Genomic DNA, 72,089 nt, shown 5'->3' on the forward strand with positions numbered 1-72,089 from the left:
GTAACATTGGTTATAGCAGCAGTAATAACGGCGTCACACAGTAACCTCCGGGTGACATGTGAGACACATGAGCTGGTGTCCCTGCACCTGTGTGCTCCTGGCAGAGTGAACAACTGTTAGAGATTTACCAGTGAGATTTACAGTGACAGCGAGCGTAAATACGTCACATCAAGTGCATAACGGGATCTCAATGCGAGACAAGGTTGTGTCAGACAGGAGGGTAGTATGGAACGTGTTCTGTATTCAACAGTGACGACACGAGACAGGAGACAGCTCACTCGTGTTCTTGTGAATATCAGTTATTACAATATCACTCCAGCTTAGAAACCCTTTTTGTCAGCCCATTAAAATATTAATTAAACAGATAAAGCAACAGGTGCCTCTCCTCTGCGTTCTGGTGCAGAGTAATCCTGATTAACCGTCTGCCCCCTTGCAGGTCGAACTCGTCAGTTGACCCTTCTCACAGGACCCCTCTGACCCCGACACTTTGCACTGAGCGCCCTGAGACCTCCGTCCCCTAATCCAAGTTCCCGAAATGTAGAGCACAAGACACTTTGACCCCGACACTTGAACCCAACAACTTTAAACAGCAGAATCACGTCACTTTCACACATGGACTTTATAAAAAGATGGGCGACATGACAGCTCCCTAAAAGTGAAGCCAAACCCTCTCTATCGCCCCCTGCTGACTGGCTACGGTATAGGTCATAAAGCCTGCCTCCTCCATGTTAACAGATGGGACATGAGTCAAACTATAAAATCAAAATACACGCCCGATAAATTTTTCTCAAACATGGTTCCTGTCATTATAGTTAGTTCTTATCAAGCTGATTTATGTCCAAGTGTTCATTTTTCTGATAAGTTTATTTTTAATTAGTTATTTGATGCTGTCAAAATGATGATTGACAGCTCTGTTGACAAATCCGGCTCCTGCAGCCAATCACTTCCAGGTAAGCAGAGTGGAGGACGATCCGCGAGAGGAGACGTAACTAAAACAATCACTACAGTCATTGAAGCTTCCATACCTGTGAACGTTAACCTCAGACCAACAAAGAGAAGCTGTTCTGCTGTTAATGGATCCTTGCTGTTTTTTCGGTTAAGTGTGTGTTTTGGTTAGCGGAAGTGGCTACGGCCGCTTCACTCGCCGATCTCTACTGCGCAGTCTCTGGCTCCATATGACGTCACGATCGCAAGATGGCAGCGCCTATCGCAGGGGCTATTTTGGCATTAATTACGTACAATGGGAGCAGATGGAGACGCGGTGTCCATCTATATATACAGTCATTGCTTTAAACACCCTTGCACTTGCAGGATGTAAATTAGTAATCAGGAGGGATTTATGGTATTTTCATTTCCTCATTTATACTCAACTTGTAACAGAGCGATTTTATCAGAGCAGGAAATGTCAGCTTACCAAGTTTAAAGAGCAGCTCCAGTCATGTTTTAAGATGTATAAAATTCTCTGATTGAAATAATAAATGGTGTCTGATATGTTTTTCTGCAAAATATGTTTAATTACCTTGTAATAATCCTCACAATGCATCTCCTCCTTCTTCTTCCTCATTAAAAATTCCTGAATCTGCAGAGTCCCCGACCACTATGCAAATTTCCAACCGCCCCCTCCGTTGCAAAAACAACACGTCTCTGTCATCATTTAGTGGCAACTTTATGAAACTTAGCTAGCTTGAAATATAGTAATGAGTAGTAGTAACGTTAACATTAGTAGTCAGTAGTGAGTTTGCAAAAATGACGATGACGGTTACAGCTGGCTCGCGCCTCACTGAAGTGGTTGCCATAGGTTACACATAATGATACGCATGGCGTCTCCCCGTCCATTAACAGGATTGGCTCCTTAGGTTTGCGACGTCTCAAACCTGCCAATCTTAAACGTGTTGTTCAGCCTGTCCTTGGTACACTGCAGTTTAAAAGCAGACAGGCCCAGCCATGGAGATGATGCTGATGTTTTTCCTGATATGTCTTGTAGCATATTCACTGGAGGGGGTGTTTAAAATTAAATTAGACTTTTAGAACATTTTTATTGAATGAATTTTCAGGTCAATAAATGTCTGTTTTGGATCAAAAAAAATACAAGTTTTGCACAGGAAGTGAAAGTTAATTTGCAATAAACACAAGAACGAGCTTTGTGCAAGCTGTGATTTCACAACATGTCAGACGAAAACAATCATAAAATGATGGAAGAAATCATGAGTCAAATCTAATCGAGTTTTATGAAGTAGTTCCAAAATTTTGAGTACCAAAAACATAAAACAGCATGAAAGTATGAGTGATTTTCCAAGCGATTTGGAAAAAAAGAGTTGAATTGTTATCTACAAAACATAATCTTTCCTAACTGACAGTTCAAAATGCATCTGTCCTCTCTTGAGTATGAGAATAAGGAGTGTGAGATGAAACGATTATCCTCGAGCGAGGCGTCGGCACACACACACGGCAGCTCCGTGAGGGGCTCCAGTCATCTATCATACTGAAGAGCTCAGCTGGGTTATGTAACATGTGCCTTTAACAGCTCAGTCACTCGACAGCAGAGGATCAACAGATGTCCCATCTCAACTCATTCAGTGAAAGCTGACACACATGATCACTACACATGCACTTACATGCTGGATTCACCCACAGGCATTCACACACTGGGACGAGATATGTGTGCGATATTCTTTAGCTGAGAGCAACGTGACGGCTGTTAACAGAGAGAGTTTGACGATGATTAAATGAAACTTACCCTGGCAATGATTCTTTAAACTTTTAACTTCCACCACATTTTAAAATGAAAAAGGTTTTGTGGACGAACATTTTCGGGAAGCTCTAAATAAATCAACTCCTTCTGTGCTAGCGTTGGCACCTGTTCCACCTGCACCTCCGTACCTCTCAATCAGCAGCCTTCATTTTATTCATTCAGTGCATCAACTTTTGATTTCTCCTTCATACTACTTGGCCCTCAGTCTGGGTTGTAACAACAAAAACTCTAATAATATGGAAAGATGGATGAACCAGGAGCAGCCTCGGTTTGTTGATGACACAACCCACACATCAGCACCAAAGATAACAAATGGCCAGACTGGACAAAAATGTGGCTTTGGGGGAAAAAATGTTTTGTTGTGTCCCTGTTGTCTCCGCACATGAAAGATAGATGGTCGTGTTTTATTGATCCCAAACTGCTAAATTACAAGTGTACCTTGTCACCTCCAGATTTCACAGACCAGGCTGTGTGCTGCAGCAGACCAAGAGACCAAATGGTTCTACTTTAATGAGATGACTCGGCTACAAACTTGGCCCCAAGTTTTCTACGTGTCAATCAGTTTGTGTTAATTTGATGTGGACACAGTTGTAGATTATACAAGTTCATGTTGCACCAAAAATAGTGTAAATTCTTATATGAGTTTGCAGTTAATCAAATGACCAAAAAGACCAAACCCAGAATATGGAACAACTGTCAGTACATGTGCTGCAGCATCTTAGTGTATTGCATTGAACATCAATATTTTAACCATTTCATTCAGTTTAGTTTGAGTGAATATGTTCTTCAGACGTGGTTGCATCAATGTATTGAGTCTTAACAATGATCCAATCTACAAAATCGGCGTGGGTATGATAGAGGGTCTGAAATTTAACAGCGGTGATGATGTAAAATAAATTCTATCTAATTTATTTATTTCTGCCAATGCAATAAACTGCATGTTGCCCTGACGACCTCTCATAAAAAATAGTTGGTTATTCAAGATTCAAGATTTTTATTGTGACTCCGGTTCTACAAGTACAACTGTGTGAAATTCTTTAGCCAGGGACTCTATTTAAAAAGGGGTATGTATTCAATATAAAAGAACTAAAATATAATATAATAAAATATATATAACAAAATAGGAAAGAGGTACTAAAAATCAAAAAAGAAAATGCACATTTAGAGTTAAATATGTTCCTCTAAGGCAAAAAATATTACATTTCATGTGCATTTCAGTTGGTGCACCTTTCTTAAAGTGCCCCTTTAAAAAAGTTAACACATTTCCAAACTCATACAAATCTTACGAAATGAATTTCATTGGTCAAAGTGAAATGTTGTTGATGTGCAGCTGAGCAGTTTTGAGTTTTCATGAGGGCACACACACAAACAGAGTGAGTGTGGTAATGAGAGATGATCCTTATAGTAGCTGTGATGACAGTAGGAGGTGTTACTAGAGTGAGTGAAATATAGTACTTGATATGTGTGTGTGCGTGTGTTTGAGGGTGTGTGCGTGCGTGTGTGTGTGTGTGTGTGTGTGTGTGTGTGTGTGTATGTCTGTGTGTGTGTGTGTGTGTGTGTGTGTGTGTGTGTCGTCAGGCAGAGACAGGGCGATAGAGTGTGTGAAGTAAGAGTATCACAAGGCCAACAGCTGCTGGTGTGACCAGCGACAGGTGCTCCAAGGTAATCCAGAGGTTCACCAGAAAGACACACATGATATCACAGAGAGACACTTAGGCTCCAAATATGTTATCTGTTTTGGCTACTTGGAGGATATTGGGCATGAGAATAAAAACATTACACTGGCGGGCTGTGCAATTCTAATCCAATACACTTTTAGCCCGAAAGGTATAGCTTGTATCTCCTAACAGTCCACAAGCTGTCCATTTAAGAAGTGGCTGTAGCCTCCTGGTTCCTTATAAAGACCTGGATTCTTTATAATGGCCACCAGGGGGCGACTCCACTGTTTGTAAAAAGAAAGGAAGATTGTTTGGAAGTCTATGACAAAAGGACATCTAAGTAGCTTTATTACCTCAACATTTTCCTATGGAGTTCATGGTCTCAATCTAAGTTTCAAGTTTAGAGTAAAATACAAGCTAGGGCATGGCTACCAGTGATTGACAAGTCGCAACAACAATGACCTTCTCAACCAAGATACAGGCATAGCAATGAGTATCCACCCTCTCATCCAAATATGGTGACTTCTGGATCAAGAACCAAGATGGCGGCAGCGTGCCAAACTTTGGGCTTCAAAACTGAAAGTCTAGAAACCAATGGGTAATGTCATGATCACTACATCCACTTTTTATACAAGTCTATGTTTTTTTTTTTTTGTCTTGGCCGCCTGCTCTGCCTCTTCTATCAAATGCCCATTGTTACATTTTCCTTGGCATTGCACGTCCATGAATTTGGACGCAGTGCTTCTAAGGATGTGGTTAAGTTCAAATATCAACAAGTTTCTCCAAAATACCCCACATGTATTCCTGCCTCAGCCTGACAGACAGCTTAAAGACTATTAAACTGAAGTATAGCACAGATGTTTCCAAGTGCAAACAGACAAGTAGGCAGTCAGATGGACAGAAGGACTGGCTAAAGGACTCCCATGACAGCGTGGCTGGCAACAGTGGACAGGGTCATTTATTTATAGCAGCATTACAAGTTTCCATGATAGTTTCCACCACGCAGGCCATAGCTATCTATCAACCTCTGCGCTTATCACGACACGAGCACCAAAGCTACTCTCTCGGCAGCAGCTTATACAACGCTGCATGGGCCAAGACCCTCAAGACCCTCACTGTCCTGAATCGCACCTCGCTCATTTCTTTATTCCGGTAGACGGAGTCAGCGGTGTGGTCTGAGGCGTACAGCGTGCTTCCCTCTTTTTACACTCTGAACACAGAGTCAGTGACCCCTTGGGACATAAAGTAAACTTTGCATCAGTGGCTTTTAATCTCCTGATTCTTTCACTCAAAGTTGACTTTTGGTTTCTACTTGAGTTGAACCATGGTCATGGTGAAATGCTTGTGTTTTCTTGAGTCAGCCATCCTCCCCAAACCGGCTTCTTCTTTGTTTATACAGCGTAACCTGACTTTTATTTTCTCTGGCTGCACTACGGCCACTAGAGGTCGCCACCTTCACTTAAATATGGGTCTTGATCAGCAGTTGGGCACATATTTTTGTGCGGTTGTAGAAAACTTTTGCTTTTAAACGCCTTCATCGTTCAAACTCCACACTCCTACACTTTGTAAGGCTGTCTGTGAAACATCTGGAGCCTCAGAGCCCAAGCTGAGATAGCCCTGATGACATCACCATGACATCATCAGTGTTATTTAATCTCTCTCTTGGCAAAGCTCTCTCCAGAGCAACCGGAGCCTTTAAACAACTGTTTTCACAGGAGTGCTTCTCATTTTGAGCAAACTGATCTAAACGGGTTCATGGAGTGCAGAGAAGAAGCTTTAGAAAATATCTTTGTCATGAACCGGGGACCAAAAGGAAGGACTCAACAGCAAACTCAAAACCAGTGGACAGATTTCAGAATGGTTTGATGCCAGGCAAGGTTCGGTACACAAAATAAGCAGTCAGAAACAAGCAGAGGTGTCCAGAAAACATGAGGCGAAAAGGCAACGTAAAACAGGGTCCGAATCAGAGTCCAATACCAAAAAAGCAGAATACCTGTTTGACCTGGGGGAACTTTATTATGTAGCCTGATATTAGACAGAATAGCAGGTTTTTTACACACTAGTCAAACTGAGCGAGTTGGTTAAGTTAAAGGTCCGGACACAAAAAGACTTTTAGGATTGACAGTCTGTCACATCACAGTGAAGGAGTTTTACGAGGTGGTTGTCTCAGCCAAGCACCTGTTCTAGCAAGAAGCTATTTTTATAGCTGTTTAGTAGATGATGTCATGGCTTCTAGTCATGTAGCTAAGCCTAATAGACATCTATAAGGAAGGATCTGTCACTTACATGCCAAAATGAGATGATTGAAGGTCCTCGTTTGTGAATACACGGAGTGTGTGCTTGTAACAAAATAAGCAAATGAATAGGTACGTACATGCACCTGTCAAACCTGCAACATATGCAAAAGATCCTTTCTTCTTGGTGCCCAAATGTAACACGTTATGTAGCTGAATGAATGCTCTGTGGTAGCATCAGTTTAACTCAAACTTTATGCCTTGTTGTCTTTTAACTAAAGAGATGATATTACTTCATACTTTAGCTCCTAAAAAACGCTTCTCCATGAGCTGGCATTAAATGTCTGTGATGCTGTGACGCTCACACAGCCATGATGATCTAAAGCCAGAGAGCAGCACTGCACACGTTAAAAAAAACACATGACAGAAAACGTACAGTGAAACATAAGGAAATGAAATCTCAGTCTGGTGCTGATTAAAGTTAATATGAGTTGAAAATAAACAGTGGAGGCCTGTAAAGCAGATTTCCACAACCTCCAGGGGCTTTCCACCTCTGAATGCAGGGATAAAGGAATCCATAACTATAACATAGATCATGTTACTGTAAACCTAAATAAGACCTGGATTTAAAGCTTGTTACGGACCCATCATCCAAACAGACCACCGTGTGGTCGATGCCACCAGGACTCACTGCACCTTTCTTACTGTAAGATCCTGGAAAATTGCTCTTCACACTTGTCAACTCTAATATTTGGGACATTTTTACAAGCATCTGTGTTTGCACTGCAGCAGTAAGGCGCAGGTTTAAGCTGCTCAAATGGTCTTATTAAAACAAAGTCGGAGAGACTTTGTTTTAATAAAATAAAGTCTCTCCACTGGGGTCTGTTTTTTAATTTCAGTATAATGTTGCATGTAGGTGAGAAGTTTGCCAGGTAATTGCCTTTTTTTTTTATCGAAGTCCTAAAGATCAAGACATGAACTGGACCTGCTTGGTTCTTTCTCTTTATTGCATGCTGCCACCTAGTGGAGAAATCATGAAATGTCATCATACTGTGCTGCCAACTTACAGAGGTTTATTATCAGTGTAAGCTGCAGAACAGCTTGAGGACTCTAAAGCTGAACTCACCTGTTAGGTTGAAGATGACGTCTACAAACACCAGGAGGTCCTTCTAGATTCACCAGAAAAAGGGGCATGCATGGTGGAAAGTGCAGTGATGTGGTTTAAATTCAATTCAAGATGCATGTTGATGTTAGAATGTATTATTATCATATTTTAAGAGATTATATATTATTTTAGACTGCATCTTGCTGGGTCACTATTTACAAGACTACAACTAGATTCCTGTTGAGATTATTTCCCATCATGCTCCTGGTTGAAAATTACTAGAAGATAAACAAACACTGGAGCAGAAACAGGAGCAGTTTGTGACCACAGCTCTCCCTGTGTGTGCACCGGTTTGTGTGATCTCTGCTGATTGAGCCCGAACGTCACACTGGTTAAGTGGAGCTAACTGCTGACGGGCTAAAACTGTGTCTTAACAGCATGCTAACATCCAACTATCACTTCAGACAGACAGGATGACAGACAGATTGGTAGATGTATTTTAATGATACCAAACTCAACACTCCCAGTCATGTAACTTCCACACAAAGCAGCTGTTTTCAGCAACAACACGCCTAACATGCTTTACGAGGTACCTGCTCAGCACCAATCAGCTGACAGACAAAGTTGGTGAACATATTGGACCATTTCAGCTAAAAAGCGACATTTTTTTTTAGCACCAAATCAGAGCTAAAAAGAAGAGAAAAGATCAGACTAACGTTCACCTGATGGCCACAGAAAATGACTCCACATGAATGATTATGGGGCTCCGTGTTGACCAGGCTGCACGGTAGTATAGTTGGTAGCGCTGTCGCCTCCTGGTTCAAATCCCGGACGCTGAGGGCCTTTCTGTGTGGAGTATGCATGTTCTCCCCCGTGCAGTACTACATGTACTGCTGGTACTACATGTTCATAAGGTTCAGGATGACTCTGTAGGAGTGAACGTGTGCCTGAAAGGTTGTCTGTCTCTATAGCCGCTTTCCCACTAACACCCAGCTTTCTTGCTTAGTGGGAAAGATTACAATCGGCATTCAGACCCGGGTCAAATGGCTGTGCAGTAGACTCGGGTAATTATTACCTCGGCTCCGATCGGCACTGATGGGAACACAAAACCCCAAGTTGACACGTTAATCTCCGCCCCCCTTTCCGGCGCGATGCTATGCTGCGTTAGTTACTTATGCGACTCCTGATCATCTCAGCTACAAATTCCTTCCGTCTCTGTCCGAGCAGCGGTCGGACATCATTCCAGACTTCTCAGCGCAGAGTTTGATGAACAGACTGAATGAGTAATAGATACAATTATTATAATTCACTGTTTAATAACCCTGTTTCGGGTGCATTTGTGACGTCAGACGGTGACGCAGCAGGCGTATACTCCACTGGCAATGGGAAAAGAGACAATCAGCATTTATAAGTGGGTCTTCCTGGGTCTGAAAAACCCACGTCAACGAGCTAAATAAGTGTATAAGTATAAGGAGTATAAGTGTCAGCCCTGTGATTGACTGACGACCTGTCCGAAGTGTAACCCCGCCTCTCGCCCTGTGACCCTGAACAGGATAAGCTTTTGGATGGATGTTATTTGCCAAACCAACTTTAAGGAGTGTGTATGTTACATTAAAATCTCCCTATGCTGCGCTGAAATGGAAAAAAAACCCTGTAAATTTAGGTTACAAAAGGACATTTCATTCATGAGGTTTCATAAAGAAAAAGGGCTCTCGATGTCAGGACAAGTAGATCTTAAAGCACATTAAACAACCACAACACAATAAGCTTTTTTTTTGCTTAATTGATGTTAGACATCTGATATGTTTTCAGTTTTAACGTATAAAGAGAAGTTCTCGCTCTGTCACCCGCTGTACATGAATGAAATACACAAGTGGGGATTGTATTTAGACACAGACCCCTGAAGCATTTACAACATCAGTGACATAAATGTCACAGCAGGCCAGAGACAGAGTGGCCTCATATTACAAGCAACAGTGAGCACCATGAAAAGGATATGCTGTTCAAAGTTACCGTGGACACCAACAAATCAGAAGTCAAATTTTGATGATATTAAACTTCTACTTTTAGTGTTTTAATCATAGACAAGTTGGCTACTGAACTGTAATGATCATATGCCAAAAGCTGATGACAATGAGGCTGGCGTAACACTGATTTAAAAGGCCAACTTGCATACATCCGAATGAACTCCTTTTATGAATGAAGATATGAAGGTGTTGTATCTTCCTGCTGCTGTCTCCGGCCTACCGCAGATGGAAAGAGACAGGAGGGGGATATCATTATCTGCCAATGCCATGAAATTCAACACGGTGCCCCAGGATGCATGCGCATTAGCTCACACATTGCACACACACTCACACAGACAGTTAGCTTAACGCACAAACACATGTCCAAAAATGCACGAGCAAACAGAAAGTAGAAAATACACATAGCCCTAATATAGACACACTTTTACACTCACATTCATACAGTAAAGCAGGGAGTTATTCTTGGGAGCGTGCAGCTGTGAACGGACTCACCCTCACAAGCTCTGGAGAGAGGTAAGGACGATAAATCAAATCCTCGCTTCTAAAACAGAAACCACTCTGTGTGTTATACGCTTAAATTATTTCCAGGCAGCCGAAGGAAGACAGGAGTAATGTGTTTTTTTGTATAGTTAGAAATGTTTGCAAAAATGTTATTTTAATTGTAGGGACAGAGCGGCAACCACTGCTAGTCAGAGCAGGAAGCATTAGTTTTAGAAGCCTTAGATTAAGAGGGACTGTCATGGCTGATTTCACTCATGTTTGTTCTCATAATACCTAATAGTTCCCTCCGTACAGTCAGGAAATATAATTCATCAAAGTCGTGTACAAATGTTTCTGGAACTTTCCTTCTAAGTGTAATTATAACAAAAAGTATAATACACATATTGTTAAAATATAAGTATCTTCAGGGTCTGTGACATGAAAACATTTTAAGCCCTTGTTCCAATACTTCTAAAATAAAATTATTCCTGATTTGGAAAAGAGAAAAAAAAGTGCTATCCATCTACATTTTATAACATGAATTAAATAAAACACAGTTGTCACAGTTGGGATTCATAACTCTCTCCCTACCTTAAGCAGCTGCTCTCTTTCTCCACATGGGGGGCGGGGCTACACGTTGCCACAGTGTTTGGCCAATCAGAAAGCGCCTAGTTGTGTAACCGTGGTTACCGGGGCTGTGCTAGTAGTATTATGGTATGTACACATGGCAGCCTTCAGTGGAGGAATGTATGTTAGCAGGAGATACTTTGGTACATTTCAGTGTTGTGATGCTCGTTTAATGGACCTGCGGAGACGTTTGGTTTCTTCGCGAGATTTCCGGGACTTTGACGTCGAGATTGTGTGTATTCGTGTTTATGTTTTTCGTTTAAAGCATTAGAAGTGTATCAAAATGTTTTGTTGTTATAATAGAATTGACACTGAATGAATCATCAACACTCCCATCTTGTAAACAGATGCATGAATGCTGCTCGTAGGCTTCGTTTAACTTTAAATACTTCCCCATTTACATATTGGATAATGACTAGATAACGTAGGCGAGCTTCATGTAAACTGATTTATTATACAACTAGTCTTACTCAGTGTTTAAGTAAAACTGGGGATTATAACGTTATGAATACATTCTGTTCTGCAGCAGAAAGTTTGTGTTCAGAAACTATATAGTCTACTTTGTTTTAGGTCACGAGTTTAATCATTGAAAACAAGCTAAACAAATACTGTAATACTAGCAAACAGCCACAGACAGGTTTCCTAATGCTCTATGTAATGGTAAACTGTAAGCAATGAAGTGTTATAGAGGGAAGGACACATGTAATGTTTTTCATGTGAACACCACTGAGATTGCAGATTACTTACAAATGACCATTTGTAGAATATTTTAAATGTTCTTGTCTTTAAAGTGCAAGGCAGCTTGGTGAAAACAGGGGAAGAACTAATGTTAAGTAGTGTAATGCAATAAAGCAGTAATGTTGACAGTAAGATTACTAAATGGTTATTTGGAAAGACAAAGCAAAAGCCTATCATAGGCTTTTAAAGCAAAATAAAGAAGCACTGGAAAAAAACATGTTTCACACAATACATGTTGTGGTTTGTGGACGATAATATGGAAGCCCTAAGCGGACATGCACCCATACATTTAATTTACTCCGTTTTCCCATGATAACGAGTAATTGCTGGTCGTTTTCTCGAAATCTCGACTTATTTATAAAGAGACAAGGACGCGTCACCACCGTAACGTCAGGTGATCATAACTCGTATCCTCAGAGTTGTAAAAGCACAAAACAAACATAGAAACAGGCTTAACTTATTTCATTAGTGTGGGCAATTACAGCATGGCATGTCCTGGTTTGTAATATCACAGTGAGCAGCCTGTTGATTTGTTTTCTAGATTGGTGAAAAACTATCCCAGTATCACAAGAAAAAGAGCTTCGTTATCCAGAGATGACGAGATAAATTAATCCGTTATCACAGGAGAACCAGCTTTGTTTTTCCGAGATAACGAGTTGAGATCTCAAGAAAACGACCAGAAATAACTCATTATCACGGGACAACTGAGGAAATGTATGGATGCATGTCCGCTAAGGCTTCCGTAGATTACGCTTCAAAAATCTTTCTAATCTTTCATTTGCAGGTAATTACAAACAGAACAAATGGACAGGTAAACTATTAGGATGGGGTACAGCTTTATACTTTTACTGTAACCCCCAGTCCCTAGAAAGTCTAAATGTAAAGTTTTACTAAAATGTAAAGTTAATTTGTCATACCCCTCTTATTTATTTTCCTATTTTGAAATGCTATGTTTCCCCTTTTTTGTGATCCTTTTTCACACATTAAGCTAGCTTTCCTAAAAACACCTTTAGCTTAACACACTGAGCAGCATCCTATTTCTGGCTACCTACCTAAAGGCTACTTTGCACCAACAAAACAGTGCAGGCAATGTTAATGATCCATATACAATCAACTGTTTAAGCTTCAGTGTAAAAGCTCTTGTTAACACAATGCTAATGCATCAGATACAAATGAAGGCGTATGATAGCTTTGTGAGCTGCAGCTGTGCAAATAGATCAGTCAAATTCAGTTTTATTTATAGGTATAGATTTAGTTTTTATTTATAGGTGATATGCATGATTGAAAGTAAAGGGAAGTAATTTAAAGGAATATTGTAAAGATTATGATTGTAAAGGTTTTTGCTTTTTAACTGATTGTACTCTCATAAAGTTTTGCTGCTTTTTCTTGGTTTACAGGCTCCATACTAGAATAAATTAGATTTTTGTAGGAGTATGCAATAAAGCAAGACTTGACCTTTCGTTCTGTATCCCCAGATTAATCCAACACATTTGCCCTACACACAAATACTGACACCACCGCCATCATGCCCGGTGAGGATAAACCGCCACAACAAACCCGGCAGAGGAAAAAGAACAAAAAGTCCCGCTCCAAAGGGAAGAGTCCCGGTGGGAGTCCCAGTGGACCCCTGGGAGGCCCTGTAGAAGACCATGATGACCTCCTCTCAACACCAGTGGTCAAACCGCCTCCCAAAAAGCCGGCGGAGGAGAAGCCGAAAGTGTCATTGGACAAAGCGGAGGAGGAGTCGTCCATTGCTATCTGTCTCCAGGTGCTTTTTCCCTACCTGCTGGCTGGGATGGGCATGGTGATGGCCGGCATGGTGCTGGATGATGTGCAGGTGAGTGCACGCTCAATGAGGCTGGTTTTGAGACACCCTGATGGTTTCTGCTGTGTTGTGTTAGAGACAACAAAGAAGCAGTCAGGTAGACAAACAATAACCAGTACAAAGGTAAATTATGAAAAAGTTCTTTGTCTGTGTGTAGTCGGCAGTGTTTGTGTTCCCTTTCCATTGACGTGGAGTTGGTACCTGTGTGTGTGTGTGGTCCTGTTGTGTCTTCATCCTCTGCCAGGCGTCTCTGGCATTCGCTCTGCAGCCAGCTGGGTTTGAGGGGACTCAGACACACTGCTGTCGGCTTTATGATGAGCCGCTACCTTTGTCTTCCTCTTCTGTCATCTACTGATAAACACACGTCTTTCCTCATATGGCTCATTGCCCCCACTCCATCTGTTGCTCATCAGTAGTTCTTCCACTCTCTCCTCTACAGTATCTGTTTCCCTCCTGCGTCTGATGCAGGCCGATTAGTCATGATGAGTTTGGCTGAGTGCTGCGTCCCAAAGCGGAGGGGACAATGAAGGACATTTAGAGCAGTCTATCTGACTCAACAAGAACACCACACTATAAGCAATTAGGATTGTGTCTGCAGCCTGTGGTGGCTGTGGAACGTGTCCTAACAACCCCCTGCTGTTGTCATCCTACATTTTATATCCCACATGAGACATCCTACATCCTACTGTATGTCTGCCAGTGAGTGTTCACCACCTCCTATCGACATTGTTTCTTTTCCAAGTTATGGCTCACTCTGTGCTACCAATCTTGGGAACTACTCAATTATGCTAATATATTTCTTACGCCTCCATTACATTACTTGTTGGATTAAAATGGGCTGAACTACCATTACTTAAATGTTGATAATTGTCATGATGTTCCGTATAAATATAATGAACACCTGCAGGAATGGACTAAAATATTATGGCCATTTATTTGTCATTTTATTGACTGTACTTGCTCAGTTGGATTGATTAAAGGTCCATGTTTGGGCTGCAGTGGGGCCAACAAGGACATAACAGTTTTATGCATGCGTCAAACCTGCAATATGTGCATCCAAAGTGTACAAACTTTTTGTATTATTTCGAAAGGTAGAGCAAAAACAAAGTCAGTCTTTTCTAGCCTAAAGGTTGCATGCAAGAGTTTAATCACATTTCTTCTTTGCCTTGTAAGTTCAGGCACCTGTGTCTTTTTCTCTTAATCACCAACACAAGCAATGATTCTGTAACTGCAATGCCTTGCGTTTTTTTCAACAAAACAGAAATGGCTCCTTCAATTCTCAAATCAAATGAATGCGTCCATGATGTCCTCTGAAGATTGGGCTTGTTGTGTTTAAATAGCGTCAAATTAAAGATGTCCTTCGTTAGTCATCCTCCAAGAAGCCTGGGACGTTAAATGTTGTGAATGTTTGAGAAGCACAGATATGAAGCCAAACTGTCACTGACAAAGAGCGTGGAGGTTTGTAGTTTGAAACCCCTTCCTGTTGTTATTATACTGTGTAAATATAAACTACATTGGGTGTCGCATTTTCTTCAAGTGGGAGGCAGTGAAAGGTTGATCTCGAGCTAGTTAGAGTTAAGGTATATTGTTGCACTAGCACTTCTTGCCTATGTACTCTATTTGGGATGATAATGATGTATTGTTGTATCATATTTGACACCTTAAAAATCCTGTTGAATGCCTGTAGTTAAATTAGTGCCATTACTAGGGTAGAGAAAGCTAAGTGATCGTATTCCCTGACAGTGAACTAATGGTCTCTAATTGGCTACTCAAACTGATTAAGTTAACCCACATAAAAATACATGTTTCACTGACCTCAAAAGGTTGGAAGCTTAAGTTTTGTGTAGTAATTACGGTAATGGTTAGAAAAGTGGTTTTACAAACCTGGCACCGACAAGCAAAAGACTAACACCTGGTTTCTTATCCAAATATGGTCATTTGGCTCCAGAAAACCAACATGGCGGCGGCCATTTTTTGGCCTCATTTACGCAGTCCCGATACCAATGGGTGACGTCATGTTGGCTACATCCATTATTTATACAGGCTCTATGGGAACGTCTCAACATATATCTTTATAAATGCATTTAAAAGTCAGAAGAAGGCAGTGTTTTTGAATAGTTATGTCTGTCCTGAAAAAAATCACCTTCTTGACGTCATCAGGTTGCTCTAGAGAAAAGAGGTTGTTGAGTTGCATCATGGGAAATGCTGGCCCTCTCATGTCTTATTGAGACACTGAAGTAGCACTATAACATTAATCATTTAGGAAGCAAAAGACCTTCACCAGGGATGCAGGGATCAAATTACTGATTTGATAATGATCAGGGAAATAACAGCCGTCAACTCTATACAGCAGCATTGATTAAGCATGACGAAGGGAGAAAAGTGATTTGTCGACTCTTGTGACCTAAAAAGTGCTCTGAAATCATATTTAAGCTCAGGGTAGCTTCTTGAAAGCAGAACACTACGTAAGTAACACAGTTCAGAACGAGTTCGTTTAATCTTACCGGACAAGGTGACACAGCGCCAGGGCCTCGGACAGGATCACAGATAAAGCAGGTGGACTGGAGGTAGAGAGGGATGCAACGGACAGAGAGAAAGAGTGAGTCACGATTTGGAGAGAGAGAGATTAAAAAGAGAGGGATGCGAGACCAGCCGACGTAGCAAAAGGGATGTCACATGGAAAGAGGGAGGTAGGATGAGAGGAGGACACGCAGCAAGAAATAGCGAGAGGGAGAGAGTGTGAAGCGGTGCACCGGTCGTTTCCCCTCATGAGTTTGCATGTCGGGCTGCGCAGACAGCCCTGCCTCTTTCTTTGCTACGTCACAGCAGAGCAGAGCGGAGGGAGCAGGACTACCCTGATGCTGACAGGAAGAGAGAAGCACTCCAGCCTGCTAGGAGCCGGCTGCTGCATCTTATCAGAGGAGACCTCGAACATCACTTATTGACATGACAGAGCTCTTTTTCTTTCCTCTTCAATGTCATTGTGGACCAGCCAAGAGAGAGGAGCTTAATGGATAAAGACATGGAGGGATTCTGCTGCGTCTAACTTTAGAGACCTTTTGGACTTGTCTTCAATCTTCTTGCTGCTGTCAGTCAGTCGCAGCAAGCATTACGTTCATTTGTAGGATACAGCTGTGCCTTCACCTTAAACGTCAAGTGGATTTCTGACTGGATCAGATGGATTGACGACTAAATCGGATAACTCGAAAATACTTTTAACGACATCCAGTGGAATCGGGAGCAGATTACAGAAACTTGGAGTAGGACTAGAACTTCTTGAAATCTGAACTCTTCGTTGTGTGGTTCATTCTCTTTAACCTGTTTGTCTGTGGATGTCAGAACCCTCTTGCAGACCTTGACTTAAAAACACAGGTTGGTTAAAGATAAACTCTGACTTTGACTGCAGTGGAGCAAACACTTTATCCTATGAGTAAGAAATGGTGTTAATGACTTTGTTCCCCAGTGCTGCTGACAAATGGATACCTCATCGCTGCTGACTCATCACTGGGCCAAAGATGCCACACTCCTTTCCCCTCGAGTTACTGTTAAAGCCTTTAATTTTGCCTGGGAGAAAAGACATGACATTGGAACAAATGGAAAAGTCTTAATCTCTTCATTGTTTCCTTCGATCTTACAGCTGAACACCTTTTGAAGTGGAAGTAGCTTGTTCTGACGGTCTTTGTAATCCTTCGAGAGCACAACAACCACATATCCAGGAGTCCTGTCTTTTAAGTTCTTCAGGAAAGGCCTCAGTGACATCTTGAAACATTTGTCTTTTTTAAGGATAAAGGACAACAACATTGATTAGTTTTAACCAATCAACTAACTTCTTTGGACCAGTGAAATATAAGAACACCAAGCTTTACATGCCAGTTCGGATGCAGTTTCCCTCACCATGGGATAATTATACTTTGAACTAAATTGTCAAGTTACACTTCTGTCAACATGGTGGTGACTCGTCTGGAGGTGGAGCTGCGCTACCAGGGCAAGAAGTTACGCGGCGTGACGTGGAAGTTGACTCGATCAGAACATGGCTTCCTACCAGAGAGCTCCTGGCTCATTGCTGCCCAGGTCATTGTGCCGTACCTGGTGTCAGGGCTCGGGATGGTCTCCGCTGGTATTGTTATGGACCTTATACAAGTATGAAAATCTAAGAAAAAAAGCTTGATTGATATGTGGATGAATAAGGTTGGGAACCATCTGAAATGTTTTGATGCTTGTGCTACTACAATAACCAAGATTCCTTAATAATAACTTAAAAACATTCTGTTTGCACCTTACTGCAAATGTTTAGTCCTAACCCTAGACGAAAAGACGTGAATGCTTCATTACTCTCGTCATGTGATGAGTTAAATCCAGGTCCTGCTCCTCAGCTGATTCACCTGCTGCTTCTGTACAAGGAAAGAACCTTCTATATTATAAAATGTTGGGGATGCTGGGCAGGTAATGTAATCATGTATTTCTGAACACTGGTTCCACAGACTACCAAGCCTAGGCCATCGCACCCTTGTTTGCACCCTTGTCATCAACCCTGACCTTTAAACCTTAAATTCGGCCTCTGTACTTATAGGGAACAAATCTCTTTGTTGACCTACAAGAAGTTTGACAGAAATGTATGTATCAGTTTGATCAAAGTAAAAGCAAAGAAGAACATGAACCTGAGAAAGAACTTATTGATAGTTGCAATACTGGGTACTGAAAGGACACAGTGTGGTCAGATGGTTCCATAGTACCATAGTGGTTCAGTATAGACCTTCCCTATCGTTGGATGGGTGAATGCCTGGATGGACTGACTTTACACAAACAGTTTGCCAAGGTGGCATGGATCAATGAGTCATTGGAGAGATAGGTGGCAGCCATAGAAGGTTGAATGGTTGATTGATGGAACAAACATTAAAGTGAGAGGCGGCGATTGACTTTACCCGCGGCTTGTGTGAGAAACTGGCTTCGTTTTTAAATCCACATTTATAATTTAGGGTTAGACCAACATTAGCCTTTTAATAATTACATATTGGACAGTCTAATCCATTTTTTGTTTGACTTCGCCAGCTCTCTTACCCCTTTCTTATTTGTTGAAATGGTTAAATTGGTGGACAGACGTATACTTTCTGAAGTACTCCATTGGTGGAGGATGGACGGCAGTGTTGTATAAATGGATGTTAAGACTAAACTAACTACTGTGTTCAAAGAAATCCTGTTTCCCAGATGAAAGTCCTGTTTTCTAGTCAATGGAAGGAGCCCTGTGTAACATCCACCTTTCTCAGCATTGAAAATTAGATTTGGATGTGGGAGGAAGAGGAGAGCTTTGGGATAAAAGCAAACAGTTAATTCAATAAGTGGTTGGAGGATGAAAGGAAGGAGGCCAGGGAGAGAGAGGTATAAGAAACTTTGATAGCTTGGTATCACAGAGAAGAAAAGATAGAGACTCTGTATTACAGAGAACTGAAATGTAGGCTGAACTGTTCTGAAATAAACTAAGTGCACATGCTGATGATACACTATCAGTTATCAGTATTTTGAGTATTGATATAAATAATTATAATGACTATAAGAGCAATATTATAGTTAACTTTCTCTCCTGAGAGGTGCAGAGTAGCAGAGAGTTGGGTTGCCTTCTAGTCCATCGCACTCGAGCGGCAGCAGCAGTATGACAGCAAAGTGGGCCATGTCCCAAGATAACCTCCCAACATGACAGCCGTCAGCTAGACCGACCAGTCCAGAATCTGAGACGACATGTATAAATAGACACACATAAGGCCACAAAAAGCACGCCTCTACCATTCACTGCCACCACCCTTCTGCCCTTGTGGCCTTGTTTAGCCCCCTTAAACTTTATCACCACCTGCCCTTTGAAGTTGCTGTTGTAGGAAGGACTGACCAAATCACCTCTCTCTTCATGCTAACACTTTTGGTTAGACAACTGGCTAAGACATCCATACAGTCTACGGAGATAACACTATGTAGAATTAGCAAATTAGCAAAGTCTTTTTTCATTGTCAGCTGTGTAACATTTAATGATATAAAGTGATACAGCTTAAACATGTGCAGTTTAACACAGTAAAACCAAACCCACTCTAAGTTTCTGCTGTTTTGGTTTGCGAGCATCCAAAACCAAATTTACCCACAGCTTTATCTTTATTTTACTTCTTCACTTTCGACTGAGGCTCAGTGCTAGAGTTGGTCGTCTCTCAGTTGGAAGGTTGGTGGTTCGATTCCCTGACTACCACAGTCTACATGTCGAAGCTTCCTTGGGCAAGACACTGAACCCCAAATTTCTCTTGGTGGCATAGCCAAAGGTGTGTGAATGGGATTAGTCCTGATTGACAGTTGGGCTGTTTATACAACAGCCTCGGCAATCAGTGTGTGAATGAGACATGTAGTTTAAAAGCGCTTTGAGTGGTCACAAGGCTATACTGTTCAAGTGCAGTCATTTACCTTATCTTGAACATGACAACATTCATGTCTTGGGGTTAGTAGGCTAGCCGACTAGCGTGTTTATTTAGCTTTACCCTTGCCTTTGATTATTCACTTTACCCTACAGCAGGGGTCTCCAACCTTTATTCATCTGAGAGCGACTTTGAAAAAATGAAAGAGGCCAAGAGCTGCTTGCATTACATCGCTGTAATTGCTGCTGGCGCCCCATGTTGATTCTTTTGTTGACTGAAACGTTGGTACCACAGATGAGACACACACCCCGTGAAAGAGAAAACACACTTTCTCACTCGCTTTGGAAATAATATGTTTCCTGCTTTTTCTTGGCGTGGCCACCTTTAGTGTCCATCTTAAATCTGGCTAAACGGGCTAACAGCACCGAACTCCTCACCTCAGCTCAGCTAGCATGCATCGTAACTGACCCGACCTGTCGATGGATGGTGCTGCAACATTGCTGTGATTGGTTAGGTTCAGACGACAAACTTGCCAGGAGCATCACGGTGTTTTATTGACAGCCGATCGGCCTATCCTATTATTTTGTATTGGAGGGGGCGGGAAATCTGTGTATTGGATTGAACTGAAGCAGGAAGAGGCTTTTTTCTTTTTTATAGTCTGTGAATCTCTTGGCGAGCTACGAAAAACCAGGCAGCTCACGAGCAACCTTTCTCTACAGCAACTTTATCTGAGACCCCTTGGCTAGCTGCTTCTTCCCCGCAGTTTCTAACTGAATGCATTTAAACTGTGTCCCTGGGTTTAATAGCATGTTGTAACATTGATGATTATACTCTACATTACTCACTGTTTGAGGCTTAGGGAACTGTGATGTCAACAAACCTCATTTTTCAAGAATCTAACATAAACAAGCGCTGCAGTGAGTGTAACAAATTGGTTCCTTACATATCATTATCCACCAGCGCTCCCTTTAATGTAATTATATTTTTAGCTGTAATTGTGGCTATCAAAAAGCATTGGAACTAGCCTTGTACACTAAAATAAAATGGTAAAATAAGAAAGGTAAATATAAGAATAGTGAAAAATAAAGTAAATGACCATCCCTGCAAAGACACAAGGAGTTAGAGCCACATGACCATTTACGCTGTTGTAACATCTGGATCTGGACGTTCCAGTTTCTGTGTTGCTCTTATTAAAAGTGTTTTTTTTTCCTGTACCTTTTAACATGGCTTTCATAATCTTGCCTCAGCAGACTAGTTAAGTGGCGCCTGTAGTTAGCTGTACCTCTTTTCTTTCGTATCGTGCTTCATTGTAAAGGCAGCTGCAGAAAACAACAGTGACAAGACCAAACCTCTGTATGGACTTTGGATTCTACATGGTGCGCAGCTTGCTGGCTGAGCTAGTACAATGCTTTCCACAGCAACCCTCAAAATAAAGCATCATGTCTAGTGATTATATATTGTCTGGTGAAGAAGCACATCCTGTCCTGCGGCCTCTGTTTAAGCTCTGCAAATTATTCAAGTAGGTTTTCTGGGTGTCAATTTCTATCACTGCTCCACATATTTCAAACTCTTCTCCTTCCTTTCTCCTCATTCATTCCTTCATGTCTGGCCTGCTCTCTCTCTGTCAGTCCCTCCTCTCATCTTTTATTCCTTCCCTCTCTTCCTCTGCTCCACATCACTCCGCTCTTGGCAGCTGCGTTGTGTTCTTTTTTTTTTTTTTTATACGTGCATCTATTTAAAGATCTAAACCATCCTGGACCTGCCAACTATAGTTGCAGTCAGAAAATATGATGCAGACTCTGTGGACTGTACGTCTTGTAAACCCGCTGAACCTGCGCGGTATAGCGTGGCTTCACACGATGCTCAGGGATGTGGAAGCAGGAAAAGTAGGCTACTGGGTTAGTCTAGAATATGTGATGTGCTTATTTAAGTGCATCAGTCAGAGGCGAGGTGCAGAGGGTTCATGTGTGCAGGCGGAGATGACACTGCTGGGTTTGTTTTTAGACCTGAAAAAACAGTTTTAACTTATTTATGGTGTGTTCTTGTGTAATGTCTTCCAGCACTGGGAGGTGTTCAAGGTGATAACAGAGGTGTTCATCCTGGTGCCTGCACTGGTCGGACTCAAAGGAAACCTGGAGATGACCCTGGCTGCTCGCCTCTCCACTGCTGTAAGAAGTATTTTCAACACTTCATGGAATATAATATTTGATTCATAACTTTTTTAAGCTTTATGCTTGTTGAATTACAAGATTTGGTTTTATCTAAGAGCATACCCTTTCTACTATATGACCTCAGTTTACCTACATACATCAAATGTATCATGGCCAAATGATTCATGACAAAATCAGACAAGATCCACCGGATACGCACTACAAATCGAGCGTGCAGTGGCCTGCCTCCGCTGCTAAATGGTTTCCTGAAGTGAGATAAGACATCAGCATGTGTAATGCAACACGATAAATAATTCAGAACGACATTAGGTTAATATTATGGCTCCCTTCTCCTGTGCAGATGGCACAGAACTTCTGCTAGTAAAAGTTTTTTCCACAACCAGTCTTTCAGGTTGCGGTAACATTTCTGGGGACACAGTGACATTTTCAAGTCCGGTGAGACATGAAGCACAAGCGATCAAATCACACAGTTTTAAAAACAAACTGTAGCTACTCTCAATGATTGAAGAACGCATATTTCAGTTTTATTAAAGCCGTTTTAAAAATGAGAGAGGTTATGTCTCAATTCAGGTAATACATCTAAGTATTTTTCAACTTATTTACTGTGGAACAAAACACAAGTCCAAGCACAGAAAGACGGTAATTCATTTATAGTTAAGCTATAAAATAAGCTACATTTTTGAAGGATTTGTAATGATATTTGGGGATGTGAGCTTTGCGAGGCACATAAAAGCCTTAAAATGACATAAAAAGTTATTTTAAATTAAGTTTTATTCAGCCTCAACAATGAGAAGACCGTCTTGTAAATAGTAGTTAGGTTCCTTATCATGCCGTAGCTAACTCTGTTGGTCCCATGTCGGACAGTGTCGGTATCTTTTAACAGTTTGATTACTTCCACTTCCTCCTCAATGTCAGTATATGCTGCCTTATTCCTCAGACTTATTCCCTTCTACAAACCAGTAGCTTCCTGGTATTTGCAAAATAATCACACTTTGGGCTCTAATTTAAACCCAGTGTTGGAAGTTATTAGTATTCTTTACCTCAAGGAGTTTCAGTGGAACCAAACTGATTATTTACCCTAAATTGCCAAAACTATTGTCCTTCTTTTCCTGCGCCTCTGAGATACCTTTTTTTAAACAATGAGCTCAAACATTCAATGCTACAATATAAGTGCAATAAACCTTCATAATTAAAATTACCTCCATTTTCCTTCCTGATTATTTTTCTATTAACTGTTGCTATCTCCATGTTTTCAGGCCAACACAGGTCAAATGGACGACCCTGATAAACAGTGGACCATGGTGTGCAGCAATCTGGCACTTATACAGGTAACATCCTCATGTTACACTCACGTCACTTACTGTGTTCAGTTTAGACTCTAGAAACTAAAGAACCATTGAGATACTTTGTTCAGCTTCCTTAGGTTTCCTGTTGTACAAAGCATTTTGTGTTTAGTTATAAGGTGTTACACAAAGTACCTCAACGGCGTACACTGCCCAGATAAATCTAACAAAGTTTCTAGGGACAGCTCAGTGTTATTGTTTACTGCTGACTGTTAATTTAAGTGGAAGACTTTTCATTTTCATTAATTGCTGACTATCCTTTAATTTGTGTTTCCTGCAGGTCCAGGCGACAGTGGTGGGCTTCCTGGCAGCAGTAGCAGCTGTGTGTTTGGGGGCGATTTCTCGAGGAGGGATTGAACTGGACCAAGCAGCTGTCCTCTGTGCCAGCAGCATCACCACCGCCTTTGTAGCTGCTCTCTCCTTAGGTCAGTAATGGAGGATGCTTAGTCATTCATTTGCAACAGATGTTGAATAAAACTGAACATCTGTTCTGGTTCAATTCTTCTTGCAAAACTCTTCAAACAAATGCTGCACTCCTAAATTTCACATCAAACCTAAAATGCTGTGTAAACAAAATATTATACTGAAGGTTCATTATGAATATAAAGATATAAAGAAACATGTTGGTTTCTTAAATAATTAATGCTGTCAAGTCATTACTAACCTTCATTAAAGCAGAGTATGCAATGTTCAGATTTGCAGAATTGACATACTTTTATGTTTAATGCTTCAGCTCTTCATAAAGTCCTGTTTTAATGTATCTACAATAAAAACAGCTGGAGCATGAATTACATTATTTACATAACCTTTAAGTTGCACAGATGTTAGAGGTCTTAAGCACTGAAGAGACTCAGTGATATTATATCACATTGTAGTGTGGTCCGAGCCAATTGAGAGCTTTATATACAAGGCGGAGGACTTTAAAATCAATGCTTAATTTTACTGGATGTCCGTGCACCACAGCTCGACTAATGTGCTGTCTGCTCTTGGTTCTGGTAACAGATGAGCTGCAGAGTTTTGGATGAGCTGCAGCATCTCGGTCATTTTTGTGCATTACAGCATCAATAAACAATACAAGCTTGTAGTAAAGGCGTGAATCAGTTTTACGGAGGTGACTTGTAGGATTTTAGATTTTCCTTGTTTAACTTGAAGATGCCTTATTTGCATTTTTGCAGAGCCAGGTGAGAGGATTGATCCTGCTCCAATAGCGGCTCATAAGATATGAAGCAATAAAGCATAAAGACTTTGGGGGGATATTCACTAAAGTGCGCTGCGGAGCAAACAGCGTCTCTGTGCTCCGGTGACGTTTACTCGTAGAGTCATTATGCAGACATTTGGCCCCTTTCTATGCAAGTGAGCCTCGTGGTAAAAAAGCACCCAATTCACAAACTCTAGCGCTAACAGCACCGCGCAGTTAGAGTGAGAATATTACTGTCTGCAGTGAGTGGGTTGTAACTGCGGCACAGTATCATAAGGGCTGTCACGCTCTGAGTGTCCACTGATCGTGGCGGCAATTACGCCTTTTGTGAGATCAAAAAATGTATTGATCCGTATAAAAGATATTTGTCATTATTTTATTTGGGAGACCAATCAGTCCAGGGCTGTGCGAGGCTCAACACCAGCACGTGGGCACACGTTGTCCCCACGCAGGATGGGGGTTATTATATGGACGAGCTGCTGTTGCGCGATCGTTTATAAAATGAAGCTGCGTTACAGAAAGTTAAACTAGTAAACACCTGTCGACTCTGGACTTAACAATAAACTGTTCAAAGAGCTGCCCCTTCCTCTCCCTGCTCATCATCGATCTGTGCATGCTTGAGATCCTTCAGTGTGGAGCTCAACTGATGCCTGAGAGCACAGCACCGTGCAGCAGAGAGTTGAGCTGCAGACAGCTTCTCTCCACAATCAGACACACAAAAAGAACAATTTGCACGGAGCTGCTCAACTTTATGGGCGTGTTTGCGCTTGAATATCATCAGTGCAATTTGCTTTGTGAATCGGACCTTGAGACGGGGGAGAAAGAGGGGGCAAATGATGATGCTATCAGTGCCTGCAATTCATTCATAGTGAATTCACCCCTTTGTTTTGTTTAAAGGTTATAAAATCTGCCTACCAATAATCAGTCCAGTTCAGTTTACTAAACTAGAAGCTTGTTGGTGTAGCAGCAGGCCGCCTGTCCCCATATCACCTCTTTCCTTCTTGTTATAGCTGCATGATGCATCATTTATCTTATCATAAATGTTCGAGTGTTTCGCAGGCTGGATCTTTTTGCTAGAGTCTCGAGTCAACCATTTTTATATTTCTTTTAAATGTCTTATTTGGCTGTTTATAGGTGTAGCTTGTTTAAATCTTTTAAAACATCATCTTTCATCAAGGACCAGTTGCTTCTGGCTGTCCCAAGGTCAAGGTTGAAGCTCAGGGGTGGCTGAGCCTTTTCAGTCGCAGCTACAAAGCTGTGGAACGCTCTGCCTCCACATGTCCAGCTGTCCCCCACTCTGCCTGTTTTTAAAGCAAACCTCAAAACGCACTTTTATTCCTCGGCTTTTGGCTCTGCATGAGAGTCACCTTTTTATTCTTTGTCCTTTCCTGTTGGTCTTTTTTACGATTTTATTGTCCTGTTGTCATCAAATTGGTGTTTTATTGTGTTGTTTTTATGGCTTTTATGTTTGATTGTTCAGCACTTTGTTCAACTTTTGTTCTTTTTAAATGAGCTTTATAAATTAATTTGGATTTGAAGTTTTCTTATTGCACATTTTCACTTCGTCAGGCTGCATGACTTTCTGAAAACCGTCAGCATTGTTGTCTTGTAACTTGGATTAAGCAAATTTTGTCCCCCCTCCGTCCCTCCCTGCAGGCCTGGTGATGATTGGAGTGATCATTGGCTCCAGGAAGGTGGGGATCAACCCGGACAACGTGGCCACCCCCATCGCTGCCAGCCTGGGGGATCTGATCACGCTGTCCCTGCTGGCTGGGGTCAGCAGCACTCTCTATGAATACATAGGTGAGGAATCACATAAGCACTGCGGGGGGGGGGAGTCACGAGGGAGAAGAGCAACACCTCAGCTCTGATTAATCATTCCCTTTCTCATTTTGACATTTCTTTTGGAAACCACAGCTGGATCTTTCTACCAGTAAGAGAAAATGTCTTAAAGTAAAGAGAGTTATAATGTTTGTTTTTAAGTGATATTAAGTGAAAGGGAACATTTTAAACATTTTTAGGAGTTTGTCATGCTGATAACACAAGAGGGCAGCAAAGGTCATTTTTATTTTCACAGCTCATCTTTCTTTGTGTGTTTGTGTGCATGAAGTAAAGCAGTGTAGCTTGCTTCTCTGTGTAATTTCATACAGTATCTCCTGTTTACACTTAATTGTTTCAATCCCTACCTAATCTGTTCCAGAGCCAGTTAATGAGTTGAAATCTCTTTATCTCATTACATTGGAAGTAAGACAGCTTTATATGTGTTTCTACATGTGAGTGATGCAGCAATGTTATTATTGAGCTTACATGTAGACTTAAAGATCAAACTGAACACAGAGTTTATTGCCCTTTAACTCGACATAAATATTAATGACTTGAATTAGAGCCCTGCGCGGTTTTCTTAATCCCGCTCCCATTGGATTTCTGACCATTCCCGCCCGCACAATAGAGTTCCATTGATTTGGTGTCTTCTCCCGTCCCGCAGGCCATAAACGTTATTTAATTGTTTATTATTGATAAAGAGAGGCGCAATGCGTGTCCTCTGGTAATGCCAGAAGACGTGGAAGAGCTCACCGCTGCCTCCACACACACCTGCTTCACCTCAGGGAGATTCCTGCTCGAGCCACGCACGGGCAAAAAACAGCCAGAGACGCCAAGCTCTCCATCATGCGCGCTCATTCTGATGCACGCTCTCTCTAATACACGTAGAAACAGACACTCACACACATGGAACTAACTACCTGAAACTACCTGTGGCTCTCTACTCTGTGGACAATCGTGCCCACAGGTATTAATACACTGTCCAGCATTATACGCACACACTTGAGAATACAGCCATACATTTACAGCCAACCTTTCTGTGATGGTCAGCACACAGAACTTTAATAAACATAAGATCCTGTCCGATCCTGACGATGGCGTGTCTGGAGATTTAAATCAGAAATATATAAACGTAGGCCTACTAAGCGGCTCTTAATTTTGGTCTCTGCTGGACAGTGGGATCGCTTCAGTGGTTTTCGGGTGCATTAAAACGCAAGGAGCGAGAGAATAAGAGGACTTGCGTTGAATCCTGTCCAGTCATATAGGCAAAGAGGACTTGTGAAGAGGATCTGTATACCTGGTGTTTATTCTTAATAAACCAGGTCATTTCAAGACTGATCATTAACAAACATAAAGGGATGAATTTCTATGAAATCCCGCCGCTCGCTCCTGCCAGCAGCAAAGTTTAAACCGCCCGCTCCCGCGAGATTTGGACCTCTAACTTGAATATCAAACCTGTAACTTCAGGTGGATTGAGACTGAATCAGACAGACGTTTAATTCAAATCACAGTTCTATTCAATTCCATAGTAATATTGTTATATAACTACCCATATAGGCCTTTAACACATAGCACAGGTGTTTAAAGTAGCGTTAATGATGGCTGTATTCCATTAGTTTCACGGTCCTGGTTGTGTGCACGCTGACTGTCTGTCATGGCTTTCTCTCACACCTGAATAGAACAGAACCACTGTTCAAGTTATTATTAACACCTGTGCTTCTCCTCCTGTTGGATGTAAAAATGTCCGCTGTGAAAGAAGCCGTACAGTACATCATCTTGGTAACTGTTTATTTTGCTTTTCAATCCAAAGCTTTGATTTTCTTTTTTTTCAGCCACATCAAACTCTTGTATCAGTCCACACGAGCCTCTTATTTTCCCTGTGAAATGCTTATTAATCAAATCGATAAGTACCGGTTGTTGGTCAGATATTCAAACATTTCCTGGAAACTTTGTCGGTGTTTAAAGTCGGGTCAACATGTTTCAACTTAGAGGCACCTCGGCTCACAGAGTGCATCGCCCCGCCAAAGATTGTCAGACAAACACTGATTATTATAATGAAAGTGCTTACTCCGTGTTTTTACTGATTTTAAACTGTTTGTTTTGGAGACTTCTGCAGATAATTTGGCTCTGGGTTCAAACTTGAACAACAATTAGTGAAGGATCGTTTTGGGACTCGTTTGGAACGCTGCTGCTGCAATGCTCTGTGTACAGTGATGCAGGTTAACACGAACAAAGAGCGCTCAGAATGATGATTAGAATAGCCTAATAAAAATAATTCATGCTGCTACTTTGATGAATATTTCTTTATTTTCATTCTTTGTTGACAGTCAAAATAAATTCTATAAGGACGTCATTTTATTTATTCGTCTCCACTGTCTCGTTCCTGTCCCACAGATGTCTGGTACCTGTCCCCCCTGGTGTGTCTGATCTTCCTGGCTCTGATCCCGCTGTGGGTGCTGGTGGCCCGGCAGAGTCCTCAGATCAAGGAGGTGCTGCGCTCAGGGTGGCAGCCTGTTATAGTCGCCATGTCCATCAGCAGGTATCCGCTCCACGTCCTGCAGTTTTTCTGCACACATAAATGTATTTAGCACAATTTCTAATTTAGTCTGTGTCGTCGGACACTTTGGACCTGCCCTGTGTTTGTCATTTTGGACAAACGTAATTCAATTATTAATCGAGCAGTTTGTAATTCAATACAGTCTAAACTAAGTCATCAGAGCAGATCAGTCTGGGCAGGCTGAGCCATCAAGGTAGTAAAATGTTTAATGAGAAAAATAAGTCAGCACTTTAATTTGTAATTAAATCCATGAGAACAGGATTAGCTTCTAGCTGGAAGCTTTTCACCTGGCAGGGACTGCATGTGGTTCCTCTCATTTCCTCTGTGTTTGTGATTTCCAGTTTTGGAGGCCTCATCCTGGACAAGACAGTGAGTGATCCAAACTTCCAGGGCATGGCTGTCTTCACGCCCGTCATTAACGGTGAGCAGATCGGTCTTTAAATCTAAACAACGCTTCAGGGAGCCATCGAACTGACAGTTCATTTGGCATTTTAGCCTTTTGTTGGATGTTGTTGTCAATAGAGACGTTTAGAAACACACAGCGTTAGCATCAGATGTTTTTACAGACCTGTTTGGGTGTCTTATTGTGTGTGCTGTCCAAGCTGAATGCTAAACACACAGCAGAGCACAGAATGAATCCAAACCTGCTCCTGTCTGAAACATTTAAGTTACGTTTGGAGGAACAGGTTGGTCTCTTCGGGTGCTTCCATGAATCTGAGCAGCATACTAAACATTATATTGACAGCACAGCCCAACTCTCAGAGCACATTAATAATGCCTCTCAGAGATGTAGTATTGAGAGCATCAGTAATCCCTGACACCGTACCTGGGCTTTTACAGATGACTTTTTGACTTCCTTCCTTCCTTCCTTTCAGCAGCTGATAGTTTTTACCTTTACCCCCTCACAGGCTCTACTGTGTGGTTAAGCAGTTTAAGTAAAATCAATTACAGAAGGATAATGTAACCAAAGGCATGATGTCCATCCATCCGGGTCAAATGACTCAGCAGGGAACAAAAAAACCCGCGTCGACACGCTAATCTCTGCCCCCTGTCCGGCGCGATGCTATGCTCCGTCGGTAACTTTTGCGACTTCTTCATTCTCAACTACAAACTCCGCCCGTCTCCGTCCGAGCAGCGCTTGAACATCGTTCCACATTTGTCGGCGCTTTTGATAAACAGACTGAATGAGTAATAGATATAATAAAGACCTAACCACCGTAACATCTTCACTGTTTACTAACCCTGTCTCCGGCGCGTTTGTGACGTCAGACGGTGACGCAACAGAAAAGAGACCAAAAGCAGGATACTCTATAAGTGGGTCTTCCCGGGGTCTTTCGTCAACGCGTTAATTTAAGTGGGAAAGGGTTATTCACAACTACAGGCAATTTTAGAGTCACCAATTAATGCTGTAAATTTCGTTATCGAACATTATGACGATAAATGTTTTCCTTGACGAAGACAAGATGATGACGAGCTAAAAATAGATCGTTGATAATAAAAACTCTGACGACATGTACGCTTTGTTTTCGTTAACAAGACGAGACAGGATTAAAATGTTAGTCGTGGGCTGTTGGACATTTAAAATCTGTATTTTACAGCCTCAAGCACCAGTTAGAGATAACAGGTATCAGAAAGGTGATTCAGAACTTTCTCTGTTAAATCAGGCTTTCTGCTTCAGGCTCTGAGCGCGCTCACAGAGAAAGGGCAGTTTTACGTGTCATTTAACGCTGTCTCTGCACAAACAGGAGCGATCATCTACTGACTTTTTTTGCCTTTATTTTGGGCAGACAGCTGAGTGAGACAGGATATATTGGGAGGAGAGAGTTGGGATGATATACAGCAAGTAGTTGTGAGTTGAGGTCCAAACCGTGGCAGCTGTGGCTGGGACTTTAGCCTCTGCATATGGAGCGCAAGCTCTACCAACTGAGGTTAACTGGCGCCCCCTACCTCCACTTCTTCTTTGAATTAAGATAAGTGAGATCATGCCACTGGGAGAGATGAACTCAGAGGACATAAAGTGAAGGATAGATGTAGCAGAGGAAGGAGGGAATGAGAAAGAGGAAAGAAAAATAACATGTTGTTGTGTTTTGGTTTTGTAAACTAACCCATTTGAATCCCTAACAGCTTAATTTGACCTCTTGGGTTTGCACGCCGCTCTTTTCTCCAAGAGAAACCAAAGAAATGAACTGCAGAAATCAGAGAGTGAAACTTAGTATGTAGGTCTGCAGTTACTTTAAGCACATCAAAAACAGCTTTTCTCCCCATAAAGCTGTTGTAGATTGATGAAAAATGCCCAGGGACATACAGAAGTGGAGGCAGAGGAAAAGCAGCCTTCAGAATGAGTGGTTTGGCTGGGAGGTGATGCATGCAAGGATCCTCTGAGTATGGGAGAAGAGTCAATATAAACCACTAATGGTGCACACCCAGCGTCCTGGCACAGCTGACAGCAGCCTCTAATAACCATCGACTCTCACTGTTTCTCATTTGGTCTCTGCCCATCTTCCTGCTGTGCCTCAATCTTACTTTTTTGTCCCTCTTTGCAACACTCTGCTGAATTTCAAATTCACCAATCTGGTTTGAATTTCCCATTTTCCCTCCCTGGCTTGCAAATAAACCACTATTATATTTGACTAAAAGTTCCCCCAAGTGTTTTCCATCTCTGAAAAGAACATCTGTACTGTTGTTTGGGGTAAATTCTTGGAAAGGTGTTTGATGTAACCGAATTAGGCACATTTCCTCGTCAACGCCTAAATTAAAATGGACTGCTGGAGCTGGAAAACTTGTTTTGCATTCTGCAGAGATGCAGCTTTGAAGACTAATAATAATCAGGGCTCAACCTGAGAATGAGAGAATGCAGTCTTATCGTACATCTCTCACGGTTAACCCTGGTGAGCTGATTTGCTGCTTTCAAGCACGACACATCTGGAACTGGTTTAAAAAGATGTCAATGACTTCTCAAGCCGATCCAACATCTTGACACTAAGTCAGGCAGAACAAGTGGTCCATCAGAAGAAGGCGCCTGATGGTTTTCGCACATCCAGAGTCACATTTCACAGCTGGAACCAAACTCACGGCTGCAAACGGTTAACTTTGTTTCCATGCGCACGTGTAGCCACTCTTCTGTCTTTGTGTGATAAATCGGGTGGAGCGTTGGTTTGTTTTTAATCCCGACTCCAGTGGCCAGATTTTCGCTCTCCTTTGGCCTGTGCAGCTTTTTAATATTTGACTTTACACTCTATAAACACAGGCTGAGTCATGGCTGAGGCCAAGCTCGTGTCATTACTCGGCTTGATTTGTATGCAGGCGACAAAAAAGATCCTTAACTTGTTTACTGTCTCTTCTAAGGAACTTTCTGTTTCAGTTGATGAGGATGTTGCAAAGTCAATATCAGCTCTGTGGAGTCTCTGCCTGACGTTTATGGGGGAGGTTTTTGTACACATAATAAATTGTGCTGTAGAAATGAAGTTTCATCTGGTAGATTAAAGTGGTTGCTCTGACATGTTTTATATAGTAATTTATCGGCTCTTTCACTCAACCATTAATTCAGTCTGTCCTCTGTCTTGCCCTCCCCTGTGTAGGAGTCGGTGGGAACTTGGTGGCCATCCAGGCCAGCAGGATCTCCACCTACCTGCACTTCTGGAGCATCCCAGGTGTGCTGCCCTACAAGATGAGGCAGAACTGGCCCAATCCGTGCATCACCTTCTTCTCCTCAGGTAGAACGGCTTTTTAAAATGCATACATCGTTGTCTATATCAGTGGTTCTCAACGTGGAGGTCGCGACCCCCAAGTTCTGAGATCATTTCGGGGGGTTGCCAGATGGTTGGGGAGAAAAATAAAGATAAGAAAAAACAAATATAAAAATAAAAATAAGATATTTTGTATAAAATTACACACTTTAGACTGGGGCATGTTTTTTACATTACATCACCTTTGATATAATTTGCCTGAGGGTGTCCAAGCGGCGCACAATCCGAGCGCAAAGTGAGGCGCAGGGCACAAAGAGGTTTCCTTAAGTCTCTTGATTATTAATGGGTGTGTTTTGGGTGGAACATGATCAATCAGAGTGTCAGCTCTCATTCCCTTTAAGAGCCAGGTGCGCCTGCAGGCAGGTGTGTTGCTATTTACACAGCGGATTTCAGTCATTCGTCTTAAATAAACCGGACTCGGACCGGCATATTTAACTTCTTTCTTTCCACTGTGTCCCTGCACACGCAGAACACACACAGGCCACCGTACGATACATGTTAAAGCAGGGATTGATGTTAAAGCCACTGAAGCGATCCCACTGCTCAACAGAAACCAACATTAAGAGAGACGCTGTGAACGTTTACGCACGAGGCACAGCAGCGTAACATGAATTATTCAAATCTGCAGGCCGTCGGGATCGGACAGGATTTATTAAAGTTCTGTGTGCTGACCATCAAAGAAAAGTCAGCTGTAAATGTTTATTTACTTTTTGTTGCTGCTGGATCACATGGCTGTGCGTGTGCATGTGCGTGCTGGACAGTGTAATGATATCTGTGAGCATGATTGTCGGTTCCACAGGTAGTTATGTTTGGGGATTATAATAAATGTACTTTTGCGTTGCGCGTGTGTTTCTGGAGAGAGCTTTCAGTCGTTCTCGTGAACACCAGCGTGACCTCTGTGGGGGGTCACGACTCTAAAAGGTTAAGAACCACTGGCTTGTATACATCTTTCATCGTTAGTATTCAGGTCGTACCCACGATGACTAATGTCAGATTTGCAGGAAATAAAATGACAAAATGTTTCACTTTGAGAGCGACTCACAGCGCCGAGAACTACATGGTTTCTTTTGTTTCTTTTGTGCAGGTAAATCAGCCACATGAGCCATTCAATCCTTTTCTCTCTCTCGCTTTCAAACACCTGAAAACAGAACAATTGTTGATCATAAAAACCTAAACCTACCAACTAAACAAAGTTCTCTCTTCTCTCTGTGTCCCAGGGGTGAACTCCAAGTCAGCTCGGGTGCTCCTGATGCTGGTTGTCCCAGGTCACCTGGTCTTCCTTTACGCCATCTCCCTGCTGCAGGGAGAGGAGGCGCCTATCTCTGTAGCCTTCACCGTCTGCTACCTGTGTGCTGCTGTGTTACAGGTAAACTGATGCAGTACATACACTGTTTGTGAGACGGATAACACTGGTTAGTAACTTGTGAACTCGCTGGCCTTCAGTTGGCCCTGAAGTTTCACATGACACTCTGATGCACTCCAGTGATCAGAAGGCAAGACTGCAAAGTCTGCTAAAAATGGCCGCCACCACCTGTTACCTAGCTGTGAAATGACCAGGTGCCAGGTGCTGGTGTTTCAGCAGCTCAGTGAGATACAGGTTTGTTCCTGCAGAGAACCAAAAGTACACCACAGTCCTGCAACGCTCAACTTTCTGACCTCCTCACCAGACCGTCGTCCCAGCTGTTGGGAGTTTGTATAAACCTGAAGCTCTTTAAACATGCAATGCTTGATGTTAGTATGATGCACATAATTAGTTTAGTCCTTCGGCACCAATTAAATTACAATCTATAAAATCTTTTGGGGTCTGAGTCAGATTTCTGCCTGAGTCCAGAGAAGTGGACGCAGACGTTGAATAATTTAACTGCTTAAAAGACTGACAGACAGCTGCTATTGAAATCTCTTATCTGGCTCAGGGGACGTCCTAACAACAACACACTTACAGAGGATTGAACTGGGTGTCCTCCTGCCCTCAAAATACGGCCACTTCTGGAAAAACAAGAAGATAACAGGCAATATGCCAACCTTGAGTCTTAACGGGGAACGTCACAGTGGCTACCAATCTACTTCTTATCTACAGTCTATGATTGAATCCTAAACTGAATGTTGAACAATATGATCATATAGTGGTGGATATTGTTTGTAGAAGTGAATCTTTTTGAAACTTCTGTTTAAAGTGGTCCTCCATTACTTTTTAGAGGTCCAAGCAAGGACACGTGCTCCTGGAGCTCTATTGTTTTTGTTCTCATTATAATTATTATTCTACTCATTTTTCTTTGTGCAGCAAAAACTATAAGTCCAAAACTAATGCAAATTCCACCAACTACTCTACTACTATTCTATTACTATAAAAGGCACATAAAATGGCACTCACTGATATTAGGGTAGCGCTGTAACAATCAAGATAACATTTTTGCAGTTATATAGAAAGGGCTTGGCCTTGACCCTTCATTTTAAACTGTTGACATCCAATCAATAACCACTTCGCAAATTGTCCCCAAGCTTAGTCGTGGTCATCTACATATTAAAGTGATAATCTTACACTTAAATAAATGTCTGTTAAGTCTCTGTCTATCGCCGAATGAGGAAACACAATGGTGACTGAGCCGATGGCCCACTGATGAAAGCCTTTGCATTTGCAGTATTTCAGACTGGGTGTCTTTCGTGGGAAAAAATCACAAGCAAAAATAGAGGTATGACTACAGATACAACTTCAAAAATAAGTGAAAATCCAAAGAAAAAGAATAATAAACTCGACGCTCAGATGAAGGCAAACAATCTGAAAAGGAAAGCAACCGTCAGCCAGGATGTGGACGTCACACATGCAACACTGTCTGGATATCTGGGAAGTGTGTTCCCGCAATTACCGTTTATCGCCATAGGTGCTGCTAAGGAGAATGAAACTGAGATCTTTGAGATTATCACTTTAAGTTTAAAAAACTGATGTCATACATCAGATGGTTTCAATCATACGAGCCAAATTTAGTCAGAGAATATCTACACATGTATCACAACAGAACATCAGCACGTAGTGATGGACAGAATGTAAAGACAATTGAGTTTTTTCTTCTGGCAATTAAATAAGACACTTCTCCCTCTAGGTGTCCATCCTGCTTTACGTTGCCGACCTCATCATCCGTGTGATGTGGAGACGGAGTCTGGACCCTGACAACTTCTCCATCCCCTACCTGACCGCCCTGGGGGACCTGCTGGGCACCGGCTTTCTGGCCCTCTGCTTCCGCTGCGTCTCGCTGGTTCAGAGTCTGGGTCTCTGAATTTCCCTCCCCTCTAATCGCTGAGCTCTTTGCCAGCCACTGTCTTACTGCATCGTTCTTTTGTTACATTCGCCCAGAGATGCTTTTGATCGGACAATAAGGCATCTTCTGATTGTTGTCACTGGGCCAGTTCATGTGGAGGAATCTGTCACAAATTCAAACCTTTACTATGATGGAGAGACGGCACGGGCGACCATTTACACAGATCCGTCTGGGTGAAGGGTTTGCTGCCCGAACACATCCAGCTAATCTAACCCTTTGATTTACCTGCTACAGTATATCGGACTTTATGTTGTTATCATTCCTCTTTATCTGTCTTTAAGGTTTCCTGCACTTACTTAATGAGTTTGCTGGCTCTGAGCTCAGTTTGTCTCTTAGCTCATCTTTTTGGTTTCAACAGAGGAAAATGTAGCAACTTCACATCACAGCAACAGGACAGAATAATCGCTCTGTTTTTGGACTTTTGCTTTAACATATGGTCAGAACAAACAGACTTCTAGCAGTCCATGTGAGGGTGGGCTGTTCTATGCAGTAAAACTGGAGGTTGTCCTTTGTAGTAGAGTAACTGGAATTTTGTCCAACGTCCAATCTTTGAGTTTGGATCATAACTTATTTAAATTAAGAATGAATGGGACACATGTACTGCTTTAGAGATTATGTACCTGTAACACACAGGGGAATGTTTCATTATCTCATTTAAAGACTTGAATCTCAGTATTTATCCATAGCGTGTTCTTTCATCATTATTTTATAACATTTTCTGCAACAGAGGCAAACAGACAGAATCAGGTAGTCCACCTTAAACACGTCCCATCAGTAGAAACGTTTGTAGTTTAGAAGGTGTTGATTCATCTTGCAATGCACCTGAATGTTCAAACTACTTCTTGGCCAGGAACTTTTTGTTGACAAGACATGTCTTAATAAATGAGCTGTGCTTGTTGGCAGACTTGGTGTGAAATTTGACAATGCCAGGGTAGCTGTTTCCCATGCTAAGCTAAGTTAGCCACCTGCTTCAAAATGTATAAATTGGTATCAACCTTTTCATCTAACTCTTAACAAGACAGTGAATTCGCATATTTCCCTAAAATATCAAACTTTTCCTTTAAGGTTTGGACAAAGTTCTGTTCATGAACAAATCTTTTAGTACAGCTACAAAATGTGCATTAATCCTTCTAACAGGTGTTTGTTCTTACAAACTTATTCCACTCTAGACAGGTCACTTTCAAAGCAAGTCACCAGAATGCCAAACAGGTTAGGACGTATTTGTGTCCTGCAAAATTGCCTCAACTCAGACTGAAATCCCCCATGATCCGTCACAAAATCTCACATCTCCAGAATTTCTAATATGCAGACGATGTCTTGCTTTATGTTGCAGACAATGTGTCTACACTTACCACTTGTTCTACAGCAGGGGTCTCCAACCTTTTTTCATCTGAGAGCGACTTTGAAAACATGGTAGTGGCCCAAGCGCTACCTGCATTACATCGCTGTAATTGCTGGTGGGGCCTCATGTTGATTCTTTTGTCGACTGAAACCTTGGTACCACAGATGAGGCACACACACAAAAAACGTCCCACTCCCCATGGAAATACTATGTTTTCTGCTTTTTATTGGGGTCCATCATAAATGTGGCTAAACAGGCTAACAGCACCGAACTCCTCACTTTAGCTCAGCTAGCGTACAGCATAACTGACCCGACCTGTCGATGGAGGTTGCTGCAACATTGCTGTGATTGGTTAGGTTCAGGTGTTGACAAACTTGCCAGGAGCATCATTGTTTTTTATTCACAGCTGATTGGCCTTTCCTATTATTTTGTATTGCAGGGGGCGGGACATCTGTGCATTTGATTGAATTGAAGTGGGAAGAGGCTTTCTAGGTGCCCTTATTGTGGTCCGAGTTTTTTGAACAGCGTCTGTGAATCTCTTGGCGAACTACTAAAATCCAGGCCGCGAGCTACCGGTAGCTACCTGTTGGAGACCTCTGTTCTATAGCAATCATAGAATTGAGAGAAAAATGTCGCAGTATGTTTTTTGGTTGTGAAACTTGTGCAGCCACTCAGTGTAAAAAGCAAACATCAGTGAACTGATGCAGAGGACTTATATGAGCATCTTTCACCCGTCAGCCCACGCTTGTTTGAACATGGACTGTGTAGCTGCACATGATGTTGGGTATTCCCTCACTACTTGATACTAATAGTCCCTTTAATGAAGGGTCCTCAAAGCCTTACTGTTTGTTTCAGAACCATAAAACCTCATCATTACAGCAGTGAGTGCATATACATGCATCCCTTAGTCTGAAAGGTGTGTTCAGACGGACGCTGGAGCCTCTGACGGAATCTAAAACTCATCCTTAACTCCAGTTTTGTTTGTCCCTTCAGCCTTCATCATTTTTCTTCTTGACTTTGTACGTAAGCAAATTCAATCTTTTTGCTTAAATTGACACATATAAACATGCACTGACATTAGCTCACAAAATTTTACGCCACCTTCGGTGAATTTGCGCATAATCACGTCTTTGCATTGGCCTTTAATGCTTTTGCACCATGACATAAAAAATGTTTTGCAAACCGTCTAAACACGCATACTAATAATTAATTGTTTCAGTTAACAGGAAGACAAAAAGATAAAATTGGTATGGATAAAACAAGAAAAAAAACTGCAAAAAGAATTATTACCAACACAGAACAGAGTTCATATTCTGAAGCACACTGGCTATCTCTCTATCCTTGCTATACAAAGGTGTGTGTAAATGCACTCGTGGAGTCACATGGAAGTTGTTTTTCTGTTCATAGTAATATCTATTTTTAGAGACAAACCTTATAAACACTGAAATCTGACGTTTTGAAACCAGCCTGTCTTCTCAGTATCTTTTATGTGAGGTATTTCAGTGTTGATAGTGCTTTGCCAAAAGCTTTTATTGTGACAATGTTACACAGTACTTTCTACACTAGAAGGTAAAGAAACATAGGTACGTACTATTTGAATCACAGTTTATGTCACTCGAGCTTACTGTGGGAGATCTACGTGTACACTGTGATACTGTGAGAACTAGAGCACAGCTAAGGTTGTGTTGTACCAGCACATCAGTGTGTCTTAACCAGTAGGGCTGGACGATTTATCATACAGTCTCATAGATAATGAATGTAACTATACGTTTTTTTTAAAATGCATCATTGCATCGATGTTCATTATTGTGTTCTTCCTAAAGTTAAGTTCTTAAAGTAGATATCTGACAGTGGAGTAGTTTTGATGATGACTACATTTAACTTGTTAGCAATTAGCAATTTGGGATCCCATCGGCTGTAGTCTGATGACGATCTAGCCTCTGGGCACAACGGCGAACATGCCGCGGCATGTAGCCGGCGTTAAGCGATAAACAACTTCCTTTTCTGCGTGCTACATTGTTTACAGAAAAAGAACCTGTTTGTCTTGTGACTGACTTTAATTATGGGTCTTACCTTTGCTGAAATAACAACATCATGATGCAGATTAGTAAAAAGTCAAAATGAAGCTTTATCAGGTCTGTCCTCAACAGGAGTATAAAACTTTGATCATTTCTGATGCATTCGAGGAAGCTGGGAAATCTGAATGCTGAACGGCTTTCATGACACCACGTCAGGGAATTTATCTCAAATTGAATCTAGAATGGATAGTGAGCTGTTAGCGTGCAGATGTCTGTTTAAAGACATCAATAAGAAGCTAAATCGTCGTCAGATAGCCGCTGATGGGAGCCGGGATGTCATTACGGCGCATTATGTTCCGCCTGCATATGCAGATTGATTGATTGGTCAGTATTACTCGGCGTAGTACAAACGGAAACCAGAACACTTGCCGCCCCGGAAAATCCACATCCCTGCCTACAGGTTCTACATTTCTCTGTAGAACCTGTAAATAGAGATTGGCTTGGTAGTCATGACAGTATTTCAACCTCCTGTGAAGAAGTGGTTGCTTTTAACAAAAAATCATATGTGTCACTCACTTTAAATTTCTACCCTGGAAAATGTAAACGAAGGCAGCATGCATGCATTAAAAATCACTTTACCTGACACCTACCCCCCTGCCAGCTGTTTATGGCATTAAAAATAACTAGATAGAAATAATCAATCTTGTCGCTGATGGTCTGGTTTGTTTTTGTAGGTCGTATAGAGACATCATAATTAATTTCAGTCTGTTTCATAACTCTGTTTTTTTAAGTCTATTGCCAAGACGATGCAGGAGTGAAACTAGAATCAGCTTTCTGTACGAGAAGCAGGAAATCGTCATTCACTATCCCACTGACATTATAATGTCAAAAATCCAGCCTTGATACACAATATCACAAAATAGTATGTCATATGTTGACTACATATGTCCTAATGAGGATGATAAATAAAAAACACACATGCATTTCAAGAGGCCAAGAGCACCTAAAAGAGTCCGTAGACATATTTAGAAGCAGGGTTTGAAAATAATATAAGACAGCGTTGGGTTGACATAAGTCTAAGTCTAGATGGTACATTTTCAGTTTTTTTGCCATTTTCACTTTGTAAATCACAAAGGTTTTAACAGCTAATAGTGGGTGTTGTGGTTACCGATGCATACTGTAATTAGTTCTTCTAATATGTAGCTGACAGATCGGAAAGTACTATCAGTTTCCTCGTGTAACTCTTGAGCATGAATATTTTCACAATGTCAAACCATCTCTTTAAACACTGGTTTATCGTCCAGCCCTGATAAATACTTAGTATGTACAGGAATGTAGTAATACCTGATTGCAAACTTGCACTGTTGTTTTAATAGTAGTCTAAGGTTGCCTTGAAAACAAAGTTAATGTCTAACTGTGTCTTATCAGAAACCTCATCTACAACATGTCAATGTAAAACAAACAGTAGCTTTATCTGAATGTCGCATCAGTCTGTTCTGTTTTCAGTTCTGTAAGCAAAATGTTCTGTACTTGGACGTCGACACTGCCACATTAGGACTTTGCTCACTGTTACCAAGCTTCCACACCTACAGTACGTTACGTCTTTTGTGTGTGCAAAGATCACGTGGGAATCAAAAATGTGACAAATGTTTGGTGAGTGTTTATGTGACTTTGTGGCTATGAAGTTATATTTTAATAAAAACCAACAGTGTAAGACAATTGGTGTTTTTTTTCACCTAAATCTGCCAAAAACAGTATGTTTATGAGTTTTCCACCCATGCAAGTTTAGAGGGAAGAGTCTTCGAGATAAACAGTGGTTGATTCACAGTCTACAGCTGGTCTTCCATTAAACCGCTGCAAAGAGAGGAGAACAGCAACATGATGTAATTGAAAGAGCACAAGTCAAACCCAAAACAGAGGGAAACAATGAAACAAACCGAATGATAATATGGTTTTTGTGTTGATCGAATATTAGGATTGCAAAGCCAAATGAGTAAATACATTGTCATAATCCAATGACCCACTGATTAAAGCTCTTGTTTTCTGGTTTTTGGGGGGTTACAAAGAGGTTGTCTCAACATCCCCTGAAAAAAGATCCTAAGTGCCATCCATCACCCACAGTTCTGTTTTGTTCGGGCTCTGCTGAGTTTAGAGTAAATAGTTACTCTGGCAGAACAAACTAAAAAAAGGATTGATGACTAAAGGCGATACTATTTCAAAGAAATGTGTAAATCCAACGAAAGGCCTTTTTAGCTTTAATTCAGGCTTTGAGCCATGCGACAGCATCCACCACAGACAGAACTCAGAAACACATTAGCATGTAAAGCTAGCCAACGTTATCCCAGTACAGATTAGCTTTGCTGAGTTAGCCTATATTGTGTCATTTGTGTCGTATTTGCGGTGGACACTTGTTGTGTTGTGAAGAATATGACAAATAAACTCAAACTTGTTCTACCGCAAATATGACACACATGACACAATACACAGGCTAACCCATCAAAGCTTACAGTGGGTTAACGTTAGCTAGCTTTATATGCCAACTTTGGATAGCATGCTAGAAAACAAGCGAGTTAGAAAACAAACTTCATTCTGTCAGTGGTGGATGCTGTTGCATTGCTCACATCTTAATACTCATTTGTAAATGATTACTTAATGATGATCACTCAAAGGCAGTATTTGCTAAATGAGTTCATCATTACTAAATCATCACGTCACACAAGTTCACCATTACTTCCTTTACTTGTGTCCCGCCAAGTAAAGTGATGCTGTAATACTCATTTGTAAATGGCTGCATATCAATGTATGAAGTAACTGTGAATTAACATTCCTTAATTGATGATCTATTAAATGTAAACTAATGACAGAGTCACAGTGACTTCATCATTTCTTACTGGTGAGCAACAGGAATTCATGATACATCCTGCATGAAATCATCATGAGTCCTGCATTACATAAGCATTACTTCAGTGTACCCTTAATGTAAAGTGTTAACCAAAGCGAATGTGTATAACTACCGATTGTTTTCTATTAGCCAACATCGTTGCATTATCTGCCTTGGCTAAGGTTAGCTGTAAGCTGGCAACAAGCTACCGTTAACAAACAGGCAAACGTTAGCTTGTTTGCAGCTGCAACATCAGCACGTGCAAGAAGGTTGTCTGCAGTTCACTCAACAGCCAACGGTGTCGCTGTTTTATTTAAATTTCTTTTTTTATATTCTAAATTTAAGGCTTGTATTTTATTGTGGAGTTGCCAAAGTAATTTCCTTATACAGCGTATAATGACACCAAAGCTGATTCTATTCTATTCTTCTAACAACGAGGATTTTTGAAAGTTACAAAATGCACCTTTAAATCGCTTTTTACTTATTTTATTCACTTCTGTGTTTCTTGGGAATAAACTTGATTGTGACTCTGACTTCACACAGATGATATAATTGTCTGCTGCCATTTGTTCTCTCTTTTGTGGAGGTGAACATCCATGTATGCCATGATTTACTTGCATTTGCACTTGCATTGCAACATTTTTTTTGCAAAACCTTGTAGCATAAAAAAAACACATTTTGTGGCAAAACCAGGTATACACAACTGATATGTCCTTACAGGAATAGTTTCATGTTTTGTTCTGTTTTTTTGCATGTACTGTACTGAATAATTTGAAAGACGCTATAATCACCTTAATCATCAATGTTCAACCCTTTTTTTAAATAAATGTTCTACAATACTTTTCAGCGACATGACCCCACATGAATCTTGCACAAAACTGTTTTTATTCCAAGGAAGGCTCGTTCACTGGAGCCAGCTGTCAGCAGTGGAAATGTGCAGGACGGGAACAAAGTCATCTTTGTTAAGTATTACTCCACGAAAGGCCTCCGATACCATTACAGATAAAACAAACTTCCTATGAGAGAATATGTCTGATTCTGTGATGCAAACCAAAGAAAAAATCACACACAGTCAGTGCTGCTTTTAAGGGATTGTATTTGGTGACACTTCAAGGTTACCAGCCAATCAATCATCACATGAGCAAGTGCACTTCAGTTATTAAGTTATCACATTCACAGTTTTGTGGCACAAGTAAACTGGTGCATGAGAAATCCTGTCAGTTTGTGCTCTGTTCACTTTTTTCACAATGACTCACCAGGTCACAGGGTAACATTTCAACAGAAATGGGTGGAGATGTCTGACTAGCTGTGTTCATGCACAGCAGCGTCTGGGTGTGTGAGACGGGTATGCAGGATGCTTCATCCCTTTGAAAGAACAAGCTTCTTGTTGTTTGTATTCTGTATTTTCCAGGGAGGAAAAAAGGAAATAAAAAGGTATAAACATATATTTGGTGCAGCATGTCATTGAGCCAGTAGGGATAAATAACATGAAGGGTGTGATTGGGTTTTGGCAAGTCATGTCTTCTTGCAAATTACGGTTTAAATCACACACTGCTACACAGGGGAGCATTAAGATGAAACCCTGTAATCCACGGCTGCAATCAGAGCACAACAGAGAAAATAAAATGTGGCAGAAGCAAGATGGCACAAATTTAAGGCTTGAAAAAAAGAGGAAGTCACTTATAAAGATACAGCGTTTAACACATTACAGGTCGTCACACATAAATATTGCACTTTTCAAAGCATGACAAAGAAAGAAAGGTTTCCAGAGTGAGCTTGTCTTGGCCTGTCAGACAATATTCTTCCCACAAGATGACAAAAATTTATAAAAAAGACATCTGGAAGATAAGGAGATGAAATTCAGTTCAGTTTCCTGCGAATTCAATGCCAACTTGTCTCGACATGCGCTGCCACAATTCTGCAAGCACTTTGAGCAAACAGAAACTACCATCCTGACATGTCTTTAACAAAGGGAATGTTGACTTTTGATAGTCTCTTAAGATAACTAGATTTGTCAGGTCAAAAAGATTTCCAGCATAAAATCCTTCCAATTCATCCAGGCTAGATGTGTGTCTTTATAAACAATGTCGTTTGACAATGTTCTGAGTGAGAGCTGAGGCGTGTTACAATGTAGGGGATCAGTGGAAAGAGCAGTTATATTGCTTTATGGGTTCACATCCACTTTAAAACACTTTGACCCAGAGTTTCAAGATATATCAGACTAATGTATTGCTGATCAGCACCGACTGACTGTTAATACACATTAAAAAATAACAGTGTATATTTTTTTTTTAATCACGTGTTCTATTGGACGAAAACTAATGAATGTATCTTCCATAACTTGAAAAGACATTAGGTGTGTTCCAATCCAGGGGATGCAGCCTTCAAAGGACGTATTTGAAGGCCAACTGCGTCACAGCGGCGCGTCAAAGGCTCCTTCAGACGCGTCCAACAAATGCGTCCTTTTACCCAGGCCACCAAGGATCCATCGGGTGCATCATTCACAGCCCAACGTATCCCGAGATTCATTGTGTGCCAAAACGAAAGGGCCCTTGAAACTAATTACCATTAAAATAATAGGTTTAATGACCTGACATTAGTTATGCTAGCTAGCTAGCCAACTAGCTACCTGTTGCTAGGGGACAGGGCAGGAACAGCTGGTGACGCAAACAGGAAATACTCCGTAGACCAGACCGTCTCATTTCATTTCGTCCTTAGCGGTCTACACGGGCTCGGAATGACACGCATCCTCTACAGACCGCCTCCGTCGAAGGCTGCAGCCCCTGGATTGGGACACAGCTACTGACTCCCAATTTCCTGGATGAAATTCTCATGTTTGTTTGACCCATCTGTCACCGCCAACTGCCACCCAAGGCAAACTCTCCAACTCTCCATACAACATCATCTGACTGCTATAAACAGAAAAACATGATCTGGAGGACAGCGTCCAGAAAATACTCATCTACAGCATCATATTATAAGTCATTGGGCCAATGACCAACCTGTTGTATTTGACGAGTTGAGAGTGAGAACAGGCTGAATTAGCTGTTTTTTTATGGTGGTAGCACTAGCCTCAGGCAGACTACAGAGGTTTGGTTAGCACCCCTCTTTCTACAGCTACTACCCAAGATTGTTGTACCTTCAAACTTGTAGACTTTACCCCAACCGACACTGCCTGGAGTGACATCACTGAAGGCACTTTATTAGACTCCCAGAAAAGCTAGGAAGGTGGTTTACAGGAGCTGATAGCGCTGAATGTTGTAATGTTCAAACACAAACACGGTGATGGCCCAACTAGCTAGAACTAGCTAGCTCATAGGTCCCGAGTGTCTTGGGGGAGGGACATTATAATTTGTGAAAGCTTTTCATTGGATGTTACATTTTCCAAGAAATGACATACTCCATAATACCATCAAGACTCCCCACATGTTACTTTTCATTGTTCGGCCCGACAAAACTACTACACTGATTTCATGGGAACTTTTAAGAGCCTTTTCTTTTACAAAGCACCGCTCCCCAACATCTGTGAACTACTAGACTTTGATCTGTACATTTGATGGAGGTCGCCTTTTTCACATTCTGTTCGTTAAAACTGATATTTTTGCAGAACTGGCCATTAATAAGTATTTTCCTGTGCTAACCTCTGCATTATTTATCATAAATTCCCTCAAATTTGCTAAACAAGGTCCTGCAGTGAAGATGATTGTAGGAGGATTAACCCCTCATGTTCCCTTCATTCACACTAACAAGGGGAGCTCTGAGCAGGGGTAGTTCTGGGCTGGACCCAGCCCTGACCACAGCTATGTGGTTGTTTGTTCAGCCTACCTGCCCGCAGCTAAATACAGACAGTGATAGAGGAGGGATGGCAACACGCTTTACTGGAATTAAGGAGTGACTGCAAGTTTCCCTGGAAATTAGATGACTGCTGTTGCAAGGTAGATACGACAGGATGGGACTAGAAGAAGAGCAGGATCGGATGATTTTTTAATTGAAGATTTCTATTTGGCGTGAGAGTGCTAAAGCCCAGACAGCTTTAGTTACTTTCAATGTGAAAAACAGGAAATGAATCCCTTCTTTCTATAAAAAAATCATTCTCACAAAATGGCAAGCCCATGTATCCTTACTATCACACGTACCAACAATAAATACTTGCACTGACATACATAAATAAATGCAATCCAGAGTTTTTGGACTCTCGGTGCTTTGAGCCTGTTGTGTCAGCACATTCACCTGCAAACGAAGGCAAGAGAAGAACCGGCTCCTCTGGTGTGCCTTTCATTTATGGCTCATTAGTTCTCAGAAGAAGCAAGGCAAGGGATAACTTTACTGTAGTGGGCACCGCAGGGATGCTGGCAGGGCTTATTACACCAACACAACAGCCACGTGTCAGAGAAGAAAGTCATAAAACAAAAAAAGTAATTTGTTGGTCAAAAATCTCAATCAGAGGAATAAAAATATTGAATTCTAACTAAACCTAAAGCCCGACAGGAAGGGACAACACATTCTAGGGACGATCTGTCTGCGATTTGTTCTGTTTAACGCCAAAACCATTTTGACACTGAAAACCGACACGTTGCAGACACTTGGTGGAACACAGCACAAACTGTCTTGAGTTCTTCAGAGTTCCATTCACCAAAAATCAAGTCATTCTCAACAGCCAGGTTTGTTGGAGAGTCAGTGACGACTGCTGGTGATGGGCAGATCTACACAGTGATGAAGGTTGTACAAGAGTCCATGGCCACCAAAAAGGGCAAAGTCATCACTAACCAGGGTCTCAAGGGGTTGTGAAAGAAAACTCACAACTGGTCCGTCTATCACACTGATCGCACATCTCTTCTCTCTGCCCCTCATCGAGTCCTGAGGTACTCCGGTGTGGAGTAGTTAAAGAGCAGAAAGTCCATTCGATACGCGTTGAACAGTTTCTTCTGGTAGAAAGGACTGATGTGTTTAAAGAAGCGTGCGGCCATGTTGCCGTCAGTCCTGGTGCTCTTACCTGACGTTGGAAACTGAAGCGTTCCTTCCACTCCAGCCAACCTGAGCACAGCCTGAGAATCTGGCTCCAGAGTCTCGTACTTCCCCACCACATCGTAGTGGATCAGACAAGGGTGGCAGAGGGAGTGAACCCGCTCCCAGTGCTCGTTAAAAGGCTCCTCCCTTTGAGTACGAGGGTCCACGAGGTATTGCACGAACTCGCGGAAAGAAACGTCACTCCCTTTTTCGAGTGCTTCAGGCTCTGCGTCAGGCCGGTGCCGCCGGATGATTTTGGTTCCGTAGCGCTTGTGGAAAGCGGTGTTGTAGCTACGGGTGAACTTGTTTCTGTAGGCCGACACCAGGCGTTCAAAGGGATCCCGCACGAAGATGAACTTGAGGTAGCTGCGGAGGCGTCGGTTGATCTCAGGGACTGAAAACTCGGAGAGCGTGCGGAGGTTACCTGCCACATGGGCCTCATTTGCAGGGATAGCAAGGGGGTCAGTGTAGCGGCCGTCACTGGTGAGGACCATAAGGACACGCTTCCAGTTGGTGCAGGCTACCTGGAGGGGATGGAAAAGGAAGAGATCTTCTTTCAAGCAGAAATACATTTTCAAAAAGGGATCAAAGTGAGAGCTGCTGTGTTTTTATACAATTAAACAAACTTCAACAAGCTCAAATACAAATACATCAATTAAATAAGAAAAAACAGTTATAGCAGAATATTTTGTAGTCCAGAACAGAGGTTTTCAAACTCCACATCCCCCACCCCCAACTCCTCCTCTTCTACACCCCCTACTCCCCTTCTTGTCTACAGTAAGTAGTATAAAGCTGCTATGAAACTGTAACTTACCCTGCAAGCTACAACTTGAGGCGTGTTTTTAAGCCTATTTATTTACATTTTGGAAAGTTGGCCAAGTAAACATGTTTCGAATAAGCAGTTCCTGTCCGCAATGTACCCATGGAGAGAAACACAGCTATCCTTAGACTACCTTGACACTGAAGGAAAGTAATATAGCAAACAGTAAAGAACAGAAAGCAGCTTTTTCTTGCTGTGACTTCTAAGGGGACTTGTTGACTTTTATGCTTTATGAACATCAACGATGAGTGCTCCTGAAAGGGACCAAGGGACACCGGGGTTAAATTTAAGCCTGAAGTTTTAGGAAATTACCAATGTGTAAGGGAACTGACATAAATATAATGCTTAAAATTGTATATTAGGTGCATTAAATGGCACAGTCAGGAGAACCAGAGCCACCTATGTAAGAAGTTAGTCTGCAGTCCCAGGAGATAATGATATTCTCTGAAAGCTTGAGTCACACTTAATCTAAAAATATGTGCATCATGTCTGTGTGCTCACACATGATGCAGGTACAACTACAATAATTAACAGCAGCAAGACAACAATAATTAACTTCCAGTTGATTTTAAAGCATCACCTGTCTTTTACATCTTGCACATTATCTTTGTCTACCTCTGCCTCACCCTTTCTATTCTTCACTGTGGGAGGTGCAGCTCACAGTTTGAAAACCTCAGCTCTGGAATTTCTGCTGCACTACTTATGTCATGGTCACCAACCTTTGGTACATAGCAGTAAATAAGGCTGTGTTTATCATCCACAATGAGGTGTTTGAGATCCTCAGGCGAAAGCACCTGCCGCTTCCTCGTGTGGCTCAGACACGCCTGCTCCAGCAGCTCCCTGCGGCCCTGGAGGGACCTCTGAGCTGCCGACAGGTCCAGCTGCTTGTAGGGATGTGACCAGGGCGATGCAGGACAGGTTAGAGAGGGCCCAGGTGGGTGAGAGGGGAGAGAGGAAGCAGAAAAAACTTTAAACATTGTAGTCCAGAGTTGTGTGCCAAGAGCAACTCGTGCAGAAGTGGATTTCTTCCTCCCACAGCAGCTACAGAGCAACATGATCACTCATCACCATTCATCTATCTCCAGTAAAACAGCTTTCATCACCTACTAGTTACTGGCTGTGCCTGTCTGCCATTTGATGCTGAGAGTGTAGTGTACACAGGATTCTAACACTGCTTTCACACCTAAAGTCTGTTTGTTTGATCCGCATCAAAGACCAAATTGTTACAATGTTGCACTTTGCCTAAAGTTTGGTTTGTGTTCACACGGCAGCTTTTACCAGCGGACCAAAAGTTTTCATGTTCGGGAAACTGCTCTCTGATTGGTGGCAAAACTCCCTGAAGTAAACAAAGAGAGAGAGCACATTCCTCAATCACACTCAACACGATCGCACGATCAACTGTAATGTTTTGTTGTCAGAGTTTATTTTTTACTTTTAACCGACATTGTTCCACAGATCGATCAGTTCCTCTCTCCTTTAGTTTTTCACTGAACAGTTTGAATACCTCCGTGTTCTTGTGCGTTTCCACGAGCATCTGTGAAATTGTTTGGTCAACCCATATTACCATTTCCTCGTCGCTCCCCCACGTCTGTCCTCTACTCATCTTGTTACCTGGCTGCATGTCTGTCTCTGCAAGTGTCAGCACCCGTTAACAACCCACAATGCACAGTGTTTTGGTTTGCTTCCGGTATTTGGCCCTACTTTAAGTCCGTTTACGTTGTCACCTGAATCGAACCGGACCATGGTTTGTTTGGTCTTTTCTGGCGGACCATGATCCGGTTGTTTGGTCTACAAAAGAATTCAAATGCATGTTCTCAACTGTCCAAATTAACCGGACTTTCCGAATAAAGTCCGGTTCGTTCGGACCAAAGCTGTCAGGTGTGAAAGCACCCTTAGAGCTAGGTAAAGTAGGTTTATCACTACGAGAGCCATAGTTCACATTGCCACATTAATGCTAATGTTAGCATGCTAACATGCTCACAAGGACATTGATATTATTCCATTGATCAACATATATGTTTAAGAGGTATTTGGACATAAACCAAGGGACAAATTATAATTTCACTAGAGTTATTTCAATTGTTCCTGGAGGGACATGGATGTGTGTCCCGAATTTATGCAGTCCACCCAATAACTGCAGAAACATTTTTAGTCTGAACATTTCCCTAGCATTGCTAAGATCTAGCATGCAGGGATTGTGGGAAAACAATGAATTATTAATTCATGACAAAGCATAAAAACCCCTCACAGATGTTTTATATGTGTTTGTGTACATGCGTTCTTACCTGGTCTCCATTGTAGAGGGCCTGCAGTGGACTCCTCCTGCTCTTCCCTGGTCTGCTGCCCGCCTTCACACCAGCATCTACAGAAAAATCCACGTGATTACAGCTGCTCAACACATTCTTGATTGTCCATGTAGCAATGTATATAAGGAAAGTTCTTCTCTTACGTTTTCATCATACAAGTACATTCTGTTCACCTAACTTATGTTAAAATGTGAATTGGATGACACCACCAGTAAATCTGTTCCATGTTGTGTCTTATGTCAACAAAAGACCAGAGGAGGAACACAGTCTGATGAGTTCTTACTGCTTTGCTTTGCTGACTTTGTCCCCACTGATTTAAATCAGACCACATTTCTTTTATCTTCCCAGAAGCGTGTATGTAGGTCACAAATGAGAAACACTTTTTTACAATGTGTCCTGTAGCCTCATAGAGGTTTAAGTTACACTGTAAAGATGTCCACGCGAAGTTATAGGGGGAGGACAGTCAGAGCCAATTTTCCAACCCTGCTCTTCTACTGCCTTTGTCATGACGTGATCCCTCTTTGAAAAATCCTCCTTTCTTTCATTAAGTGTATTCATTCCATAGGAACAGTGTGTTCCTTTCAAAGTCTGTAACTCTTACATAAGTTACACGTTTCATCCTCTGGTCTCACTTTCTTCTGAAGCTGCCCTTTCTTTTTTTATAGCTGTCCATGCTAAACAAGACAACTGGAGGACATGGTACGAAAGAAAACATATGGAGAACAGCCAATACCAGTGTTCTACCATTAAGCAACCAAACAATGATAGATGTGCACTGAACACTGCTCTAGGTTAGTACAATGCTCAACATGTATTTGTAATGATGGACCTGCTGGAGGCTCTGCTGGTTTGAACAAGTTAAAATATCTGTCTGCTTGGAGACCAGAGTCTCTCCTTCGTCCTCCAGCCTCTATAAACACATCTGCCTTCTCCCTCCATCCCCCACTCACACCCTCCTCCCCTCCAGACCCCCTCCAGGCCTAATGGCAGTGTTTGGGTCTGCAGTTAATGAAACTGAGTGAGAAGAGTGATTTGTTTGGCACATGTGGCCAAACAACGCCTTACACTGCAAAAAGTCAGCTCTAAAATAAAAGAAGTGTGAAAATTGGGGAAAATATTACTTCAAATTAGCTGAACTAAGAACAAGCAAATGTCTCGTGCCGAGAGTTAAAATGAGTGAAATATCCGGTGTCAAAGTCCCGACTGATATCTTGAAACTAGTAGATCAAAACTGAAAACAAGTTCTTTTTTTGTTAACATTAGTGCTGGACTGATTTGGCTGGCCAACATTATCAGACGTCATACTGAGGGTGTGAATATTTTAAGATTTCACAATTCCATTCGATTTCGATTCTTAAGGTCACGGTTCGATCCAAAATCGATTCAAACAGATTCCCGATTTCCAATCAATGCCCTATTTGTTACAAAGGGGTGCTTATTTCAGGATGTACTCCACACAGTCTGCTGTGTGCTAAGAAAACCGTAGTCGCACATTTTTTTATGGCATTAAAGCACAGTAAAATGTGTTCAAGATTATGCAGCTCTTGTATTTGATACAATAGTGTAAATACACAGAGGCAAACCTTGGACACAAGACAATGTGTTTCTGCTTAACTTGCAAAAATAAAACACTGTTTAGTGCTCGACTTCAACTGTAACAGGAGACACTGCAGATTCACGTTCACAGCTGTGTGGCTTTTGTGCATCAGTCGCGCTTGTGTACGAGACTCGAGCTGCCAGGCGTCCGTGATGTAGTGAGCGGTGAATGTCACGAATGACTGGGTGGCTCGAGAGGTCCACACATCGCAGGTGAGAGCTATTCTGTTGCCATTGGTCAAGGCTTCCCCCCGTACATTACCGCCGCCGAGAACTAGCTAACGTTAGCAGCATGGCTGACTAGCCAGGGCTGACGCACTCCTTGCTGGAAGTGTGTGCAATGGAAGTCAGAGATGGTGCACGGCAAACATGCAGCGGGTTTGCCGTACGCAAACTGGCTGATGTTGAACATTTACATAGACGAAAAAAAACCGTACAATTCAGAAGTGTAGAAATTAAGAATTGCGATTCTGACATGAATCAATTTTTTCCAGCACCCCTACGTAATACTGTTACATACATCACATTAAATATTTAGGAAAAATAGCTTAAAACAGATAGTTTCGCCATAAAATATCACATTTATCTAGATAAGAAGAAAATATATCACAATTATAATTTCTCAGCATGTAAGAAAACTTAAATTACAGGCTTCATACCCTGGAATTTACAGAGAAAAACATCATATAGTGTTTTATAATTAAGAATCCTGGCAAATTGTACTGCTGTGAAGGGGACTGGCTTTCTTTAAGAAAGAAATGAGTCATGGGCATACGTGCTTCTTTTCCCAAACGTATGGTCACGTCATGGTGATGTGACTTACCGGTTGCTGAACACTTTAAGTGACTCATAGTGTGTTCCCCACATGTTAAAAGTGTTCTTGCTTTGTCTATAGGAAACATTGTCATGCTGTGATGTAATATGGACAATAATAATGTGAATTCCATTTGTCCATTATCTGTTCTAAAGTGAAGAAGTGATCGGGATTAAATACCTGAAAAAGGAAAATTTAGACTCTAACATGTACAACTACTTTGTAAAAGTTCATGTTGAAATTCTGATCATTCTCATTTTAATCATAAATTACTCAGAAACAATAGTGACAAGCCCTGATGATCATTTACACATTTAAAGACCAAAAAGCTTGAAACATGCTCTTACATAAAAACTGCACGCTAGAAGGACAACATATTGTTCGACAAAAAATAAACTGCCTTGATTAAAGACATTTCATCTTAGATTTATCTTTGTGTGGTGTGCTTTACATCTTATATAAAGCTGGAATGAGAAGGAGGAGGAGGGAGTTGGGGGATGTGCTTAATGTATATCAGCATAAGGGAATCTACTTGAAAGGGGGCCTACGGAATGAAAAGAAAACTTCATGCCTTCATATGGAAAGCATATTACTAAGCAGCAAAAAGAAATTGGAAGGGTTACGCTGTGCAAGTATGGTATGCAGAAGAAGAGAAGACAGAGCCTTATTCTATCCCACTGTTTCTCCTCCTCCTGCTGGGATCACACACAGCAAATAAACTAAACCGTCACTGTGTTTTAAAAGGCACCCAGATTCAATAAATCTCAGTCAGCATGGGAATCTAGTCTCATAAAAAAACATGGAGTTTTATAAACTGCTGTTCAGGAAACAAAATCAAACTGTACATCACAACTGCTTCCTGACATTTAGAGAAAGCAGAAAACAAAAAGGAGAACTAATACAGAACTGTTGACAGTGCAAAGATAGAAGAGAGGATCTGAGATAGACAGTGAGACCTCCTTCTGATGCAGCGTGTCCCTGCCACTCCCCCCTCTGACTACGATCACACGAACCAGCCGGTCTTTGAGTTCCTCTAAGTGGATCCATGTCACATCATCTGAACATGCAGAGATAAGCATCAGAGACTTGCTGGACCATGTCGCTGGTCAAGCTTTACTGGATATGGTGAAAATCACACAGAGCACACGCATAGTTACATCTAAATTACACTGGACAATTTATATATATGATAGCATATCAACATGCATGATAAAATGTTTTGTAGAGAATCCCCGTTAAGATATATGTATGATAATATTATATCTGAAGAGAGAGGGTGGTTTAGAGGTTTAAGAGAGATCACAGAAACATCACACAGGTTTGAAAGATAGAAATCAGACACTTTAAGTTCCAGGTAGAACCTAATATAATGGATGAGGTGTCTAAGCTCTCAGCAAACAGCACCACAGTCCACATCTTAAGCAGCTAAGCCTTCTACAAACTCAGGACGCTTCCTCAGGAAGCTGGAAAGTAGGTCAGCGACACTTTGGGATGCTCTACTCATATTAATGGTTTTATTTTCTGTTTAAGTATAAACACTACACTGAAGTGTTTCATCTAAACTGATAAATTAGTGGAAAATGAGGAGAGGAATGTCAAGCTATTTTGTCAACCAAAATGCTTGAGGTAGAAGTTATGAGTGTAACACATTCTTTTAAAAGGTCAGAGAAGATTCTGTATTTTAATGTAACATCAAGCGGCAACCTCCTGTGTTGAAAAATGAAGCCGATGCGGAAGTGCAAAAAACTGCAGTTCCTCGAGTGGCCACAAGGCTAGCTCCAGAGAACAAGAAATAACATTACAGCAGGTGGGAAAATGCCAATTTTTACAGCAGAAATAAACATGTTTACAGTCTGGTACCAAAAACGGTTGCTATAAATAGCAAATTTTAATTTTCAAGATAACTGTACAGGGGGTGAATTTTTTTATAACACACTTGTTTTAATTATATTAAGCCTTAAATCATAGGGGCCGGCTCACTTGATTGACAGTTGGATCCTGCTGGCTGTCTGCTAGACGTCAGCACAGACACACAGACACTGAGCTGAACTTCACCTGTTTGTGTTGCTGGAGACTTTTGGGGATTTTTTATTTCCAACTTTGGACAAATAATCTGTCCCCCTCTCTCTCTCTCTCTCTGTCTCTGGGATTTATGGAACTTTATGGCCGTGCAAGGAGTCTGAGCTCCAGCTATCCAGTTATCGTATTGAAATATTTTTAGCACTAAGTAGCAGGTATACTGTGCTTGCTTGTTAACCAGTATAGTCAGGAGTTGTTTGCTTTCTTTTCCTCTGAGAGATTACAGCGGACCGTAGTGATGAGAAGATCGGTTATTTTACGTTTCCCATTATGTGTTGGCTCACCACTCTCTCACCGGGCGAGCGAGCAGCAAGTCCACTACTTCTTTACTCTGATAACTTAACACTTGCAGTCAGTCACCGTCACAAACAGAATCTCTTCCTGGCAAAGTTAGCGCATTCGTTATTTACACAGTCTATGGCTAATAACCGCTAGCTATGCTGAGGAGCATATAGCCTAGCTTCATAGCCGTAGCAGGCTGATTCATGCGGCCTGCACATGGTCCTCAGCCATAGGTTCGCGCTCCGCCTCTATGCCTGCCCCTGGATTAACTCTGGCATTTCCAATATGGCGACCCCCAGCACCAGTGCAATTCGGGCTTCAAAAAAGCTTCTTTAGAAACCAATGGGTGACGTCACTACGAGACTACGTCCATTATTCATACAATCTATGTATAACATACATCTTAAAGCTCCTGTGAGGAACGTTCAGTTTGTGTTGATTTTGGCGCCCCCTGTGGACAAAGCCGTACTTCTTAATAAATTTAAACTTAAACTTAAACTTAAACAATTTAATAAATAAGCTGCTGAGAGGTCAAACAGGTCAACATGCAGGTCAAACAGTACTGACACTCAAGTAGTTAAAGGGGCTTACTGAAAATCATTAGAAAATACTAAAACAGTCAGTCAGTGGAAAATGGTATCTGCCTGTGAAACTGGAGCAGAAGTCTATGTGCAAGTCACACACAGCATCTCTTTATCATAATAATCAGAAGCACCTGTCAATTGATAAGAGTTGCAAGTTAAAAATCAGCATATGTGAGGATGTGCTGCGAGCTGTCTCACAGGTGAAACATGGGACTGATGTCAGGTATAGGAGTTTGGCACTAAACTGAAAAAGGGAACCAGTAGCCTGATCGACAATTTCTATTGAGTATTAATAATTAGATACAGCCCAAGGCTAAATACAGCCACACAGAACTGTTAACATTGTTTTAGACTTTGCAAGAACTTTTGACTGTGATAACAAGTGGGTGTCAGTTGGACACATCTCTCAAAGTGTGATATACATGTGTAAGAGCATGTCGAGGCGTGGAGGGAGTATTTATGTCTTGCTCTGTTTGGAAGAAACATTGTTTTTCCAGAAACATTTGGGAACTCTATAAACTTTACTCTTAACTCCAGATGAGTCATTCCACTAATCCTTGTCTCTTAAATTTCAATGGTGTACTTACAAAGCTCTTGAGAGTCTCTCATCCATTAGCAGTGCTATCTTTTGTTGTGTATAAAAAGTTAAATTCAGGTTTTTCTTATCTTGTATAATACATCAAGGCTTCATCTGCATTCAAACAGAGAATGTTTTCTCAGTTAAACGGAAAAGAACATTTCAGGGTCTACTTCAATATGAGCTTCATAAACCACATGTCTTTCTGTGTCACATGTTCTATCGCATGCACCAGAAAACCACCACTTCCTATCAAACCCAGGAAGTGACACAATACTGACGGTTGAAGCAGAGTGGGAGACAAGACACACTTAAACAGGCTGATGTTTAGCCCACGTCTGTTATGTTTACAAATGAGTGACGCTGCACTCATGTCATATATTCCTTGACAAATAAGGGTCCATTAAGCCTGTAAACTGGGCTGAATCATTATAAACAGGCAGCGTTATCTCATGACTAATCAGTTGACAGAAAGTTAGTGACATACTAAGTATACTGAAATGCTTTTTCTGTGTGTGTGGGCCTGTGACATCAACATTTCTGTGTTGTCAATAATATTGAAGCTTATCTTAATCAACCAAATCTCTGCCCTCCCCGGCTGCTTCCCTTTTATTGAACAATCTCTTCCCCTCTGTGGGCATGATAAAAAGCACAGGGGAACGTGGCATCAATAATGTAAATATTTACTTTAAGAGGTAAAATTACACTTAATTGCAGTTGAAATAACAGCCTGCCTGCATGTAGCCACGTAATGGAAGTTTCCACTAGCAGAAAGAAAACCGCAATGTAATTTCCTTTGATCGAGGTAGCCTATATAAAGAGTCTGTTTCACAGTGCAACTAATAGTGACTGAAAAAGGAAATAGAATGACACAAATGAAAACAACGGATGGCAGGAAGCGATAACGCAGTTATCATGATAAACAGACTTTCAGTGGGTTTTAAGCGTTGATTTAAAGATGTCACATTGTCTGCATGCTAGCAGATGGTGGTAATTACACCAACAAGATGAGGTGTCTTTACGACCAGCATTATCCTTTGTAGTGGGGGCAGCATTTCCTTTTAATCTCACTCTTACCGGCCTTACGTTCATGTGCACTGTACAGTTCTCTTAACAGAAAACAGATTTCTGGATTACATTACTACATCAACCAACTCTTTTTTTTTACTTCAGGAAGTTCAGGCTGAAATATATCTGCAGCACTTCTCTTTCTCTTGAGCATCAGAGGTTTCAGTTTGTTGGAGGTTAGATTTGAGGGTAAAGAGGCACTTTACAAAAAGAGCAGGTCTAGACCCTACTCTTTTTTTTATATTATTTAGACCCAACATGAATCCACCATGAGCAGTACTTAGTTTGAGTTATTATTCACGACTATATCAATACATGCAAGGCCAGGATCACAGAAGACACAGGGGAAAAGATGACCCTAAGACAAAATGCTTGTATGCTTTATGCCGGATCTGGATAAAACATTTGATTACATAATCCCTTTTGCGTCAGGTGCTGACCTGACGGAGAAGAACTAAAACCACGAAACCCTCTTTAACTACTTTATACATAGACCTCCATATCTATATTGCATGTAAGTCCACTAATGCTTTAGCGCTTCCTCTTCATGAAATAGTCCTTCATGTTAGTGGTTTTAAAAAGTAAAGCTCGAGGGCTTAACGATTTACAAGAGCATGTTTAAGATATTAACAAATCGACTTTGACACACCCCACCGTTTGAAATAGAACAAATAGCCAGCAGGTGTAGCATGTGGTGAGCAGCACTCTCTAAAGAGGCATCAGCATTGTGTTGATGGCTCACAGTGTTGTTTGTTTGCTTCACAGCAGCTGCACTGATGTCAAAGTCACACGATAAGTGGCAGCAGGAGCACAAAGTACATGGTATGATAGTTTCAAATAATAGATTGCATTGTGTTATGTGTGAGAATGAGTGTGCCTGGGGTTGAGCAAGTGTTTTTGTGGGTAAATGCATATGTCCATTGACAATTATTTTGTTGTGCCTCTTTGAGTGCATGCCTACAGCAGATTGAGGGAAACTAGCAACTGGCGGTTGTTTGTCTTGACCCACCAGTCAAGTTTCAGTTCACATCAATCAGGGTTTTCCACAGAATGACAGGCCAGTACAGAGGATATATTTGTATGTTGAATACATGTGAACAGGAGAGGCTGCACAACAATCATTTGCAGAAGGGATAATACCAGAGAACGTCTCTCTGTATCTCTCTCTCTGATTCTCTGCAGAGAATGCGATTGTCAGAAGAACCTTCAGGTAACGAACAGGTAAGCAATGGGCAGAGCGAGGGGAGCTTGTCCACTAAACGTTCTGACTTCATTTCCTTACACAGATAAAAAATAAAAAGTTAACCACATGTAATATAACATCCCCCACGGGTTGCAGAGATATCATATTTACAAGAATGGGGCGGACGTACAGATGGACGGATGAACAACGGAAAAATTATACCTCAGGCACTGGCTATCAATGGCACTGAGGCATAAAAATTACATTATGGATTGCAAACTGACTGTGTGTGGGAAGGACACATGAGAGCTTTGATGTTTCCTCTGTTTAGAGTTGTGAGATGGAATGTTTTACTGTCAGAGGAACCAGCAGGATTGATTCTGCTTTTGGGCACGACAGTGATGGTGAGCAAAAAACAATCTTCAAAAACCTGTCATCCATCTGTGGCAGTCATTTTCAGCGCAGTTCAGCTCAGTATGTGTGACAACAGATGACAAAACAATCGAGAACTGAAACAGGGACTCAGATTAAAGGAGAAGCACAGCTTTAAAATGTGCTGTTCAGGTGCCCATGGGCATTTTAGCTTGATCAGACAATTCACTATTGTCTACCGCAGCTGGGAAACAGAGTGTAGAGTTTTCCCACCCTCTCCTGTGTGAAGCCTGGTACAACCGGCGAGCAAATGAAGTGGAAAAGTTGGAGAGGGTGAATGTAGAGCAAACAGCAGCATGAACAGAGAAATACAGTATGTTCATGGTTCAGAGGTAATGATTCTACCAAGAGTAAACCTCAGGTACAAGTCCTGCTTTTGCTCAAAGACATTTAATGTCAGTTCAGACTTATTTCAACACTAGTATGCAAATATGAGAAAAACACGATATCTCATCATAATCTGATGCAAAGAGTGAGTGACATTTTGGTGCTTCAGGGTGGTGATAGGAAATGGTTTTGTGTGTCAAACAGCCGGGCCTAAAACTTGTCAAATTTGCATGAATGTGGCTTCGACTCATCTTGTTAGTGCTGACAAGTTACTCCACGTTTGTCGAGTGCTCACACTGGCTCCACCCCTCTATGCTGAGTTAGCATACACTCAGACTACGCTCAAAATGACACTGTGGCAGAGCACTGCTGAGTCAATACAACCACATAAAGGAGCGTCTGAGAGGAAGGAGAAACTGGCTGTTCATTTCTATTTTTGTTGAAATTATGATGTAGCTAATAAGAGAGGCTGGCGGGAATAGCACATGTCATGGAAATGTCCTTAGTGTGTCAAAAATGTTAAATTACGGTGGCTTAAGAGGAGATTTCATGAAATAAAACTAGTAAGTAGGGATGGGCTACGTTACGTTAAGTTATGTTCAAGCATTAAATTGTTTATACACGCCAAAACTAAAGAGATTTATTGTTAAAGCTTAATTAAATCAAGATATGTTTCATATGTTATGAGGGAATCATTTTCCCAATCCTGAAAATTCCCAAAAGTTAAACATGTCTGTGCCCAAGTTTTATAAAATAGAGACGTTGTTCTACTCTACTGTCGAATATGTATCTATATCAAAGAATCACAGCGCTAAACCCTGTAACAACACACATTCATGACTTTAAATCCATGCATTAACTGCAGCGATAACTGGAGACATGAATCATCAGTCACATCCTGATAAATCACTGACACGAGACTTCAACTTATGAAACACTCTTTGAAGTCTGCGGAATACATTACATAATAATCATGTTACATAATGTTACACGGTACTTGTCCAGTGATTCTAAAACACACCAACTGGACTCATTTCAGCATACACAGCTAGGCTACTTTCTTACTGTTTATCTTAACACAACAATAAACAAAGGCAGATTTATTGAATGTGGAAATGTGCTTGGCAATTTAACCTGATTGTGATTGGCTCAGTAAACTGTTTTACTGTTGATATTTTGGACATGAGACTGAATGCCAACTGAGAAAATGTTCTAAAAAGTCAAAAGGTTTCCCCCTTTTCTTAGTTTAGCCCCAAGCATGATGCTTCATCATGCATTCACTCCACCATGTGTGCAGCATTATCATCGTCACTGGTCTGATGTGCTGTATGCACTGCTAAACACCAGGGTTAAAAAAGCATCTACAACTACAGCTCCAAATAAGGTGTCACATCTGAATCTAACCGACTCAAACTCATAAATGAATTAAAAGTGAAAAGAAATCTAACAAGACTTATGTAATTAGTTTATAAAAGTACACTTGATACTTGTATTTCTCTGCTGAGTGCCAAACCCAGGGTGTTGGCACAGGAAGCCAGACAATGGAAGCATGATAATATGCACTGTGCTTCCTGTCCGCAGGCTTAATTGGGAGATGTGGTTCTGTTCGACAAGTAGACTGGAAACATGAGGGTATTTTAAAACGGTATCTAGAGTGCTTGTGTTTAACTTCTTATCATACAATGTGTTTATCATTGATCTGTCAATGCAGCAGTAGCAAGTGTTATTCTCCTCTTAAGGGGGGTTTAATGACAGCAATGATAAGTAAAAGAAACAACCCAGAAGAGGCAAGTGAAACAGTAGGGAAGTAGTTCAGAGATAGTGGATTACATAAGCTTTTATCATACAAAGTGAGGGCTGCAGCCTAAAAGTCGACAACCCATGACATCAGTGTCCCTGTATCAAGTCACATTTTGCTGCCTCATTCTTAACAAAGCAACGCAGGAGCAAAAGACTAGCAGGCTGTACACTTTACAAACAAGTGACCCTTCAGTGTTCATTGTTTACGTGTTCTTAGCAGGAGCCGAATTATCCACAGAGGTCTTCTCCTCTGCAAAACAAACAGGGCTTTTGATCTGAACTATTCAGTGTTGGTAGAAACACTGAATAAAGCAGTTTCACGTTAAAATTCATTCTCTCCTGTGCACTTTGGTGGGGCTCTAGGGACTGCAGGTCTGGTTGCTGCAACCATTAGCAAACGTCTGATGACTAAAATCCTTAATCCAATCAAAAGATATTGCTAAAAACACTGGTGTCTTGACTTAAAACACTTAGAAAGTTATCGGATAGAAATGTTTAAAGTTCAAGCTGACAGCCTAAGCGTAAGGAAATCTCTGATAGCTGTGCATCTTACAAGTGAAACACATGACATTTAGCAATACAGCGATATCTAATTTGGTTGACCAAATTCTTAGACAGCTACCGCTCACACAGAAATATGAGTTTCATAGATAACAGTGTATTCATTACTTTGAAATTCTCAAGAATGGGGTGGTTACTTCAGCACAACTGTAATGTAACAACAACAATGAAGCTTAACTCATTACCATCCGCTCTGCTCTCTTCTCTTTTTTCTTAACATAGTGCCGACTCAATTAACAGTCACACCACTTCATATCAGGAAAAACTAACATTTCTCTTCCATTATATTCTGGTGGCCGGTGGATAGGCTTCTTTCTTTCATTACTGAAAGTAATCATAAATTCTATATCCACACGTGGGTACATACTGCAACAGACTTAGAACTGCTACCTGGTTCCTTCTCTGCTGTTCCACTTAAATGTGCTTCAGTCAGATTGAAACAGAGTAGAAGAGAGAATTTAAAAGGAAATGCCGGGGATAATACAGAACTAAGCAAGAAAGTAGGTGTTGGCTTCCACACTGTCTCTGTCTGGATACACAGTAATTAAGGGCACCCTGTGCTTTGTTGACATCCTGTGAATTAGTCCTGTATAATGTGGCTCCATCAGGCTTTTCCAAGTGGCCTGCATGTCTACTACAGGGGCTGTAAAGCTGACAAGCCTGAACATGCTGGGCAGTGAAGGTATATACAGTTAGTTAGTGGAGGGGAGTCAATGGAAGTGGTGAAGTGTGCTGCTTGGAGGCTTGGTTCCATGTAGCTTTTTTGTATATATTCTATGTGTGGTGGTCTATAAAAAGTGATTCATTGCTGAGGTTTTGAACTGGGTGTGTGCTGGAGACAATTCAGGTGAAATTATGGGTGTAAGTATGTCTTTAATGTTTAAGTATTTCTAAATCATTATATTTTTATGATATGACGCATGTGACAACTCCAGTATGTGCCTTGACGTACGTGTCGCACCAAAGCCGCTCAGTTCCTCTTACTACATTTCCATTTAACACAATGATTTATCATGCTCCTATTACGTTACAATTTCAGCAAAAACTGGGAGCTGGCTCCCTTTCTGTGCAGCCTTCTCCTCCTCCACTATCCACATGGAAACACCTCTTTTTCTATTAAATCTCCTCCACCCTCTCCTTTATGCCCATGTGCCATTTTGCCCTTGCCTGTATGGTGAACTCAAATCAATCATTTCTTCTTCTGCTTCTCTAACTTTGCACTGACTCCTCTCCTTGAGAGACTGAAATTCCCCTGGGGGCAAATCTGTCTTTCAATGTCCAGAACAGGCTCAGCCCAGGAAACAAAGAGAGCAGACAGGAGAGAAGAGGTAAGAAGAGGAGCGGAGGAGGGTTTGAGCTCAGGAATGCAGGGGGTCTCTGGGAAGGGGGGTTTCAAAACACCGTTCACAGTGAGCTTATTCATACTTCATTTCATTCACATTTCATCCTGACACTGCACATGCCCTCTTTTTAATACATGGATATTAGCCTAACAAAAACAGGTGTGCCAATATTACAGATTACCTGGCAAGACCACCCAGCCTTGATTAAATTCCTTAGAGATGCATTAAAAGAACATTCAAGACCCTTACTCTATAATCCAGTAGTTATTAGTTCTGTTTGGTATGCATATATTGTATGCATGCAGCTGTGTAACATTAATTTACTTACTTAAGCTATTCTTCCTGTAAATTATTTTTGAAAGCCATAAATCAACGTTTTCACTACAGTTATCAGCATTTGAGATATAGGTGTCAATCAATCAAGTTTATTTGTCACATGTACTCACAAAGGATAGAATAACAGTGTTAAAGTGCCTAACAAGACATAATGGAGACACCCAGCTAACGTCAATACACTTATAATTGTATACCTCAAACTCTTTAGTTTTACTTTTTCTATGTGTACTTCACAAAATATCTAAAGTGTTGCTGTTATATTGTTAGTGTGGGTGTTTTGTAGTCAGAGTGGAGAATTACCTGGCTTGGTGATGCTCTGAAAGTAAAGCACCAGGACGAAGAGCGAGCCGAGGCACGTCGCCAGGAACAGGCGTCCTCCTCTGGGCATCTTCATCATGAAGCCCCGCTCTGCTAGCGGAGCCCCCGACCCCTCGTCGCTGTCTCGACACGGTTCATACGAGACCACCCGGCGACTCTCCGAAGAATAAGAAGCCTGGATATTAATTGCGAGAAACTAACAGGAAAAAAACCAAAAACGCATCCAGAAATAAGGTTACCCGGGCTATTAAGCGACTCTGTTATAATTAGCCGTTAATGTAAACGTTAGTGGGACGTTAATCTAGAAACGTCCGCTCCGGTTTCTGATCGTTTTTAAACGTTAACTCAATAATTATAAAAAATTAAACAAGGGCATCTTAATTAAATGATGTTACGTTGATTTGACAAGCCTTTAAAACAAAATGAAAAGTAATTATCCCTTTTTCTTCTTTCTAGCTGTACTTGTTGGCCAGAGCACTACCTGACCAAAGCACTGCTATGTAGAGTTTGTCGAAGCTACACAAACTTCTCCTCCGCCAAACATGGACGGGGCACCATGCCATGACGTCACACACACCCCTCTCTCGCGCGCCCTCTCCCATATTCAGGCTGTAATGTTGCCTTCAGTTAGTGTCGGTAATAATAAATATTCACGCAGGAAATTAGATTTTTCATGTGAACGATGCTTGGCTGTCAAACGTTATGTATAGCAAGACGTATTTTGACGTATTTAGTCTAATGATCAAATGATAACTAGCATACCACCAATACATACACGGTACTGTCTGTGACTTATCAATTACCATAGTTCGGAGATATAAAAGGGTTACGAGATGCACTTGAAAGCAGCTTCACAGTCGTTAACAGAGATTTCAACACAGACTGCGGGACAGCGTGTTCTTGCTCATGCAACAACTGACAGCTTAGTGAAGCTATCAGGAAGACGATTCATGAAAAACATGAATTGAACATTTTGGAGCAACTTGAAACTTCCGCAATAAAAAACACATAGCAAAATAAAGACACCCAACACGGACACTAATTAGATAATCAATAGCTTATAATACTAACAGGACACTAATAGCTTACCTGCTGTTGTAGATAAGTAAATATCTGTGGTCCCACGTTATATTTTCAGTCCCATTTGAACTTGCTTATTGCACAGGCAGAAGCTGCAGAGAAAACCAGCATGTGTCTGCTGTGCCACTGTTAGAAACTTAATACAGCTGCAGTATTGACCCAATTTCTTCTTGCTTTGTTCAATAGCATACAGTATAAGATAATAGGCCTACTCACAATCATAACATTTTCCTTTGGCTTTAAGATGTCTAATTATGTAAAATAACAGTTAATTTACAATTGCTAAACCTTTGAGTTTATGTGTAGGACTAAACAAAGACTAAAAACTTTACTGCATACGGTTACAGTATGTTTTATGCATTTTTTTTTTACTTTACTGTCTTGACATGTTCAAATTCCACTCTGCTAGAAGTTCAAAAGAACACAGCTCTGCTGTCAAATTAGTTCTAATTGCATTTCCCCCCAGTGTTTTTCATACCAGAATCAAAATCCACTTCTGAACTAAAGCATATTATATTAATGCCATGTCTCAGAGAACTAAATGCAGCATTGAATTTAAGCAATTCTTCAATGAAATGTAATTGCCAGAGGGAAAAGTTTTGGACAAACATTACATGTCAGCAGTGCAGAGGGGAAATATGAGAAGAAAAAGAGTTGGATATAAGAGATTGTCTCTGTTGTTCACTGTCCTGTTAGCGAATGGGAAATATGCTTTCAGTATTAGTTTGTAAATCTGTTTATTTAAATGATAAATGGATTGTACTTATATAGCGTTTTTCTAGTCTTGCGATCACTCAAAGCTGCTTTTACACTACGTGTCACATTCGCCCATTCACACACTGATGGCAAAGGCCTATCTATGCCCAGTCATATGCCACCGGTAGCAATTTGGGATTCAGTGTCTTGCCCAAGGACACTTCCACATGTAACTGTAGCAGTCAGGGATTGAACCATGAGCCTTCTGATTGAGAGACGACCGACTTTACCACTGAGCCACAGTCGCCCCTTATTTATTGTATATTGCATATTTCAAACAGCAGCAGACTAAACATAAACACACAGCAACTCTGGCAACTGTTTGTATCGAGAACCATGTGTCTTTGCTTTTGGTCTAATTTTGCTTTTTTTTCCCAAAAATTTTAAATGCCATTTTCTTCAGTAGGAGCAGCAACATTTTTTTCCCCACTTAATTTAAGAGACCTTCCTGTAGTGAAATTATGGTATTATTATACCTCCTGTTATCATGATGACATGAAGAGGCAGATGCAGACATAATTCTTTTCAAAATCTACACATTTAGGTTACATATAAAAAATATTTATTTGTACCATTTCTAAAGTATCATACTCCCACCAACTGTATCAGAGTGTGTAGTGAATGGCATGTGTGTAATTGAGGCGTATCTAAACGGCCTGTGATGTCGGCAGACATGTTGATTTGGTCAATGCCAATATTTATTTTTATAGCCTTCACTGACAGACAGTGATTTTTTGCATCCTGCATTCCTGATTAAATGCTAAATTGTACAGATAACTTTTAACAGCTGTAACATGTCTTTAAGTTTTTCTATAATGAAGGAAAAAGAGGCTGTTCAAAATATAAACAAAGTCAGCTTGTAGCCAATAAAGAAGCTGCAGAGTTGACTTATTATCATTGTGACAGAATGAATAAAATTCCGTGCCATGCAGATAAGGCTGTAACGGTGTGCTATAGTACTGTATTATGTATTCCCTTAAAAAGAGGTCCAAACTGGAGTTTCCTGCAGAACTGAAGCAGATCAAAGTCTAAGGACATGGCAGAATTGAGCCACTGAGGAAGTGCCAGGTCAGCGTGTGAGCAACCTAACCATTCAGACTACCATATCCAAGAATGCTGTAATTACCCACATGCACAAATTACACCTAAAACATGCAGTGTCTCCCTTTTTTCTTGGACACACTTTACAGAGATTCCAGACTTCAGAATAAGAGAGGCTAGGTTAATGATGACTTGGCAAATTATATGGCTGTTTGGGCAAATGTTAGCTTTTACTGCACAACTCTCACCAGCAGATGGTTTACTGACCACCCACAGGGTCTGCGTCTACTCCCCACATGTCACCGACAAGTCCCTCATCAGCGGTCCACCGACTTGTACTTTGGGGCAATGTAAACTGTGGATGTCTGTGATTTATTCTGACATTCAATTCTTAAATAAGATGTCGGTTCAGCGACTGAGACAACGTCTTTTTTGACTGAATTGGGAACTGAATTTGTTATTTCAGCTTGAGTGCTATAATCTCTGACAGCGACATTAATGTTGTCAGCTATGGTGAGAAAATGGTAACTTCTTCCAGAGCATCATGCTGCTAGTAGCCTAGTTTTGCCAGTTCTAGTTCAGCATAGATCAGAAAATCCTCATACTGATTGTTTTGGAAGGAGAACGGTTAAGAACACAATAAAAGACACAAACTATGGACCATCTGTTTAAGCTCATATCATTAGGCAGGCGTCCATGGGAGGGAATGAAAGAAAAGGTGCTTGATCCAATGTTGTATACTGTACCGTTACTGTCCCAAAAAGTGGCTGTAATCTGAGATTCCTCTTCAACGTATCCTTTTGAGTAAAGCCACCCGCAAAACATTAATGCTGAAGAACAGATAGAGAATGAAACAAATGTATTAAGACAGTAATGATTATTTATTTATAATACAGTATGGTGTGATAAACACATGTTCATTTGTCTGGAGATAGCCCGTTCTTTCTTCTTTGATTTAGAATTTCTTCCATCTTCTCTTTCTTAATCATAACGTGCATAAATCTTCCATCCCAATTAACCAATACCTTTCAAATAATATCTTCTAAATTGTCCTACTTTCAAACACTTTCAGGCACACATGACCACTCACCAATGGCACAGTTGTTAGTGATGTTATCCGTACAGAAGAATGTCAGGGTGAGGCGTACGGAAAATCTCAAGTATAAAGTTGAAACGCTGAGAATAAAGTGAAATTTCCATCATTATTGTCAGACATGTGAAGAAAGGGAGGGATTTTTTTGACACATGGACTTCATTCTCAAAATTTTCACTTTATTCTAATAAAAAACGTCCCTGCTCTAAATTCATGGTTCATAATGCCAGGATCTAACAATAAAAATACAGCTTTATTCTCAAATTGCAAAACAAAAATAAATATATATATATTTTTTCTTTTCCTACTCTTATATTCGAGAGCAATTCTTGCAGGTAAATGACTCCAAGCTGGGAGGAATCACAGCCTGTGAAATGTGCTTTGATTGTTACTGATAGAACGTAAGTGAAGTAAATGTTTGCAGTTTTCTCCCTGACATTTGCTGTAAGACCTGCAGTTAGCGGTTAGCTTCATTCCCCTGCTTTGATCTCATTTGGTTTGCTGTTTGTGGTGCTGGGATGGGCTGGGATGACTGGCCTAGTTTGGAGACATCCCCTGTAAAACTAAGAGACAATAATAGGGCCCTAAAACATGCTGTTCAACATGAGGCAGGACATGAACTTGAGTCCGTTTTTACAGCTTAGAAAAGATTTAATAATAAGCCTGTAAAGCCAGCCTATAATACACCGACTGTATAAAATCAGCTTATTTCAGACAACCACGCCAAATGAACTGAACTGGGTCACATAAGGGAGAAAGCAAACACTGTCACTGTACACTGTCTGCTGACCAAGCTCTTCTATAGACATGTTGCTTTTATTGGCTCACAAAGAAAGTCCAGATCAGGTTTTGTATATTCCTTAACCACATCTCCAGGTTCAAATTGCTAATAAAACCAAAGTTATGAAACAATAACTGACAATGACCCTCCCTCATTCCCTAAATCCCCTGACCCTGTGACCCAAAGTGAGAACAAGAAAAAGCTCCCACAAAAACCTCACAACATGCACAACCTTGCTTGAACTTTTAAGTTTACTGGGTAATAAGTATGTGCCTTTTTAAAAGCATGCAACCCACTAATCTCTGCAACATCAATGCAACCAACAGATCCTAGCTGTGAACATGTTACATGTGGGGCTCTCTGCAGCACATGCATTCATAATGACCTGCGTTCAAACCCAACCAGAACCTTTGTTGTTGTATAAAATCTGACTTCTAATCCGGCCTGTCTCTACTTAAATCTGTCTAAAAATGGTTTCAATCCTAACAAACACTGAAAGACATGTTTATACACAGGATGTCATGGTAGCGGCTGTGCCTTTTCCTTATTACTAGTTGTGTTCCCTTTCCTTGTGTGTGTTGTTGTCCCCGTTTGTTTCTCTCCATTCGTGCATGGAACTCAATTACACTAATGCTGCCAATCAATCTGCACACCTGGGACCCATCCACTCAACTCGCTCCTGCAGTATAAATATCCCGACTCTACACAGCAGTCTGCGACAGATTTCTGGGATATCAGTCCGTCTGCCTCACCACGCCGTCCCCTCAGCTCCTGCTGCTGCCCCTGCTCCACCATTTCTCCAGGTCAACTCTTCACCTTCAACCTCTACAACTTATTTAATAAATAACACTGAACTGCTACCTTCTGTTCTCTTCTTAGGACCTAGAACTACACAACTTGACACAGAACATGTATGTTAAGAAGACATGAGTTATTTTGTCCAAAAACACAGGTCTTTGAGAAGCTAGGGACACCATATGCTTGTGCACTGATTGACATCAAAAGCCAAAGGAAGATGAATAATATTATGTTCTGTTACAGTTGTTACGTCTCCTCCCCTTGTTTTTTTCCTTGACCCATATCTTGTTGTTCTCATTGGCTTAAGGTCGTCGCTGCAGTTGGTTAAAACAATTTCACAGTACAAGATTTGGACTTGTAGACAGGTCCATTTATCCTGCTAGATATCTTTGGGGTATAAGCAATTCATTGGCGAATGACTCAACCAGAGTCTTTCAAAGTTGACAAATAACAATTGTTACTCATCAAAATGAGTGCCGATTTCTCTCTGATTTAAAGCTTGTGTGATTTTCAAAACTTCAGAAATTGCTCAGTGGTTCCAAATCATTGCTGTAAAAGCCTTTCATATTAAAATGTATTAATAAGGAACAAACAAAGTCCGGTAACAACTGTAGCTTCATGCATCAAAATTAACTCAGACAGCAAATAAACAGAGCAGACCAGAAAAAGTATTAAATTCTGTGTGGTGAAATATAAAGGATCCTTTTTGGCTGACTGCCAGGGTCAGCCTCACACATGGGTCTGTATGTGACTGACTGACTGACTGACCGACTGACTGACTGACAGTACTTTCACAGCTGTAGAGAGAGAGAGTTGCAACATCGCAATGGCGGATCATGGAGCATATTGGACCTCCACTTATGCGACTATCTGTCTATACGGCTCTGGATACTTTGTTCGGGGAGTAGGCGGGGCTGCTCCTCCGCTGCTCGTCCTCGCCTAGGTTCGCAGCTGCGCACCTGCTTTCAAACACGTTGTCATCGGCCTCATAAGGACAGTCCTTGTAACACACTGCCCACAAAAGTGCACATTGACCTGATGCGCTCAGGTCAGCCACATGCTAAGTTTTGACCTCGTCTGGATAATATAATGGAAACACAAATCCTCTAGAAAGTCTGGTGGTGTAGTGTAAAGACAATAAAGTTTACTTAAGAGTGGAGGTGGGTCGCACAAACACAGGACTTTCACTATCCACTGTGAGACTGCAAGTCACTGTTGACAAATAAACTTTTTATATCCAGTATTGTTACTGAAGACACGTGTGTACATTTTGAACTTAACGTAATGTGGCATAACAGAATTAGGTAGCATAAACTTAGGTGTGTAGCTTTACTGTACTACTACTACTTGTTTCTGGGGTAATGGCACAAAATCTAAACACATAACGTGCCGGCGTCATGTGCTGCTGTGGGATGAGGCCATGGTCTTATCAAATGTTTCTGATATATCTGGTTGATTTAGTTTGAATTGGTCCCATCGGGCCGATACCTGATTGGCCTAATGTGGTTAGTATAATGGCCAATAACAATTCAATTAAGATTATTTGATTTGTATGCTTGAAGTGGTGAAACTTTGCAGTATGTCCAAAAACAGAACCAAAGATTAGTAAAGAAATATGATATTATTGCAGCGTGAACGTTTCTTTTTTTTTACCCTAGTTATCGTCTTTCAGCCTCTTAGATTATTCTGCAGCCTTTGTCGGGTTCCCTCTCTCTGTTCCATGTGATGAGGCTGTTTAGTCATCCTATAGGAGATTACTGCACTGTTAAAACACTTTTACTGAACCATTACTTGCAACTTGGAAAGCATGAATCACCGTGTGTGTGTGTGCCTCATTTCCCTCCAGCTGTTATGTGTGTAATGGTACATGTAAAACGCTGCAGAAGAAGAAATGAAGCAGAGAGCACCAGCGTTGTAAGGAATGCGTAGATACTTTCTCCGTAAGCTTTTATAAACGTGTGTGTTTATAACGTAAAGATAACTGCCAAAGTCAAACTGACCAGCTTTAGAAGTCTTTATGGAGTGTTGTACGGTCATCAGATGCCAAAACACCTTCAATATGTGTCTGAGACTCAGTTGGAGAGTTGCACCACCACAAACCATGAGCTCATCTGATGTTTTCTGGACGACTGTGGAAAATATCGTCTCTCACATGGAGCTCTCTCTCTCACAGGGAGCTCTCTCTCTCATAGGGAGCTCTCTGAACTGTACTGCTGGGTCAAGATCTGAGCCGCCATATGTTTCTTTGTTTTGTTTTCCTGGTCATCAAACCGTTTGGTGACCATTTGTGGGCCGGCACCAAGGGGGCAAAAGCCGACTCCCGTTAAGAGTGGAATCTCCACTGAAGGAGCTCAGTGAATGCACGGTCTGTCCTCTGAAGAAGTGAGAATTTGTGAGAATGATGCCTCGGGAAGGGGACTGTGCAGATTAAAATGTGTTATATTTGACTGCAGCAGATTTAATATTAGCATAAGGAAGACTAGATGAATAATGATGGCAGAGGCAAATGTCTCTTATCTTACACAAGATGTGATCAAAGAAGTTTTATTAGAGCCTTTTAAAGAAGGGAACAAAGGAGGATGGCACGGAATATTTCAAATATATTATAAAAACTTTTAACTTCTGTTTCAATCTGACCGGTTATTTTTATTTCACACAGGTTCGCAGGACTTTTTGTTGCCCTTTTTTCCCCCTACAAAATCCTTAGATTTGACTCTCTGTTTGGTGCTGGGCAAGTTGTCAACAGTAGGTTCAGCATAATCTCTACAAAAGGACATATAATGCATATGAATGTAGAATCTGTAGCCGAGGGATAAGACTTTGGTTTGTTTGTTGACCAAGTAGTACTAACCATTATGTTAAAGCAGGATTTGTTCATATGCAG

The 72,089-nt window shown here is 41.2% G+C and overlaps 2 protein-coding genes across 3 annotated transcripts; one reads left to right on the forward strand and one right to left on the reverse strand.

Moving 5' to 3' along the window:
• The first annotated feature begins 11,047 nt into the window (after window positions 1-11,047).
• LOC138589698 (solute carrier family 41 member 3-like) lies at window positions 11,048-35,940 on the forward strand. Of its 2 annotated transcripts, XM_069660102.1 has the most exons (11): window positions 11,048-11,115; window positions 13,097-13,458; window positions 21,893-22,000; window positions 23,260-23,331; window positions 23,627-23,771; window positions 26,201-26,347; window positions 28,760-28,904; window positions 29,264-29,343; window positions 32,501-32,635; window positions 33,886-34,034; window positions 35,767-35,940. In XM_069660102.1, the coding sequence occupies exons 2-11, from the start codon at window positions 13,147-13,149 to the stop codon at window positions 35,938-35,940; spliced, it is 1,467 nt and encodes a 488-aa protein (XP_069516203.1). In that variant the 5' UTR covers window positions 11,048-11,115; window positions 13,097-13,146. The 2 variants fall into 2 exon arrangements, with proteins under 2 accessions (XP_069516203.1, XP_069516204.1); XM_069660103.1 differs by lacking the exons at window positions 11,048-11,115; window positions 13,097-13,458 and adding an exon at window positions 17,392-17,586.
• Window positions 35,941-43,302: 7,362 nt separating this feature from the next.
• LOC138590434 (carbohydrate sulfotransferase 11-like) lies at window positions 43,303-64,148 on the reverse strand. The gene is made up of 4 exons (XM_069661073.1): window positions 63,639-64,148; window positions 50,336-50,412; window positions 48,770-48,934; window positions 43,303-47,754 (listed from the first exon to the last, which is right to left on the reverse strand). Exons 1-4 carry the CDS (start codon window positions 63,733-63,735, stop codon window positions 47,071-47,073), a joined length of 1,023 nt encoding a protein of 340 aa, XP_069517174.1. The 5' UTR covers window positions 63,736-64,148; the 3' UTR covers window positions 43,303-47,070.
• Between the last annotated feature and the right edge of the window lie 7,941 nt (window positions 64,149-72,089).

The sequence above is a fragment of the Semicossyphus pulcher genome, unplaced genomic scaffold (genome assembly GCF_022749685.1).
Source record: "Semicossyphus pulcher isolate SPU_LCO1_2020_fin unplaced genomic scaffold, fSemPul1.0.p SCAF_13, whole genome shotgun sequence".
In the NCBI taxonomy this organism is placed as follows: Eukaryota; Metazoa; Chordata; class Actinopteri; order Labriformes; family Labridae; genus Semicossyphus; species Semicossyphus pulcher.

What these genes read in the sequence shown, in the direction of transcription:
- LOC138590434 (XM_069661073.1), bottom strand. Translation starts at nt 63,735, where the DNA reads ATGATGAAGATGCCCAGAGGAGGACGCCTGTTCCTGGCGACGTGCCTC. An exon ending in TCAGAGCATCACCAAGCCAG is followed by an intron (nt 50,413 to 63,638) that starts GTAATTCTCCAC and finishes ATTTTTCTGTAG; the next exon opens with ATGCTGGTGTGAAGGCGGGC. An exon ending in CCCTCTACAATGGAGACCAG is followed by an intron (nt 48,935 to 50,335) that starts GTAAGAACGCAT and finishes CATCCCTACAAG; the next exon opens with CAGCTGGACCTGTCGGCAGC.
- LOC138589698 (XM_069660102.1), top strand. Translation starts at nt 13,147, where the DNA reads ATGCCCGGTGAGGATAAACCGCCACAACAAACCCGGCAGAGGAAAAAG. An exon ending in TGTAGCTGCTCTCTCCTTAG is followed by an intron (nt 23,772 to 26,200) that starts GTCAGTAATGGA and finishes CCCTCCCTGCAG; the next exon opens with GCCTGGTGATGATTGGAGTG. An exon ending in CATCACCTTCTTCTCCTCAG is followed by an intron (nt 32,636 to 33,885) that starts GTAGAACGGCTT and finishes TCTGTGTCCCAG; the next exon opens with GGGTGAACTCCAAGTCAGCT.